The following is a 72089-nucleotide window of genomic DNA, read 5'->3' as shown; positions in this document are numbered from 1 at the left end:
CATCAAGCAATTGTGACGGTTTTCATTTGACATTGGACAGCACACGTTTTTTTAGATCAGATAAAGAAGTCTTCACTAGCACTGTGTTCAACAGCTGCACCATTTCTCAGTAAGAGTGCATCTACACTGTCTTACTGTTGTCAAAATTTCTGTGGATGGCTCAGCAGTTAGCAGTTAGAGAACCTGGGCCGTTTCCCAGGACCCCTGTCAGGTGGCCTGCAGCCACCTGCAACTCCAGCGTGAGAGCATCTGATGCTTCCTATTGACTGCCAGAGGCTTCAGCAAGCATGTGATACACACAGTCACCCAGATACACACGCATATAATAAGCATAATAAGTAAATAAAATAAACAAATATAGATTTTTTAAAAATTTATATTGTTGGTGCCTAGAAAATGGCTTAGTGAGTGTCTGGCTTGCAACATGAGGACCTGAACTCAAATCCCAGAACCCAAGTAAAAGAACCAAGCCTCCTGGCATAAAACTCATGCCAGTGCTGAGAGATGGAGGCACCCTAGCTGAACTAATTTCCAGATAAAAGTGTGAGATTCCTTGTCAAAAAAAAAAAAAAAAAAAAAACAAAACAGAAAGTTTCAGATGAGATGGGTCAGAACATTAAGATACTTATCCTGGAGACCTGAATTAAATCCCAGAAGCCATCCACATAAGGGTGGAAGGAAGAACCTGACGTCACAAAGCTGTCCTCTGACCTCCACAGGGTCATTATGGCAAGTGCATCCCCCACTCACTCACATCACACACACACACACACACACACACACACACACACACACACACACACGAAAGAGAGAGATCCTCAAGAAAGATAAGTTTAAATTACCCCAGTCCTCTACAAACTTGTAAAACAAACAAACAAACAGAAAAAAAAAACAAAGAAACAACCCAAGGAGGGTGGTGTCCTGAGCAATGACACCCAAGGTTGATCTCTGGACTCCTCATGAACACTCCCACAGGTGCACACGCACCCACCCGCATGCACTCACTCCCAGGTGAGCACACATTTCATGTAATTGTCTCTGAAATCACATGTCTCCTGCAAGATGTTCTAACACAGAGGTCTCAGAGAACATAGGAGCAAGAGTGTAAGGTGTACGCCTGAACTGTTCCCTTTGCCAGCTCTACAGCCATCTGAGGTTTAGGCTCATGCACAGGACGTGTCTGTTCCAGCAGCTGCTCTTTGCACCCCACGATTTTGGGCAGTCTGTATACTGGGCATCCCCACAACTGGTCCAGGGCTTCCCCTGAGACTAGCCTGGGCAGCAGGACGGGCTATGTCTCCTGCCATGTGCTCCTTCGCAATCTTTCCTCCAAACAGGCTCTCAGAAGTCTGTGTCCTGAGGTCTATGGGCAGATTTCTGCTGACTAGTCCTTGCACCAGAAGTCAGCAGGAACCTTCTGCTCTTCCTTAACTGGGGGGAACATAGCAGAGCTCGGTGCTTATGATGGAGTCCTGCTAGGTTTAGAGTCTGGGAATCCCTAGTCCCTTCTGAGAGGCAGTGGTCCATAGCCTGTAGGCACCAGCAGGAGGTCAGCATGACTTGTAGGACACTCGCTTGAATTTCCATGTACTTTGAACCCATTAATATTACTTGTTTTCAGACATAAGCAAAAGGCACTCATGCTTGGTGTTGCTATAGAGAAGCCACTCGAGGTCTGGCACATGCTAGATGAGGCAACAGGTGATGGCAAAGGGTAAGCTGGGGCTGCGGAGATGATTGGCTCCTGACATGCTAGTCGTGTAAGCATGAGGACCTACGTTCAATTTACACACACACACACATACACACACCATTTTTTGTTTGTTTTCCACTGTTCTCCCTTCCACCCCTCATCCCACCCCTCCTCACCTCCCCCAACCTCTCCCTTCCCCTCCTTCCAAAGGGTAAGGGCTCCAATGGAAGTCAACAATGTCTGGCACATTAAGTTGAGGCAGGACCTAGCTCCTTGCCCCTGCATTAAGGCTGAACACCACCACTCAAACACTGTTTTGTTTTGTTTTGTTTTGTTTTGTTTTGTTTTGTTTGTTTGGTTGGTTGGTTTTTTTTTAAGTAGACAACAGTAGCAAGTGTTTATATCCCCAGCACTGAGGTGAGGGAGGCAGTCAGGTGGATCCCTTTAGCTCCCCGGTCAGCTAGCGTAGCTGAGTTGGTGAGCTCCAACCTGGTGAGAGACACTTTCTCCAAAGCAAGGTAGAGAGTTCACATGAATCGTCAGCTAAAGATGGCTTCTGGCTTCACACAAGCAAGTGTGTGCACATATGGACACTCATACACAAAGAGGCGGGAGGAGGAAGAGAGGAAAGAGAAGCCATCCATACAGTAACGGAGTCATGGAGCCAGGCTGAGATTGCTCTACCCACTGACTTTAAAGTGGCCTCATCTTCCACCACCGTAGCAGAAATCTGCAAAATTAGCTATCCCTATTGTATAGGTGACGACGCTGGGGTCTTGAGAAGAAAGGTGGATTGTCCAGGAGTCACTCACACAGATTCCTGGTGGTAGAATTAAGTCTCCAAAGCTGCCCACTTGGTAGCACGGCCATGGCGACAGGACACAGCTTGCATTCTAGCACACGCAGTACCCCCAGAACTCAGCCCTCTGTTCTTCAGATGCTGCAGGCAGCGCAGCGTGTCTCGGGTGGTCTCAGCCTCCCTAACCCTGGGTCTGCACGCATGCCAGGCACTTTATACAAGAGGTTCCCATGAACTTTAGAGAAGGGGAAGGACTGCCAATTAGTCCCCAGCCAGTGTGGCAAACTGTCCCAGAGAACTGTCTGTCAGTGATCAATGTGCCAGTCAGTAGAGGCCCTGGGGGATTAGGCTGCCGGGACAGGTGGATCTGGTTTCTTAGCTGGGCTCAGCATCTTGCAGGAGGCTGGCTGGTAGGAGCAGAGAGATCTCGAACAAGTCCCACCTCCAGCTGGGGAGGGCACCAGGCAGTCTACCCTAGCCCAACCAATTCGGCACACCAGAAGCGGTTGATAACAACTGATTTTCCACGCACCATGTCCCGAGACGCTGTGACCACTGCCTCTCTGGGTGACAGGGTGGGCACTTTGGAACACATTTGCCACCCTTTGTGTAAACCCAGAGAGAAAATAAGAGAACGGCTAAAGCTTACACTTACATTCCCCTTCTTTTCTGTGCCTTCAGATCTTTTATCCCTGAACAATTGCCTTACAAAAGTTCTGTGAGTGTATTTGGGAAGGGATTAGGTCCTGCACAGAAGAGCCCCAGGAAAGAAACCAGAACCTGGGGGTCGTGTCGTTCATTGATCAAATGGGTCCCCCGTCTGCTTCTTCCTGCTTTCATAGAGTTCCTCTTGGAAAAAGCATCCTCATTTCAACCATGATTATTTGTGTCACTGTGTAATCACCATGAGCGAAACCATGAGTGCAGGCCAAGGAAAGAGCTCAGTCAGTCAGACCCTTGCTGTGCACATGAGGACCTCAGTTAGGATCTCCAGCACCCACAAAAACAAAAAAGCCTGGTGTAGGGATTTCCCTACAATTCTACACTAAGAGAGGTGCAGATGGGGAGATCCTTGGAGCTTCCTGGCCAACTAGTCTTGCTGAACCGCTGAACACCAGACTCAGTGTGAGACCTCGTTTCAAAGGCTCCTGGTAGGAGCCTGTGCTCTGGTGGATAACCCCACATCTAGGCACACATGGGCAGCTTTAGTTGGATTTAGTAGATGATCAAAAAGAGAAGGAGGAAGGGAAAGAGCAGAAGATGAAGTTGGGAAGGGCACGTGTTGGAAGATGGAAGAAAGTTGGAGGGAGGGAATAGGAGGTGGGTATGATCATATTTCATTGAGACAGATATGGAATTCTCAAAGAAAAAATTTAAAACGAGAAAAAATTCACTAAACACCACATACAAATAAACATACTTAAAACAAGAAGGTGAAAAACTAAGGTGCAGAGCAATGATGTCAGCCTTTGGACATGGGCACGCAGGCACACGCAACACACAAATGCAAATGTATACATACACTACAAACCCACCCACTGTATAAAGTGACGATATTATTGCTCTAAAGAATTGCGGAGGGGATGGTCTCTACTCAGAGCAGAGCTCAAAAGCAGTAGACTGAACATGACTGTGCAGAGAGGAGAAAGAAAGAGAAAGCAAAGAAGACAAAAGAAAGGGGAGAGAGAGAGAGAGAGAGAGAGAGAGAGAGAGAGAGAGAGAGAGAGAGAGAGAGGGAGAGCTGAGCTGAAATAGCAGGGATATATAGGAATGAGAAGAGCTGGGGCAGTGAGAGAAGCTTATATGAGCTGGGGAAGTTTAGGGTGGGGATGGAATGAGAGGAGTCAGGGTGCCAGCGTGGACTCTGTAATGGGTACGTGCCACGCTGAGGGAATCTAGAGGCCAGCAAGTGCTTTGGTGTGCACATAGGCACCAAAGTCAACCCTTTGTCTTGAGTTTCTTTTGGAACTGACACCCACCCCACAACCACACACAGAAACCTTCCGTGACTCTCACCACTGGCAGGATCAAGTTCAAAATCTTGAGCAGTACTGATGAGGACTTTGGGATCTGATTGGCCATTCATGCCTCTGCACTGCACGTGTTTCTTTGACCAGATTTTTGCTTCCCACAGTCATCCTGAAGAACTCCTGCTCCTGGTTCAGGGTCCCACCAAGACACTTGTTCCTCTATGCATCTCTGAATCACCCTCCGGAGCCCTTCAGAACTGTGAATATAGTGAGTATAAGGTTCAATCAAGACCATAGCTAAGGCCGTGGATCTACTCTTAGATAGCACAGGGCATAATGTAGAACATTTTGAATAACTAGTTGGCCTACAGTGAATTGCCCTGGCTGAGAGTTCTTAGGGTTGGCTAAGATAGGGGATGAGAACTTTCTGTCACACAACTAGACGTAGGCTGTGGAGTCTGCCAAGGTTAGTATTACATGTCAACATGCCAGAATCTGGGATCGCTTAGTGATGGGTCCCTAGACATGCCTATGGGATCGCATTAACTGAGGTGAGAAGATCCATCTTAACTGCATGGAGACATTGCATAGCACAGGGATCCTGGACTATGGAAATGGAGCAAGAGAACCGAGCAGCCGCGTGCAGTCTTCACTTTCTGCTTCCTGGTTGTGTATGTGTTGTGAGCAGCTGCCCAAGGCCCTGCTGCTGTGACCTCCTTACTGACATGAACTGTGCCCCTGAGCCATAGGCTGGAATAAACCTTTGACCACTCAGTTGCTTCCATCAGGATATTTTACCTCAGCAGTGGAAAAGAAATCAAGGTGGCATCCTAGTGGGATGGCAGGCTAGGCCAGCAGCTGCCACTTAGCGACTCTCTCAGACACTCAGTTCCAGGTCCTGAGGTGATAAATGTCAGCCACATTTCTCACGTGTGCACCCTGAACATCTGGGGCAGTCTGCTTCCTGACTGCCAAGTCGAGTGGCAGACTGTGTTTCCCAGCCAGGGCTGTCCGAGTTCACATTTAAGACACAAAATCATAATGATGGCCATGAAGCATGAGTAGCCTTCACGGCAGTGACGTCAGTTTCCCCAGGTTCTTCATTACTCTGAAATCAGAAGAGGAATTTTCGAGATTCCTTTGATACTGCTTCATCATTTTAGGTATCTATTATGACTTCCATTCCTGTGTTTTTTTCCAAATCTCTCTGTCTCTCTCTGTCTCTCTGTGTGTGTGTCCACTCCCTAACTAGTTGCCGTAATAATGACTTCTCTAAGGGCCAGTATCTAGGAGAGACAGTTCCCCTTAGCACACAGCTCAGGCTCTGTACTCTTCCTCAGCCCAGGAAAGCCAACCCGGGTACTAGAAGGAAACCAGCCCCCAACTCTCCAAGTTGAGGGACTCCATTGCTGTTACTTGTGCCCTTTGGGACTGATCCCAAACTTGGCTTTCCTCAGACTCTGGTCTTGGCTATGGTCCACCAGGACATGGAAATTAACAAAGCAGAACACCCCATTTGGGGTCTGGGTGTCTCAGATGTTTCCTGCTGCCTGGGGAAGATTTTCCAGCCTGGGCAAAGGTCCATCCAGCCTGAGAAATTTGTCTGAATCCATCAAAGTCATATTGGGACATAAAACACAAAACCCTTCTCCCCAGCAGGAAGGCTCCCATCTGCCAAGACGCCAGCATGCCCTGCCACCAGCAATAACTGCCAACAAGAATAGCAGACCGTGTAAGATAGGCAAGATTGTAAGCTGTCCAGCCAACTAGAATTGTCTGGGCTGATGACAGCCAGGCATCACAGGTGGGGAAAGAGACCTGTCCTTCTGAAATTCACCTGCTACCCTTCTCCCCACCCTACTGCCGTAGATCTGTAGATCTGTGTGTGTGTGTGTGTGTGTGTGTGTGTGTGTGTGTGTGTGTGTAGAACAGGTTAACCTCAGGTATTATACAATAGAAGCTGTCCATCTATGGTTTATTTGGTTTTTGATTCTTTGTAGACAGGGTCTCTCACTAACATGTAGCTGCCTGATTCTGTTAGGCTGGCTGCCCAGTGAGCCCCAGGGACCTACCTGCCTCCACACTCAGTGCTGGGGCTTTTAGCACAGGTTGACACACCTGCTTTGGAGATGGGGTATGGGAATCAATCTCAGGTCTCTCTGGTCTTCTTGTTTTCAAGGCAAACACTCCAGTTACTCAGCCTATATCTAGCGTCTTACTGCCTCTGACTTAGACCATGTGCTCCGCCTCAATTCTTCCTTTCTCAGTCTACTCAAAATGAAACCCTGTGTCCTTGGCCAGCCTGCAAAGGGAGCTATGAAAGCGTCGAAGCGCACAGGGCAAGCAAAAAAAGCGAATTGTTTGTATTCACCATTTTAATGCTTTCTGAACATTCTCTAGTGCTATGCAAGGGTGTCCAACCTTGTGACACTATGACATGGCACTGTCATCTATACACGTGTTGGGCCAAATTCACAGCTATCCTGAGACACACGTGACTAGAATGAACGTGACTTCTTTGATACAGCTTAAAAGACCATTGTCTAAGGAACCCTGTTCTTTGGCAAAATATCTATATGGAGGGAGTTTGTATTAAATTATCAACCCTGAACAAAACGAGCCATGAGGCAGATAAACAAACCTGTGCAGAGTGGGACTGGGTGTGGAGTGGTCAGGTGTGAGGTGAAGGTGGGGTAGAAAGGGGGAGGGAAGAGATGAAAGTCCTTTTGAGCAACTTAGAGTGTCTGCTCTGTGTTTGGTTTTCAAGACAGGGTGTCATGTAGCTCACTGTGTAGCAAAGAATGGCCTTGAACTCTTGGTTCTCCTGCCTACCTCCCTAGACCTGGGATTACAGGCACATGCTACCAGGTCTGGTTTTGGTTTGGTCCTGGGATGGAATCCAGGGTTTGGTGCATGCTGGACAAGCACTCTGCCCACAGAGCTGCACCCTTGGCCCCTAGGGTGAAAGTCAAGCGTGTAAACAGGCACTCGGGGTTTGCAAGCCCCTTCCACAGTGAGTGTGCAGGAAGGCAGCGGGGCCTAGCACATGCTGTGGAGTCATGTCTTCCAGAGAGTTAGAGTGATGCAGCGTAACCACATCTCACGTCCTCACAGGCCAGCTGCCTGAAAGCTGGTGCCTATGGTTGGTTTCCAGGTCTTTAGCCTTTTATCCAAAAAAGTGAAAATGATGCACAGCATTGAAAAAATATCAAAGCGACTTTATCCAAAAGCAAAGCAAATAGTACAAAAAGACAGAAACACAATGCAGGGGAGCCAAGGGCTACAGCGAAGAGGATTTGGGCTTCCCTTTGTGGGATTCAAGAGAAAGAAAATAACGGTTCTGTATTTTGATTGGTGGATTGGGTCATACACTTATTTTTTCCTACTGTGCCTGTCCCTTCTCATAAGGCATCCGATTTAATTCCATGCACATCCAGTTACGTACAGCATGAGGTGGGAAATAGGGAGTTCTCCCTAAAAGTTGATTTGAAGGATAAGGTTTGTCTTACCGCCCAAAACCAGTTTACACGGATTTGGCCTTTCTATTCCTTGTGCACAGATACATTAAGAATACGTGTGAATAAAAGCAGTCTAATTTTTAATATTGTTGGGGCAGAGAAACCTGTGCTTCAGAGAGGGATGGATGTGCAGAAGTGTAGCCAGATGTGGCTCTGAGGTTGCTGTGTGCGTTGTTCAGAGGTGTGTGTGTGTGTGTGTGTGTGTGTGTGTGTGTGTACATTATGCTCAGGTAAAGGGGCCGGGCTGCTAAGTACACGGTTATTAGAAGAGTGGAGTGTGTGTTATCCAAATTTAGTAGAGTCCCAGACTGCTTAACATATTGTCCTCATCCTTGTCTGTCCAGACTCAGGGGCCTACAGTCTGCACTGCTTGCCTGTTTCAAGGCTTCCCATCACCATGCTTTAGTTCATTGATTTATTTGCATCTGTATGTTGTATTAATCAATGAGCAGGTAAGATAACAGAGTTTGGACGGAGTACATAGGACCAAGTGGGAAGAGAGGAGAAGTTGTCCCTGGCAGGAGACATGCTGAGGGCAGAAGCCCACAGGCCAAGTTCTCTCTCGACTGCTGCATGGCTGGGGGCAGATGGTGAATGCAAGTTGAAAGTTAGGAGGGCAGAGCTCCGGGACTGCCTTGTCCCACACTGCGGAGTCTCACTAGCTTGGATTGTATTTTACCCATTTGCAGAAAACACAGAAATGCTGGCCTTGCTTTCATTTATTTTCACTGTTTTCCAATTTCAGTAAAAAGGTAGGGTTTCCAACTGGGCTTTAGTGGGTAAGCACTGCTTGGGGTCAGGTAGGCCCAAAGTCCTGGAACTACTTACTGAATGTATCAGTCTTTGCCTAATTGAAAAGTCCTAGGACGTAGAGCTGTTGAGACAGTTACACACTTGCCCTCCCCTGCCTCCTCAGTGTGACTCAGAACAGGAGATAGCCTCTGACACCTTCCTTGCAATCTCTCTCTATGGGAGACAGGACCATAGAGTCTGAGCATCCTTTCAAACTGTGTGGCTCTTGGCTAGGATTAGCCCCAGAATTCCCTCTGCGGTTCTCAGGCAGAGGTCTGATCCAGCTCGAGCCCTGGCTGGTGAGTTCGCTGCTGGGTTTGGAACTGATTTGCAGGCTGCAGGCTGATGGATACTTAGGCGCTGGCAGTCGAGTGAGTGAGAAGAGACTCTGAGATAAGAGAAGAATGGCTCCTCGGTATTTACAGTGAGCTCCAAGAGTCCAGACGTCTCCCAAGAACGCTGCCACCTCCGAGCAGGAGAACTGGCAGCACTGGTGGCCCAGAGTCCTGGATAAGTGCGATTTCCCCAGCAAAGGGAAGCTTCCAGTTTCCAGAGGCCCGGACTCTCCACTGACTCCCACATGGACACAGGCGAATGACGAAGAAAGGCTGTCTCAGCTGGGTGTGCCACGAGGATCAAATGAGACACCATGAGAAGAGGACATAAAACTCCCCAGCTCCTGAAGGTGCTGTGCAGCCCCTCCAGGGACAGGGAAGACACCAGGTAGCGGATGGTGAGCGGCTCTGCACAGGGAGGTTACTTAAGAGGACTTGGGAGTTGATTTTTGACATCTGCGGGTGCGGGGCACATCTGCGGATGCAGGGCACATCTGCGGGTGCAGGGCACATCTGCGGGTGCGGGGCACATCTGCGGGTGCGGGGCACATCTGCGGGTGCAGGGCACATCTGCGGGTGCAGGGCACATCTGCGGGTGCAGGGCTATGTACATGAGCGTGTGTGTCTGTGAGAGCAGGCGTGTGTATGCTACAGGATGCACACGGAAGTCTGGGGACAACCTAAGCACCAGTCCTCCTCTTCCCTTGCTTGAGACAGGGTGTCCGTTGCTTGCCACCTCAGGCTCCAGGCTAACTGATCTCCTCACTCCCCTCCATAGAAGCCCTGGGATTGTATGTGTACTATCATGTGGGATTCACATGTGTTCTTGGGACCCAATCTCATGTCCTCATGCTTGCATGGCAACTTACATGCTTCCTATCTCCTCAGTCCCTGAACCATATAATTTAATTATCACCTATTTATTTTAATGTACATTAAGATATTTGTGAAATAAAACCTGTGATGTGGTGGCTTTTTGCCATCTGGCTAAATTGCACATGCAAAAGTAGGTATGGTAAGGCTAAGATGCAGACACTCATCGATGCCTAGGGTTTAGGACGCACGGGCATAACGTAGATCCTGTCACTGATGTTACAGCTCATTAGAGCTCAGTCTTGGGATGTGGCATTGCTCTTGTCACTCCCCAGTTCTGGGAAGGCAGAGACCAGCAGAACCCAGGCTCCCTAGCCAAGCAGTCTCACAGAATTAGTGAACTCCAGGCCAGTGAGAGACTCTATGCCAAGGAAGAAGTGTTGATTGCTCCTTATGAGCGACGTCTAAGGTTACCTTCTCCACGTGCGCATACTCAGATATGTGTGCACACCCGTGCCCCCATCTGTAGCCTTGTGCCTATCTTCGGATGCACGCATCTCTCTGCAAAAGGCATCAATCCGGACACACGGACTTTTCCCTACTGCAGACCTGGCTCAGAGGCGAGCATACTGCACTCACTGGAACCAATCTGTTACTCGTGGAATCAAACAGTCAATGAGTGGATGAAGCAGAAGCTTCCCAGGAAGGGCTCCTGTTACTGCGCATGTGCGTGTCTCCAACTACTAGCACAGGAAGTTCCTGGAGCAGTCATCAAACAAATAAATGCAAGAATGTGAAATGCCTTTAGAACTAGGAAGTTCACAGAGGCTCAAGTATCAGATACCCACATACTCAGAAGTATAAAATCAGTGACGAATCCTACCAGTGTGGAAAGGGAACCTGAGGATATAGATGCGCTCAATCTGCTTCACCACACTGCTGTAATTGCTGCTGCTGTTGTTGTTTAGCTTTTTAAAGCATGCATATGTGGTCCTGTGTGCATGCATGTGCGTGAGTGTGCATGTGGGAACCAGATGTCAACATCAGGTGTCTCCTCAGCCTCTCTCCACCTTACTTTTCGAGGCAGGGTCCTTCATCAAACCAGGAGCTCACCAATTCAGCTAGACTGGCTGGTCATGAAGACCTGGGATCCTCCTGTCCCTGCAGTTCTGGGGTTACACGTGTGGATCACCATGACTGGCCTTTATGTGAGTACCAGGGTACCAGCTTGGGTTTCGTTCTTGCAAGGCATGTGTGTTATGACTGAGCCATCTTCACATTCACTATTGCTTTCTTTTATTCTGTATTTTGGAGACAAGATATGGCTCCATAGCTTAAGCTGGCCTAGTGTTTCCTACATAACCCAGGCTCGCCTAGAAGTCAACACTGTCCTTCTGCTCAACCTCCTGAGTGCTAGGGTTATAAGCATTCACCATGCCACCATAGCCAGTGGCATTTTCTGACCAGTCAACCAACAGGTTGTCTTCACCAGCAAAAAGGGCCACTTCTAAGGTAAATGTGGTCGACGTATACAAATCCACATGCCTGTAGAGACACAGACAGACTCCAAGGAAGAGGTGAGTGACAAAGGGGAGCCAGTGCCCGGGCCTGCAGAAAGAATAACCAAGGAGAGCCTGTTTAAGGCCTGGGGATGATTTTTCACTAATAATAATCTAAGCTACCATTAGTGACTTAAAGAAGAAATTTTTAAAATGCAAGAATGTGTATGATTTTTATCTTGCCATTATCCCTGTAATCACTGGTCCTGATTAAAGACTTCTGCCCCAAAAGATGGATGGTCTGGAACACTTAAATGCACGGTAATCTTTCACCTCTTAAATGCTGCTTCTCTCAAGACATTCTTCTCTGTGCTTCAATTTCAAGGCCAGCAATTGTCTTCAAATGTTTGAAAAACTCTACAGAGTTGGGCTAGGGGTGGTAAAAATAATAATTCTAAAAACCCATGTTTTCCAAACTAAGGAAGTTAACTAAGCGGTTAAGAAGGTTCCTTTCCTTTTCCCCCTTTTTGCTACCAAGCGTCAAATACTTGAGAAACTGCCAAAACACGTTAGTGCTTGCTTCTGCATAAATACACAGGGCAAGATAGTCATCAAGAAGGAAATGCTAGGGTAGTGTTCATTTTCCTCCTCGCACATGTAGCTCACACTAAATGGTGGGGTTTCCAGTGCATTCCTGAAGCACCTGATTGCCCAAGTTCTTCCGTGTCCCATCCTGACCCTGTTGTCACCCCACTGTGCTGGCAATCCTCCATGCTTGTAGATACTTCCAAATCACTTTGGAATGGCTTCTCAGAAGTGGGTTTAAAAGCATGGTAATTGGAGCCCTGCATATTCAAAGAGCAAGGTGCGCTCTTTGTAATGGAGGTGGCTGAGCTGTTTGGTCTTTGTGTTCAACTGCCTAGTAGTGAAGCCTATATTACAAGGATCTCTTTATCTCCATCCTGAGCATCTTAAAGAGCTGCAGTCAACTGCATCTCTAGGTAAATCTGCGGTCCTTCTTTGCTTTGCCCAAAGCCATACACCTCTTACTTCAGGAAGCTTCCTGGCTGCTGAGGGGTGAGGCCTCCCACAGTCTAACTTCACATAGGTTCTCAGAAGCAGGGGTACATTCTTTAAAAACCCACCTGCAGGTTGGAGAGGTGGCGATGTGCTTATTGCACAGCGTAGCATCCAAGTTAAGACCTCAGAACCCACCTAAAGCTGGAGATGTAGGAAATGTGTCTACAATTTTATCCATTGCTCCCACTGAGATGGAAGGTGGAAGCAGGAAAACCCCGGGAAACTTGTGGTCCAGCTGGCCTGGGATGTGCAGGGGTGAACGAGAGGCCCTATCTCAAAGGAGAAGGTGGGCGCTGGCTGCCATTTCTGCACTATGGTATGTGTGTAGCCACAGTCAGACATACGAACACGTGTATACCCACCTCCTCTCTCTCTCTCTCTCTCTCTCTCTCTCTCTCTCTCTCTCTCTCTCTCTCTCTCTCCCTCTCTCTCTCTCTCTCTTTCACACACACACAAGTAAAAAACAAAGAAATGTAAAGGCCCGCCTGGAAACCAGCAATAGCTCACCTTACTTAGACACCCCATTCAGATCTCACAGGTCAGTGTTGCTGCTCCTTACCTGATGCTCCCTAGAAAACCTTCCCTTACCTGTTTTCACACATAGCATGTTCACAGATTGAAGCTCTATACTGAGTGTCTGCGTGCATGTGTAGCCAACAGTGGTCAGAATCCAGTGTCTTCATCATAGTAATGTGTTTATTTAGAGACAGGGCGAGGCTAAACCTGGAGTGCATTGCTTTGCCTAGACCAACTGGGCCACGCACCCTATAAATCCTCCTGCCTCTGCTTCCCTAGCACTGGGATTACAGGTCTACACCACCACTTCCAGCTTTTTCAGAGGACTTCCTCATGCTTGCATGGCAAGTGCTTTGTCAACTGAGTCATCTTCCGATCTCCAGTGTCCCATGTAAGGGACACTTTGTCTCTCAAGTGTCCTCTCTCCTGCTTTTTCTTGACCACCACTGCAATAGCACTCCAACTTGCAAGAGAAGCACTTGCACCTGCCCATCCATCCCGAGTGGCAAGAGACCAAGAGTACTGTTTGTGCCTGCCTTCCCATGCTGAGCACACAGCGACATTAGTGTTTGCTGACTGAAATGGAATCCTACCCTCTAGTTCATTGTTGGGACAGGTTGGGAGGTTCAGACACAGGGGGTCCCACCATCTCTCTTGCCTCATCTCCAAGGCTGTGTTGAAATTAGAGCTGCCTACCTAGTTATTGGCTAGCTTTACCAAGATCTTGACTGACCCGTTCTAGAATTGGCCTTCGGTGTGAGGCAGTATGGCAGAGAAACCTCAGAGGGTGCAGAGACAGAGGCAGATAGAAAGCCCTGAGTTCCATCTGGAAGACTTACTGAGCACAAGTCACTACCCTCTCCCCCATTCTACTGAAACTATGCAGGACTTCTGCTTGGCCAAAGCTGTCCGGGAGAGTGTGTGCTCCTCGTTGGCCTGGGGATTGGAAGGGTGACCATGCCTTCATTTCTCCCGTAACACTGTTAGCAAGTCTTCTTAGCTCAGGGAGAAATTATACTTCTGATCAACAGTCACTGTTCTAATTTGCTTTCTCTTGCTGTGATAAACACTCTGACCAAAGCAACTTGGGGGAAGTGTGTTGCTTCTAGACCATAGTCTGCCATGGAGGGAAGTCAGGGCAAGAACTCACTTGAGGAGCAGAGACAGAAACCATATGGCCCAAGCCCACCTAGAGATGGTACAGCCCACAGTGGGCTGGGCACTCCCACATTGATCATCAATAAGGACAATATTTTAAAGATATAGTCATGGGCCAATCTGGGGCAATTCTTCAACTGAGGTTCCTGCTTGCCAGGTGTCAAGTTGACAAAAACAAAACAAAACAAAACTGGCTAAGACAGTACCGTTAAAGGGCTGACAAAGGTATCTCATCATTGCTCCATGCTATTAAAACTGAACACTTGAGGGCTCTTTATGATTTGCTGTACTGAAATGTCTAACAAAATGCAAACAGAAGACGCATTTCTTATCTCCAACTCACTCTGGTCATGTAGAAAGCCTAAGACTAAGTAACGAGCCGTATGTTCCAAAGTCAAATTACTTAACCTCTCTGAACACTGGTACAGTAAGAGCCCTGCCTTGTCTGGTTACTGTAAGTACTTTTAAATGCATAGCACATGGTATGGGATCTTACAGATGAGGCCATTTAACAGATAGGATATAACAAGGTAGACGGATGAAATCTCAGCAAATCTGAGAAACACATGCTTGGCGGATAGGACAATCTCACTCACTGTTTTCTCTGTTCTAGGGTCCCATGATAACATCGCTTCCTCAGTGTGCCCAAGCTGGACAGCTGAACCATTTCAGACTTGTTTCTTTGCCTCCATCCTATCTCCCATGTTCTGTGCTCTCCTATTTCCTACCCTGATGTGACTAAGGTACTTTGCCGCAAAAACTGCCTCACCCAGTGAAGTCCAAGGTTGTACCACCATGCTTGAATCTTTAAAGGGTTCCGGAATTTGAACTCAGATCCCTGGACTTTGCTGACTGAGCCCTCCCCCAGCCCACAGCAATCATTTCTCTCATAATGTTAACGCCAAGTCATCGTACAGATGAAGCACACACGTTCTCATTTCTAAGTAAGCTACAGTGGAGTTCCTCTACTTCATTCATGAATCCCCACATTCACTGGGTTGCGCCCTCTGGGTATCTATTTGCAGACACACTGGGGTTGGCAAAGTGGAAGAGCTGCTTTCCACAAGTCCCCTGACTGATAGAGAAAAAAAAAACAATCCAGCATCTCATGGCAAACACTGCGTTGTGCTGGAAGTGGCAGACATAGCTGAACTTGGAAGCAGAGACCTCACTGCCCCTCCTTTTTTTGTTCTGCTGGTTAAATGGGCCAATTTCCTCCAACTTTCCTCAACATCACATCAGCACGACTACCTTGAGCAGACTCTGTGGTCAGCTTCAGCCCTGATGATATTTAACCACACCACTGGGCATGCCCAACCTCAGAGACAAGGAGCCAACCGCAGCCCCACGAGTCCTGACCAAACTTAAGTGTCTTTACCAAAAAGAAATTCTTGAGACTGATTGAATTCTCAAATCTCAAGGCAGTTCTTCAAGAGTTTTGTTTTGTTTTGTTTTCCAAACTGATGATTTTGCTTGCAGACCAATCAGCAAAATGCAGAATGAAATTCTCCAGTTGGTGGCTTGAATAAAGAAAGCTTCATTCTTCACTATAGAGATGAAAGCCGAGAAAACAGTTGAGCAGGGTGTTCCCATCTGGAACTCTCTAGACGCTGTAATTAAGGATACCTGGGAGCTTTAGAATGCTACATACCAGCCTGCAGAGCGGTGGGAAACGTGAGATGTCCCACGTTTTTCTAATTATTTACTAGAGCATGACTCTCGGCTCTTTTTTTTTTTTTTTTTTGACAAGGGAGATGATCAAGGCAGCCACTCTCCAGCCTTCTGTGATGTCAGAGCAGTCAGGGATGGGTCTGTGCTGTCTATTGACAAGCCAGCTTTCTGTCCTCAGGGATCAGGGTGGCCTCATGATCCCAACAACCAACCCGCGGAGCCTTTCCTGAAGGTGAAGCCTAGAAGTGATTCTCTGTCCTTGAACTCGGGTCAACAAATATAAAGTTTCTACTCTTAAGGTTGCTAATTTTTCATAATCTTTTTTTAAAAAAATCAGGACTGGGATGTAACTCCGGTGCCAGTCACGTGTATGAGGCACATGCCCGAAAATCTCAGAACTGGGGGGTGGAAGCAAATGAGAAGTTTAGTGCTATTAAGATGACTTTATGGGTAAAGGTGCTTGCCACCAAGACTGACGGCCTGAATTTGATCCTTAGCCCTGGAAATTGGGTTTGTTTTGATTTGGCTTAATTTTGCTTTGTTCTTTTTTTTTTTGAGACAGAGTTTCTTTGTGTAACAGTAATAGCTTTGGGTGTTCTGGAACTCCCTCTGTAGAACAGGTTGGCCTTGAACTCATAGAGATCTGTCTGCCTCTGCCTCCTAAGTGCTGGTATAATCGACGTGAACCACCACCACTTAGCTCTGGATATTGGGATTTTAAAGAGATGCTGAAACATAGATTTGAGGTAATCCAAATATGTGTCCCCAGGTCATTGTCTCACAAATATGTCTCCAGAATTAACTAGCTCTTAATCAATTTTTCAGTAGAGAGATAATCTAAGAAAAGGTGAAATCACTGGACTAAGCTCTAAACTATTTTTTTACACTTATTTACTTGTTTGTTTTAGTGTTTTAGTATATGTGAATGCATGTGTATATATGCACGAGGGTGCACACATGACCCATCATTTATAAGGAGGTCAGAGGACAATTTGCCAAGAGTCAGTTTTCTCTTCCTACCATGTGGGCCCCAGGGATTAAACTCAGGTCATCAGGTTTAGTGGCAGCACCTTTACCCACTGGGCTATCTCTCTGGCTTCTTGAGCCCTAATCTAGTATGACTACAGTTCTTATTAGAGGAGAAAATGTGCATATAGACATGACCAAAAGGAAGATCATCTGAAGATATGGAGAGAAAGCCACATTCTGTACGCTCGAATGTTAAGGGCTTGGTTGCCGATTGTGTTATGAGTGCTATACTAGGGCTCTAACTTTGTCAATGGCTCGAATGTCAACGAATGAGCCCATAGGTGAGAGGGCTGTTATCATATGAAGTAGTTATGAAACATAGCTGACTATGAATGATAGATCTTGTCCTCCCACCAATCCCTTTTTCTATCGCTCTGCTTCCTGGCAGCCATAAAGTAAGCAGCTTTCCCTCTCCACATTCTGTTGGTTATGATGCTCCTGCCTCATCAAAACCCCAGAAAGAAGGAGCCAAGCAAGCCTGGGCTGGAATCTGTGAGCCCAAACAAACATTTCTTCTCTTTAAGAGGTGTCTGTCAGGCATTTTGTCACCGCAATGCAGAGTGAGTGCACACACGTCTTTCATATGTGATATTATTTCCTGACCACTCATGTCTGAAATGTGATATCTGCCATCAGGCCCACTCTTCCAGATGCAGCAGGACCACCATTCAACACATGGTTAGCAAAACTGCAGGAATGAGGACAGTGGCCCCATCTCTTGCCTCCACACCTCAGCATCCCACCAGTTGGTACTTTAATCCGTCTCCACCTTACAAGGATGACCAAGATGCTCTGTACAAAAGCTGCAAAACCAGAGCCCTGAACTCTGTGGCTGATGTCCATCCACAATCTTCATTTCCAGATGGGGAAACGCAGTCAGGTTGACGTGACATGACTCTACTAAGCCTCCACTAGAACCTCATGTGCCTATCTCAAAATACAGCCACATATATACACATACTTAAAAATAATAAATCTTTTTTGTAAGCTGAGAAACAGCTCTGATGTGTGGTTATCCTAGACTTCCTTTGGGCTGCCAAGCCAGTGGCTCTGTTGGCTGCTGACATCCCGTGGCCTGTCCTGTGGCTGACTTCAGCATCTGTTTGGGAAGCCTTCCTAGCTCCTCAGTCTGGATTGGGGTCTGCTCTCTGGAATCACAAAGCGTCTTCACTATAGCCTAGCACTAACAAACTGTATTCTGATCATCCTTCTCGTGTTCATATGCTCAGCTCAACTGCATACAGTTTGAGAGCAGGACCAGTTCTCATGCGCTCTCTGACACATCCGTGTCTAACGTAATGACTAGCATGTGTGGCAATTAGGAAACTGACTTGAAATTAAATGTGAGACTTTAAAATGTTCAGTGCTGGGTAATGGCTGAATTTAAGCAAGGAAATGAAACAGCCATGGGTGCAAAGAAATGGGTTTTGCAACTTCAAGTAGAGAACAGAAATGCCTCAAATTCATTTTGCTAAATACAGGGCCCAGGATCAGTAAGAAGGCGTAGCCAAAAGTGCTGCCGCTAAGCCTGACAACCTGAGTTTGACCCCTGGGACTCACACGATGGAAGAAAAAACTAATTCTTACTAGTTGTTCTCCACACACATCATGGCATGGCCTACACACACATACACAATACACACTAAATGGACACACATACACTAAATAAATAAATATTTTAAAGGTTTATTTATTGCATGTGTTTGAGGTTTTTTGGCATATATATATGTTTACCACATTCATACCTGGTGCCCTGGAGCTCAGAAGAGGGAGATGGACCCTCTGAAACTGGAGTTAATGTGGGTGCTGGGAACTGAACCTGAGTCCTTTGCAAGAGTAACCAGTGCTCTCAACCACTGAATCTGTTCTCCAAGCCTTAATGAATGTAATTTTTTAAATTAAAGAAATGGATATGGGGTTTGATAAGCCTGTATCCACTGGACAGGATCAACCTGATTTTAAAGGATCAGAAAATAATAATGAATGTGCCCAATGATTTCATCATAAGGATAATAATCTCATCATTGTTTTGACAATTAATAAACCACTTAATTAATAACATTTATATATCCATAACATAATATGATTATTACATGCTAAAATATGATGTGACCAACTTTAAAAATCAATATATAAGATAATTTAATAAAACTGGACTCTCTGAACATGGCGAACAATGAGGGCTGATGAGACTCAAAGGACAATGGCACGGGGTTTTGATCCACGCAATGTGCTGGCTTTGTGGGAGCCTAGCCAGTTTGGATGTTCACCTTCCTAGATATGGACAGAGGGGGGAGGACCTAGGACTTACCATAGGGCAGAAAACCCTGACTGCTCTTTGGACAGGAGAGGGAGGGGGAAAGGAGGGGGGGAAGGGGAGAAGGGTGGGAGGAGGGGGAGGGAAATGGGAGGCTGGGAGGAGGTGGAAACTTGTTTTTTTTCTCCTTTTCTCAATAAAAAAATATTTTAAAAAAAAGATAAATTAATAGTTTCTGATTTATGCAGAAGGTGATTTAAATATTCAACACGGGGATTAAATTTTAAAAGGACATCAATATGTACTATTTTATTGAACAGTGTATCTCTGTGTCATTAAAAATGACTTTATAATTGTTAATTTATTGGTGTATGTATAACTTCCCAATTAAGTATTTCGATTTAAAGACATTATGTTGCAAGTTATGAAACAAATAAACACAAAAGGGCCATTCCTGGAGACACGGCTCATAGGTAAGAGGGCTGCTGCCGCCAAGGACCCCAGCTCAGTTGCCAGCACCTGTGTCCTGTCAAGTGGCTTAGAACTGCCTGGAATTCCAACTCTGGGGACCCGACTTCCGCTTCTGGCCTCAGAGGGTACCCACAAATACATGCACACATCCCAAACACATGCAATGCAACCAGCGGTCTTTTAGGTGGATAGACAGAAGAAGACAGTTTTGGAGCAGGAGCGCAGATGACTTTATATTTTCTGAAGTCCGCCCAATGATCACGTGAGGGCCAGAAAAGAGGTCCAGGTTTCTAAAGCTTTAGAACTGGTACTGATCACGTTACTTTACTGAACTAGTGTGAGACTCCCATGAAACAAACATAAATAAACCATCCAGAAAGATTTTCAAGTGTTGTTATACAGTGGTCATCAGGGGATGGGGGACAGCTCAGTCACTGGAGGATTTTCGTCTCATGAGGACATGAGTTTGGTCCCCAGAACTAAAGTCTTTTATTTTATTTTATTTATTAAAAATTTTCACCTCCTCCCATTTTCCTCCCACTCCCCCTCTCCAGTCCTAAGAGAAGTCTGGGTGCCCTGCCCTGTGGGAAGTCCAAGCCCCCTCCCCCCATCCAGGTCTAGGAAGGTGTGCATTCAAACAGAGTAGGCTCCCAAAAAGCCAGTACATGCAGTAGAATCAAAACCCAGTGCCATTATCATTGGCTTCTGAGTCAGCCCTCATTGTCAGCCACATTCAGAGAGTCTGGTTTGATCACATGCTCCATCAGTCCCAGTCTAGCTGGCCTTGGTGAGCTCCCACTAGATCAGTCACACTGTCTCTGTGGGTGAACACACCCCTTGTGGTCCTGACTTCCTTGCTCATGTTCTCCCTCCTTCTGCTCTTCATCTGGACATTGGGAGCTCAGTCCAGTGCTCCAATGTGGGTCTTTGTCTCTATCTCCAGAACTAACGTCCTAAAAGAAAACAACAACAAAAACCCTAAAGCTTGGCATGGTGGTATAACCCCAGTGCTGGGTAAGCAGAGATAAGCCAACCCTGAAGCTTGTTGGACCACATGGCCTACTTGGTGAGTTCCAAGCCCATGAGAGACCCCCATCTCAAAAACTGAGGTGCTTAGCATTGGAAGGACAAGTGAGGCTGTCTTCTGGCCTCCATACACACATATACGCATGCCCATACACACATATATATTTATGTATATGGATACACTGTACTAATTAATTCACTAAAATAAGATGGCCAGTTTACTTCTGGTGATCCACTTCCACGAGAAACAAACTTTACAGCATCAATGTCAGCGTTGAACGTATCGAAGCTCTTGAACTCCTTGAGTTCTAAGAAAGCAAAGACGCAGCCAGCAACTCAACCCAAGCTGAGTGTTCCCAGTGGTTTGGGCAACTGTCTGCGCATGCTCTCAGCCTAGCTGCAGATATGGGCTTTGTGATTCTATCGACTTGCCCTCTTCCCCATCAACACCGACTTCATCTTCAAAGCCACTCACTTTGATTTGTGCAGAAAGGCAACACTGTTTAAACTGGGCCAGCTTAAAAGCCTGGAGCCAGCCTCAGAGTGGCACCTCCCTTCCCCGCACAGGCAGACCCATGGAGTCCCTTATGCCAAGGGAAATTTACGCATCTCTTCTCACCAGCTCTGTTTGGTCTTGGCTAATTCTCTAATCAGACAGAACGATACGGAGTTTACAGTTTCCTCCCTGGTTCCACGCAACTTCCCTCACTTCATTACTCCTTGGACAAGCTGTCTTGGGAGGATCCTTCCGACGGATTTATGTTCTGAGCCACAGACAGGAATGCTTTTCTCTGCTTTTCCTTCCCCTGTACCACATAAACATGTCCTAGGACACCCCCTGGGCAGGAGCTGGGGCTCAAATATCTTGCCTGTAGAGATGCTCTCTTGGAGGAGTCTTCTGGGAGGGGCAGTCATAGACACTACTCCTGGGTGAGTATTCCGCGGCAGTAGGAATTTCCCAACTAGCGCCTGATTCTGAAGCACACGTCTAGTCCAAGAATTCATTGCTCTGTGTAAGGATCTACTATTGAAGTTACTCTCTTGCAAGCACAAGTGTCTAAACTACGCTCTTTCAACTTTGGGACTCTAAACAGTACCTTCAGAGAAGGTGTCTGCCTTTAGTCTGTCACAAGGAGACTATCTGGCACTGATTGGGGGTTTAGTAGCAATACACTTAACCCCAGAGTTTTCTACTGTAGCTTCACGAAATTATTAAACTGACCCTTAGTCATGTACTGGAACTCTTGTATAATCTTGGTCCCATCCATAGCACCTTCTCTTTACATCGTGATGGGTATCATTGATGCAAACATCCGTGCTACTGTTTTATTGAATGAAAATTAGAATGTGGGAAGATCCTCATTGTAATGGATTATATTCTCCTAGATAATCATTTAACAAAAATTCTTTACTATCTCGGGCAAGTGTATAGCAAAAGGAATGTAGTAACACTGGGGCAAGGGTGTCAAAGCCTTTGCTGTAAAAGTATGCAGACCTGAGTTCAAATCCCCAGCACCCACATTAAAAGAAAAAGAAAAAAAGCTGGGTGTGGTCACAAGTACTCCTATAAGCCTAGGATTGGGAGGATTGCTGGGGGTGCAGTGATAAACTTTGTCTCAAGGGAATAAGGAAGAGGATGACAGAGCAGAACACCCCAATGCCCTCCACTATCACATGCAATTGCACACACACATACATTTACTACATATGTACATTACACACACATGTCTACTCGAGCAGAGGAACTAATGTTTGCTTGGTGCACTGTGATTTAAAACACATGAAGCAAAAGGAAGTGTCTTTTTTCTTTGTCAAGTACACTTAACCATCTTCATTAGCAATCTGATAGAGCAGAAGCCAGTTTTCTAGGCCTTGTCAAGTTTTCAGCTCTTTTTAAAGTTTGTATCACTTTCCGCACTTCCAAAGGTTTAACCTATGCTTCCCTTCTGTTGGGACATCTCAGCGAGCCCCCCAGGTTTTGGCTCATGTCACTCAAGGACATCTTCATCCTTGCTGTGACAAGTATTTTCATCATCTGTGTCAATAAGCTCATTTGCACTAACTTCCTCCAGCCATGACTCTTGATCCATCCTGAAGCCACAGTGCCAGCCTCCCTGGGCTTAGCTCTTTCTCCTGCTACTGACATTGAGTGTGACGTCACCCCACTACTCTCTTTTTGTTCAGTTTCTTACCACACTTTCATCTTTGTTGCCCGATTCCCCCTTTTGTCTTAGCTCCTTTTTCTGTGATAAAATACTCTGACAAATACACTTCAGAGAGAAAGATTCTATTGTAGCTCATAGTTCAAGGAATACTCCATCGTGGTGGAGAAACCAAGGAGGCAATAGGAGCTTGAGGCAGTGGTTAATATCACATCTTTAATCAAGAAGTAGAGAGTGGTGGATGCTGGTGCTTGGATCTCTTCACTTATATAGCCAGGGATCCCATCCAGGGGATGGTGATACCCAGAGGTCAGGTCTTCCCACATGAATTAACACACTCAGGACAATCTTTTATAGACCTGCCCAGAGACCCATCTCCCAAGTGACTCTAGATTTAGTCAAGTTGACAATGAGCACTAACCATCACACCCATCTACTTATAAACCAGGATTTGCCACTAGGTGCAAAGAAAGAACACAGCCACACACTTAGCTGTGTGTGAGTGGAAAAATGGATTCTATATGACCAATACCCAGCCTTAGAATGAAGTGGCACATTCTCCTTACATATCTATCTGTAGTTTGGCAATACTTCATGGACACAAGATCTAATATTTTGCACAACCATTCCCAGTTCATATGCCATGATAACTGAAGTCTAACTGTGTTACTGGGACTTGGTATTTTTTATCTGAATTGTGGCAACTTAGAATTGTGTGTTTTTGAAACTATGCAATGGGAAGATTGCCAGATGACCGAGGAGTAATAGATCTTCAGGAGCAAAGTGCTAGCAAGGGCTGACACACCCGGCACTTGAGTGCACAAGTAGTATAGCAGAAAAAGTGTTTGTTCTGTAGCCTGAGGACCAGAGTTTGAACCTCAGAATCCATATAAAGAGAGCCAGGCATGGGGACATGTTCATAATCCCAGTGCTGGGGGTAAAGAGGGGAACAGAGACTTGATTTCTGAGGCTCACTGATCATTCAATTAGCCTACTTATCTACTTACAAAGAGGGAAGGAGAGGGAAAGAAAGGAAGGAGAAGGAGAAAAGGACGGCAGAGGGAAGAATGAGGATGGTAGGTGGCAGACACCATGGTGGCTCCCTGGTGGCCGTGACACCATTCATGTTTAAACACTGCACTGCTGAAGCATTGCCGCGACAGGTCCCCCAAATGTCCTTCACAATTGTCTGTACATATTCTTTCTTGCTTCTAGAGGGGCTGTTCATCAGGATCCTTTCTGCCCAGCAGGATTCTTATCAATTTCCTCATCCAGCTGTTCTCCAGGGACAACATGGATATTCTTGGCCCTGGATGTGGTGGCCAAAATCTGCTCATGCCTGCTTCAGATCTACCATCTTATCCTGCCTCAATACAGTGTGTTCGTCCACTCATCATGACCACCTTCCGTGAGCTCAGGCAAGTAGAGATTCTAGGGGCTTCATGACCTAGCCTTTGTCCACTGCAAGGTACATGAGCAGAATAAAGAGAGGAATAAGCAACTTTGAAAGGAACTTTGTAGAACCATCATAGAATTCACTCTATTTAGGAGGTCAGGAAAACAAAACAGAGGATTCGTTGTTCTCAAAGCCTGGATCCACTTTCCCTGAGTCTCAGTCTAGCCTTTCCAGGACCTTAGGCTCTCCGGCTGGACCTTGAGCAATACGCATGCACCAATGCATTCTGCTTTTGTGTGTTTTGTTTTCAGTACATATCTAATTTGGTTTATCCTCCCTCCATCCCTTCCATTCCCCTCACTCCACCTTGCTTCTCCCACAGATTAGTTCTCCCTTCAGAAATGAGCAAGCCTCCCAGGAATATCCACAGAACAGGGCATGACAAGATTCAATAAGACTAGACGTGCCAATGCATTTTTATGGGAGCACCAGCTGGGGCAGACATGGACATTGGCTACTCTGTGGATGCCTGCCTGCAGACTGAGAGCACTGGTGGGCGCTTTCTCCAAGAATGTTCTGGAACCTGGGGGTTGTTTTTTAAGCCAAGTAATAGCAGGCCAAAAGCCCGAGTTGAAGCATGGAGAGAGAATTTCCCAGGGACAGGCAGTGGCTTTCTCCTCCACAAACACCTCAACTTTGAGCTATTGTAACTGGCTCTATCTGCTTGGTATTTGAATGGAATCTATCAGACAATAGAGCAGACTAATCTCGGACATGCAGTATCTTTTCCTACTATTGTGTCTATCATGTGGGTTTCTTCCCCATTACAATAGATTTCTCTTTGACCAAGCTGTATTGATTACCTTTTGTTCTTATTGTTGTAGGCGCTCGGGATTGGAAAGTTTGGGGTACACTAATGTCTGAATCTCAACCAAAGAATTTTCCCTTCCGACTTCTTGCCAGTTTAGAAATACATCTGCTTTTACTATTTGACAGAGAATAGGGCTGGAGTGATGGTATTTGATTGACCTCATAGGACTTATTTTATTTGATCCATTGTGTGTGAGGCTAGGGACCCCTTCCCTTCACTTATCCCCAAGCTCAGTATTCAGTCATGTGACTGGGCTATTGTTGGCTGTTTTGTTCTTAGGCCAAGTTTTAGTTAGATTCCACATCCTTTCAGGTTCCCTATCCTCAGCTGCCCAAGGAACTAACTGGGGACCTTGGCTTGGGCTCCTGAGAGCCACTCTAGGTTCAAGTCTCTTGCCAACCCTAAGGTGGCTCCCTTAACTAAGAATTGTGCTTCCGTGCTCCCCTATCCCAATACTGACGAATATCTTACATATCATCATAGAACCTTCATCTGGTGATGGATGGAGATAGAGACAGAGACCCACACTGGAGCACTAGACTGAGCTTCCAAGGTCCCAATGAGGAGCAGAAGGAGGGAGAACATGAGCAAAGAAGTCGGGACCATGAGGGGTGCACCCACCCACTGAGACAGTGGAGCTGATCTACTGGGAGCTCACCAAGGCCAGCTGGACTGTGACTAAAAAACCATGGGTTAAAACTGGACTCTCTGAACATGGCGAACAATGAGGGCTGATGAGAAGCCAAGGACAATGGCACGGGGTTTTGATCCTACGCAATGTGCTGGCTTTGTGGGAGCCTAGCCAGTTTGGATGTTCACCTTCCTAGATATGGACAGAGGGGGAAGGACCTAGGACTTACCACAGGGCAGGGAACCCTGACTGCTCTTTGGACTGGAGAGGGAGGGGGAGAGGAGTGGGAGGAGGGGGAGAAGGGTGGGAGGAGGAGGAGAAGGGTGGGAGGAGGGGGAGGGAAATGGGAGGCTGGGAGGAGGTGGAAACTTGTTTTTTTTTCTTCCTTTTCTCAATAAAAAAAAAAAGATTCCAAGTCCTTTTGGGGGCAACCTTCAGGACTCACCCCTTGGTCACATACTAAACATGAGAAGCTACTGAATTTTTGCTTTTGCTCCTTTTCTGGGCTTGAGGGGAAGAGACCCCTAATTTACACACCATCTCCCGTCTCATGCTTGACTGGGGCCAACATTCCTCAGAGCTGTGTCCACATGTGTGCTTAACTAGACAAATGTTCAGCCAAGCAGGCCGTGGAAGAGGCTCTGAGATCCAGAGGAACCAGCTGTGTAGTGGCCTGGAATGTTACTCCCTCTCCCCTCTGCCCAGCTGTGTCTTTCCCAACCCCTTGCTCATCATCAGAAAGGTCTCCCTGACCCTTATTACATCGCTCTTGAATGACCAACATCCTCTCTCTGCTGAACTCCGCGTACCCTTGCCTGGCTGCCTTCCACCCCTCTGCTGAGATTTCCCACAACACAGAGACATGCCCAAGCAGGGCTTGATTTCCCATCACACACTACCTCAGTTGAATAGGGCTGCCATAACCCTTACCACAGGCAGCAGAAACCCATTTTCTCATAACCCAGGAAACCCTAGTTCGAAGTGTCATTGACCATCTCCCTGGTTTTTCTTGGCCACTCTCTGCCACCTACAGTTTTCAAGGGTGTCTCTCCGTGTGCCCGTGTCCATCCACCTCTTCTTCCTGTAAGAACACCCGCCTTACTGGATTAGGACTGTAATGTATGACTTTGTCCTACAATAATCCTGACGCAGGCAGGGGACACCTTCCTTTCTTGCACCTGTCTCCATGTTCAGTGAACAATAGCTGGTCCATTGTCAGCTTTCTTTTGCTTAGTCACTTCGTCTCAAATACAGATGCATTTGGAGGAGCAGAGGGTAAGGATTTTGCTTTTTACTAAACTGTGGTATGTGTAAGCATTTGTACAGGTGCCTGGGTGTGCACTGGCGTGTGGGAGCCCAAGAGAACCTCAGTTGCTATTCCTAAAGCACTGTCTGCCTTGATTTCTTTTGGCACAAGACCTCTCACTAGCTTGGAGCTTACAGAGTAGGCTAGGCTGGCTGGCCAGTAAGCCACCTCCCCAGAGCTGGGATTGCAAGTGTGCTCCCCACGCCTGGTTTACTGTTGTGGGTTCTGAGGGTTGCACTCAGGCCATCATATTTGCAAGGAAAGCACTGTGTAGCCTGGGCCATCTCCCCAGCCCAAAAGGGTAAGGACTTCAGTCCATGAACTTGAATGGAATCAAAAAGCTTTCCTTCCCTACCCTTGAGCACAGGGCCCTGTTCCTTAAGTCGGTCAGTCAATGTGCGTGTCCCAATTCTACTGCAGACAGATTGAGCAGCGCTTGATACCCACGTGCCTCTCTGGCTCTTCCTGCTCTAGTTACCTGACACTGCTCAGACTGAATCTCCAGGGAGACACGACTCTGGTGTTGACCCCTGTGTCATTCCTAATGCCCCGTTTCTTCCAGTTCTCTGCTGTGAGGGGAGAGTAATGCCCCCCAGCCAGGGTGTTGTACTGATGAACTGCAGAGACCCTGGTGGTGGGCACACATGATGAGCACTCTGGGAATGCATTGGTGACTAACTAGCTCTAGTTCCTTTTCAAGCCAGTCATTTTCCAGTAAAATTGCATCTTTTTAAAAAAAAAATATTTATTTATTTATTATGTATACTGTAGTGGCGTAAATGAATGCAGGCAGATTGTAAAGATTATATACAGCTTTAATGAAGAAATAGACTTACTGGACCAAGGTTCCCACGGAGCACAGGAAGCAGAAGGAGCACGCGGGCTCCCAAGCGCCCGATTTATAAGTAAACATTCACCCCAGGCAAGCCCGCCCCCTAAGTGGCTGGCTTAACCCTACATCTCCCCCTTTTGTCTAAATAAGACAGAATTAAACCAAATACAACTATAAACAATAATAACAAATGATAAATATAACAAACAATATTGAGAACAAAAGTTTTGTTAGAAATTTTATCTCAAGGAGTCTAAATAATGTAAAGAGTAACTACAATTATATAATCTTTAACTCCATCAAAGATCTGAGAAGGGAATAAATATTACTTAACAAATGAGAGATATCCAAAATGTGTAACAAATGACAGAGATAACTGACTACCTGGGCAATCACCCAAAGTCTAGTTTGCAATGTTGAGTCAACCAACTTTGGCTAAGGCCTAACATAACTGACATATCATTAACAAATATAAGGAACTTTTTTAGAATTATCCTACCCTGTCTTGGCAAGATAAGACAATCCTGTTTCATATCTTAGTCAGTAGTTGAGGTATGGACTTTTCTTAACCCAAAGGCCAGTTCTGCCAAGAAGACAAGCTCCCAGTGGAGTGTCTTTGGTGCTCAACGTTCTCTCGGGAGTAGAGTGGCGTTGCCAGGAGTAATTGTGTCTTGTTGGCACAGAATTTTAGGTTAGATTAAAGGCCATTTTCTACAGCTCTTCGAAGAGGCTGAAGATTATACTATCTATACTAAATATAATCTCTATGTATCTAAAAGACCTGATTAACCTAAAAATAAATATGACAAACATATAATTTTCAATACCTATCTAACTTGAAGACTAAGAGAATAAACAACGGTGCAATATATGAAGACAATGATCTTCACCTGTAAACAATGTCATTACATATCAAATGTAAACAATGTTATTACATAAATAGTACATTGTGATATGGTGGATGTATCAATACAATATAAGCATACTCTTATACAAAAATAGAGGTAGGAACACTCACATTTAATATTTAATATATCAATATACAAGAAACAGTACCAATATAATTTTCTAAAAACAGTAAATCACAAATACCAATCATCCCATCAAACCAGTTCACCCCCCCCCTTTTTTTAAAAGAATATATACAGCTTTAATGAAGAAATAGACTTACAGGACCAAGGTTCCTGCAGAGCACAGGAAGCAGAAGGAGTGCTCGGGATCCCACCTCCCACGCACCCAATTTATAAGTAAACATTCGCAGGAGGCAAGCCCGCCCCCTAAGGGGCTGGCTTAACCCTACAGTATACAATATTCTTTCTGCATGTATGCCTGAAGGCCAGAAGAGGGCACCAGACCTTATTACAGATGGTTGTGAGCCACCATGTGGTTGCTGGGAATTGAACTCAGGACCTTTGGAAGAGCAGGCAGTGCTCTTAACCTATGAGCCACCTCTCCAGCCCATAACATTGCATCTTAAGAGAGTTTTCTCTACATTTCCCAGTAAGTAAATAATTAACTTTGGGATGGTCCTGAGACCTCCTCATTAGGCAGTGGGCTCTTCCCACCAATGCTGGCATAGCAGCTGTCATATGCTGATAGTAGAAGTCATGTGTAAATTAAGAGTCACTCATGAATCATTTGGTCTAGCTCATCCTTTGGTCACGTGACCTAATGTCCTCTATGGCATTTACATGTGTGTGTGGTGTTCATACATGAATGTTTTCATTTATGTAGATACATACAATTGCAGGTGCACGTGTGTGCCAGTGTATATGGAGGCTAGAGATCGGCATCTACTATCTTCCCTCATCATTCCCCAATTTTCTTACTGAAGCAGGCCCTTGTTTAGCCCAGAGCTTACTGATTTAGATAGTCCAGCTCGCCAGTTTGCCCTGGTAACTGAGTGTCTGTCTTCTGAGAGCCAGGATTACTAACCAACCACTACACCCACCTGATGCTGTGGGGCCTGGGTATCTGGACTCTAATCTTCACACTTGCTCAGCAAGCATTTTATGCTGCACTGAGCCATCTCTTTGGCCCCTGCTTCTCAGTTTTTGAAACACTGTTCGAGATTGTTAGGTTCTAGAAAGCAGGAGTGACCTTCCAGTATGGGTTTTACCTTTCATGCATCTACACTAAGCTACACACAGGGTCATTCTCATCGAGACACCTGACAGCACTGGATTTCCTTGACCACACACCCCAGCTACTCCTTCATTCACCCTCAGCTACTGTTCCTTCTGCTCTGTTTATCATTTTTGAACCTCTACAAATGTGTATTAATCAATCAATGTATTAAAAATAACCTCGAAGGCACCAAAATGTGTTGATGTCACATCAAAAGTGAGAACAAAGACTTCTTTTTAGATTAAATTGACCAAAAGGAAGCCCAAACTTATTCTCTGCATCTCTGGGCTGCCTATGTCTGTCTGTCCCTATTGCTGCGTGTCCCTTGCAGAGAGCTTTGCTCTGTGTTTATTGAGTAGCACAGAAACGATGCCATGGGAAAGGAATGAGGGATTCTCTACAGAAATCTTTAACGAAGTTTCACAAGGGGAAAAGTCATTTTATTGACCCCAACTGACTTGGAATAGCAAAGATAACCACAAACAGACATCAAGCTATTTCCACATGTTGTTGCCAACATTTATGATGGATATTTATTTTATGAGATTGTTTCCAACCTGTTGGCTGCTTTCAAGAAGTGATTGCCACAGCACACACATTTATTATTCTGGGTGAAGGAATTGAGAAGTATAGAATACAAGAGGAAAGTTATACATGGGCCTGGGCTGTAAAAGCTGACAGCAGGGGAAATCCAAGGTATGTAATGGAAGTGGCTATGTTATTCTTTCAAAGTCAGGTTAAACTCAAACAGGCTGACCACACAGTAGGACAGCAGGCCAAGCAAACTCCCTTAAATGATTTTAAGGTATGTTATTAAATTGGTTGTAGCATCTAGAAAAAGCTCAGTCTGTCTAAATGCAAGAGTTTCTTTTTTTTAAGTGATATTCCTACATGGAAGGTATGTTGAACTCTTATTCTTTATCACACAGAGTATAAATAGGATGCTGCCTTAGTGGGTATCTCCCATTTACCTACTCCCATTCAATAGAGTGAGTAAAACCAAGGGGTGATCTCAACCATGAGTCAGTAAATCTGCATGGTCAAATCACTGTCAAGGTCAAATTTTCAGATGGGGCAAAGGCACTATCCACTCATCAGCTGTTCTAACACAAAGGTTCAGGGTATTGTGTTAGGTACTTTCCTTGCTGATATGGCACAATGCCTGACAAAAGCAACCGAAGGAGGAAAGTTTTATTTTAGCTCACAGTCAGAGAGCAGAGTCTGTCATGACAGGGAAGTCATGGCAGCAGGAAGTAGTCTGGAAGCAGAGGGAGATGGCACTGGCTTCCCCTGTTTATTTGTATCAGGACTCCAGATCATGGATTGATGCCACAGACATGTAGGAAGGGTCTTTCCACTTCATTTAATATAATCTAGAAAGTTTCTCACAGATATGTTCAAAGGTTTGTTTCCATGGTGATTTTAGATCCCGTGAATTGATAATCAAGATTAACCACCAAAGTTTTTTTTTTTTAATTCTTTAGATTCTTGCTTAGGTGCTATTAAGTCCCTACAGTCACCTTATACTGGAAACCCCTGTACCAAAGAGGAAAAAGAAAGTCAAAAGTGGTGCAGAGAAAAGAAAATTTATATGGATGTGAAGAACAGATGCATAGCCACACCAGTATCATTTCCAAACTGTCTTCCAGAGGAGTTCTGAAACTGGGTCTCTGTCAAATGAGCAGGTCAATACATGGTGGGTCCAGTATGGCCAATATAATTTCTGTCCCCATCCCTGGTGAAAGGAAATATACTATTATCTATCTATGCCTTCTTCTTACTGATTAGGCATTCCTCTCATTACTTGAGACTATGCACAGGAGAGAGCCTTTACCTCTGAAGAATAGGAGTCTCCAAATAGGGCTTTTCTTTAGTCATGGTGTCCTAAAGCTAAGCCTGTTCTTACCCAGGAAATAGGGCCTAAGAAATGTAAGCAGAGTAACTGGAAGTAAATGTTGAAAAGTGTCTAAATGAAATTATCCTCACAGCAAAAGGTAATGGAGGTGTGGATAAGGCAGGATACTCAGATCTGACGACACAATCATGTGTATTTTAAAAGTCTTAGTGAAGCCAAAGAGTCAGGGTCTCAGAAGCAGCTGTAACAAAAGATGATACAAGGAACAACAGGAGAAAGGGATGGAGGGAGAAAGAAGGAGAGAGGAATGCATGGAGAGATGGGTGAAAGGAGGTAGAGACAAGATGGAGGGAGGAAAGGCAGGGTAGAGAAGAATGGAATGAGAGTATGAAAGGAAAGAACAGGGTGGGAAGGAGGTAGAGATAAGAATGAAAAGGAAAGAAGATAGTGGGAAAGAGACAGAAGGGGGAGAAAGAGAATGAAAGAGATGGAAAGAAGAGGAGAGGGAGAGAGATGGAAAGAAGGGGAGAGGGAGAGAGATGGGAAGGAAGAGGAGAGGGAGAGAGATGGGAAGGAAGAGGAGAGGGAGAGAGATGGGAAGGAAGAGGAGAGGGAGAGAGATGGAAAGAAGAGGAGAGGGAGAGAGATGGGAAGGAAGAGGAGAGGGAGAGAGATGGGAAGAGGAGAGGGAGAGAGATGGAAAGAAGAGGAGAGGGAGAGAGATGGGAAGGAAGAGGAGAGGGAGAGAGATGGGAAGGAAGAGGAGAGGGAGAGAGATGGGAAGGAAGAGGAGAGGGAGAGAGATGGAAAGAAGAGGAGAGGGAGAGAGATGGGAAGGAAGAGGAGAGGGAGAGAGATGGGAAGGAAGAGGAGAGGGAGAGAGATGGGAAGAGGAGAGGGAGAGAGATGGAAAGAAGAGGAGAGGGAGAGAAATGGGAAGAAAGAGGAGAGGGAGAGAGATGGGAAGGAAGAGGAGAGGGAGAGAGATGGGAAGGAAGAGGAGAGGGAGAGAGATGGGAAGAGGAGAGGGAGAGAGATGGGAAGAGGAGAGGGAGAGAGATGGGAAGGAAGAGGAGAGGGAGAGAGATGGGAAGGAAGAGGAGAGGGAGAGAGATGGGAAGAGGAGAGGGAGAGAGATGGGAAGGAAGAGGAGAGGGAGAGAGATGGGAAGGAAGAGGAGAGGGAGAGAGATGGGAAGGAAGAGGAGAGGGAGAGAGATGGGAAGGAAGAGGAGAGGGAGAGAGATGGGAAGAGGAGAGGGAGAGAGATGGAAAGAAGAGGAGAGGGAGAGAGATGGGAAGGAAGAGGAGAGGGAGAGAGATGGGAAGGAAGAGGAGAGGGAGAGAGATGGGAAGGAAGAGGAGAGGGAGAGAGATGGGAAGGAAGGAGTCAGGGAAAGAGGGGAGAAGGGAAAGAGAGAAAGGGAGGAGACAAAGATATGAGAGAGATTTGATGATGCTATGTTACTGCTTTTGAAGATGAAAGAAAGGACAGCAAGTTAAAGAAGTTAGGTTACTTTCTATGACTTATAAAAAGCAAGGCATAACTCTCCTATAGAAGCACCCACCTTGATTTTAGGGCTTATCATCCTAAAACCCAAGAGGATGTCTTGTTAGAACCCTGGCACGTAGTGATTTGCGGGCAGCGCTAGGGATCCAATAATTCAGGACAACTGATGGTTCCTTACCAAGGTCTAGCAGGGTCTCAGATGAGGGGAACAGGCTAATTAGTTGTAGGGACACTTGATCTGACGTCTAGGGTGCACACGTGAGGTTTGAGAAATCCTCACTCCTACAAACCCATAAAATTACACGTGAGAAATCCTGGTGAGATGATTTCAGGGCCCCTGTGTCCTGGGCAATTAGGGATTGCTCCATAAAAGAATTAAGGATAGTTACATGAGAGAAGAGAAGAGCCAAGCCAAGAAACTTCAAAACCAACATGCGGGGATGCGGGGATGCCAGGATGCCAGATGCGGGGATGCCGGGATGCGAGGATGCAGGGATGCTGGGATGCCGGGAGCAGTGAAAGGGAATGCTGAGTTGCTACACTTCAGGAAGGGGCAGCAGATGTACTGGTGACCTGTGGAGCTAAGATGGTCACAAGGTGAAGCTTGATGGGTCAGTGGTCACTGTGAGTATTATTCCAGTATGATGGTCAGCTTTAACTGTCAGCCTGACACAATCTGGACTCCCCTGGGAAGAGGGTTTCAGGGAGAGATTGTCTAGATCAGGTTGGCCTGTGCACATATCTGGGGTGGGGTGGAGGTGTCGATTGTACCAATAGACTGGGAAGAGATACAGCAGGAATTGGGTCCTGGACGTTACAAGAGTGGGGGGAAGTAGCTCATCAGAACACGTGCATAGTTTATTTTCTCTGCCCTTGATTGTGGGTGTGATCAGCTGCCTGCAGCTCCTGCCTTGGTGTCCCTGCAGTGATGGACCAGAACCTGGAATTCGTTAAGTGGAAATAAATAAACTCTTTCTCCCCTAAGTTTCTTTCTGTGAGTCAGGGCATTTTATCCCAAGAGAAATGAAGTGAGGACACCTGGCTTAACCCAGACACACAGAGAAAGACGGAAGTGTAGCTTAGGCCACCTTGAGGAGGAGGACTGGCTGGGTGCAAGCGACGGGGCCTGGTCCTACGCTTCTCTGGCTCACATATGCACGTGTCTGGAGTCTCTGGCTCAGCTTTCAGTCTTGCTCTAGAGCCAGGCTCAGCTGCTTACATGGAAGCAGGATCTTTCTACCAGGATGGCATCCCGAGGAACTCTGCCAGCCATGGATTCTCCAGCCCCCATTGAGATGTGCCCTAGCGGCATGTGGGCAGCTCCCTGAGGGCAGGACAAGTTCCTGTTGTAAGAAATGGGCTTCCAAGGCTTCTCGGCTTGAAATGGAGAATACCTGTCGTAACCATTAGCTGCTGTGTTTGCATCACATGACCTGAGAATCATGAAACCGGAACTATGCCTTCTATTTTATTTTAAGTGGCCAGAATGTTTTGATGGAAGGAGCCCAGTCCTACAGATCATCTGGCCCACATCCCAACACAGGGCTGTGGAGATGGCTCAGATGACAAACTGTGTGCCAGCACTGACCCAATTCGTCAATCCACTATCTAAGAGACACTGTATCAAGCAACAAGTTGAGCTATACCTTAGAAACTACACCTGAGGCTGACCTCTGTTCTCTATACAAGCATGCGCACACATGTGCACACAAGCATGCACACACACACACACACACACACACACACACACAATGGTGGACAGTTCATTGTGGTTAGTATATGTCCATCTGGTCTCTGTCAAATGAACAGACAAGGCTGTTGGTCAGTTGTTGAAGAACCTGCTCAACATGAACAAAGCCCTGATCTCCACCCCAGCACCACATAAACTGGGCATGCTGGTGCACACCTGAAATTGAGAGGGAAAGCCAAGAGGATCAGAAGTTATAGGTTTACTTCCTAGCGAATTTGAGGCCAGCCTAGGCTACCTGATAACCTGTCTCAAAACAAGCAAGTTTTTGAATGACCAGCTCATGACAATTCTTTAGGGCACTCTCCCTGGGTAGCAACTGCTTAATATTAAGAATTCTACTATATTGTGAATTTGATGTTACAAGGTTATGATGTTTATATTAAGTGATGCCCTACAATGTGGAGACTCAGGAGCTCATTATTTAGTTCATGGTGTAAGCGTCAACTTCACATGATGAAACCAATTAAGCTTAGTTCCCTTGCCTACTAAACAACCAAGATCCTGTAAGGGACATAGGAGACACTGCAATTATAGAAGAGTCAGTGCGGATGGCAAATGAACTTAGCAAAGAGGTGAGACAATATAAACCAGTAAAATCCTTCCCATGAGAACTTAGATCTGGTAGGAAAAAAAGCACTATATAAATGCAGGCTAGTCACATGGGTATCAGAGCCAGGTTAAACCATGCACCTGCTTGGGGCATATCCACTTATAAAGAACTCCAAACTGTTGATAGAAAACAATGATATTTTAAGGCCAGCCAATGTGCGATGCTGGGTTTTTTTTGTTTGTTTGTTGTTGTTGTTGTTGGGTTTTTTTGTTTGTTTGTGGTAAGACTTCACTTGGTCCTGACTCCTCTTCTGTGACAAATAACCTTCCCTTCTTTCATCTGAATATTAAACAAAAATGAAATTTCTTGCGGTCCCTGTGTACTTACTAAGGCATTAGGAGAGACATCTTATCCATCTAATAGGATGCTAAGAGCATCTCCACAGTGGCCTTTGTCCTTGGTCCCAGGAGTCTCTGAGCAGGAAAGCCAGTTCCTTGCTGGCACCAGCATATATTTCCCAGAAGGCAGAAAGATCACCGAGGAATGGCATCCTGGGATACCACCTTCATGTTGGCAGACAAGAGGTTTTGTCTGTTTGCTGAATCTAGGGCCATCACTGTATCTCAGGATAACTTGAACATATCTCCAAAGTCCTTTCTGCCATGTTTGGTAATATTGTATATTATATAAATAAATAGTTATGTAAGAAAATAGAATCCAGGAAAAAGTTGATGCTCTATGGTGTGTGGTGTGTGTACATGTTTAAGTGTGTGTGCACATGAGCATGAAGGTGCACATGATACAAATTCAAGTCCATGCCAGCACTTCCTCCAGCACTTCCTCCAGCACTTCCTCCAGCACTTCCTCTACTGCTCCCCAATTTATTTTAAAGAATTATTTTATTTTTTATTATGTTGGGGTTGGGTGTGCTCACAGGGGTACAGGTGCCCATGGAGGTCAGAAAAGGTCAGAAACTCTGGAGCTGGAGTGACAGGTGGCTGTGAGCCTCTGAACATAGGCACCAAGCAAACTCAGGTCTTCAAGATCAGTTCGTACTCAAGTGCTGAGCCAGCTCTCCAGTCTCTATACCTTGCTTTTTGAAATATGGTCTCATTGACCCCAGAGCCAGCAAGTTCCAGGGATCTGCTTGTCTCCACCCTCTCTCCTAAGTACCAGGATTACAGGTGTGCAATCCTGTGCCTGGCATTTTACAGCAAGTCATCGTGCTTCCCCTGCAGATACTCTACCCTCTGAGCTAGCTCTTCCACCCCTTTAATGGTCTTAAATGGTTTCCAGGGAGGTATTGAGTGCAGACATCCCAAGATGCTCAGAGTAATAAGAGTATATGAAAAAAAAAAGACTTTCAGTAGATGTTACTGGGAGGAGTTGGGGGAGGGGAAGAATATGATCAAAATAGAATTTTTACAAAGTACTTTAAAAACTTTAAAGGACATTTAAGTAAATACAAGAGAACATTAATTCCCTTACCTGTTTAAAAATCTTGTCTTTCAAGCATTGTGTGAAATCTTGTCTTTGAAGCCTTTATTCACTTAGTAATAAGTAAAGGTTTCTTTTTATGTTTATTTATTTGTGTCTGTATATGTGCTTACACATTAGTTCAGGTTCCACATAGGCCAGAAAGGGGTGCTGGATCCTGTGCTCTGGAGAGGGAGTGGCCTGTGAGTCACTGGATGTGGGTGTTAGATACAGAGCTCAAACCCTCTGCAATAGCACCTTAACCACTGAGCTGGTTCTCCTGCCTCACTCATTAACATTTAAACAACTAATAAACATTTCATCCAAGTGAAACCACAGTATTAGGATGAGAGAAAAGTATTTGAGCTATTCATATTAATTTCATATTTAGCATTTATTTCTTTTTCATTCATTTTACAATACACAGAGCATCTTAGGACCACAGTTTATGTAGACAATTTATGTCAACAAGTATACACTTATTGGAGGACTTCATGGACTGTGTACTTTTCTGATGTTTGCATAATCAATATAATTTGGAAACCACTAATAATAGCAGTGTATACTATACCACCATAGGGTGATGATTAGCTTTATGTCAACTTGAATAAGCCAGAAAGAGAGTTTCAATGAGGACTGGTTCAAATCAGGTTGGCCTATGGACATGTCTTTGGGATAGTGTCTTAACTAAGTTAATTGATGTAGGAAGACTCAACCTATTGTGGGTGGCACTGTTCCCTAGGCAGGGGATCCTAGGCTGTACAGGTGGAAAAACTGAGCTTAGCACAAGCAAACAAGCAAGCAGGCAGACATGCATGCATTCATTTCCCTCTTCTCTTCTCCTTTCCTCTCCCCCTTCTCCCCTTCTTCTCCTCTCCCATCCCTTCCCTTCCCGCTTTCCTCTCCTCTCCTCTCCCCTCCCTTCTCCTCTCCTCTCCTCTTCTTTCTCTCTTCTATACTGTGTGATATGATTAGCTGTTTGAAGTTCCTGCCTTGTCTCTGCCCCTGTGAACATGTAAGCTGAAATAAACCCCTTTTCCTCCTAGGTTACTTTTTGTCAGAGTATTTTATCCCGGCAACAGAAATGAAAACCAGGACACAGTATCCTCGGAATTGTCTGCCGTGCATCTTCTGTGTGTTCCTTTGGCGAAAGAATCCCAGCTTTACCCAGAACCATGAGTGTGGTACAAGTTTGACGACATGTAAGGAATACGCTTCCCCTGTACTCTTCTCGCTGCCTTTGCCGTTAGAAAGCAAACAAAGCTCAGCCAACCTGGGGGCAGGCCCAGGAAGGAATGCACGGATGTGCCCCAGGTTTTCTGGAAAGCCTATCTCCCCTTCTATAATTGCTTTCTGTTGTCTTTTTAATTTTCTTTTTTTTTCAAATTTTAATTGTCATGGTTTGTGTGTGTTTTCTGCTTTCAGCCGCCTCCAATCCTTTTATGGAGGCGGCAGAGCATAAATCATAAATAGTTATAATAACACTCTATGAAAAAGAGCACTAACCCTTTTTTTCTAAACAACCTAAAAGATGAATGCAATTGCAAGAGGGTTGCGCAACCTATTTAGCAGAAGTGGTCCTTTTAAGCACTTTATAAGCAATCATTTACATTTAAACAATTAGTGTTCTAATTGCTAACGCGCTATTCACATCAAGCCAATTCCTTTTGGCACCGATCTGTTATCCTAATAGAGGGCCGGTTCTGCTTGAGCTGAGTGCAGTGGCGGATCTTCACAACAGAACTGCTGATGTGGACAACTCTGGTACACTCCTTTGTGTCCCCGCAGGACCCAGAACACTGCTCTGCCCCGGGTTTCTGCTAACAGATATTTCAAAGACAGACTCTAAAATCAGATCATTTCTTCAAAACCACATGTTTTTTTTTAAGGGAGAAAACATATACAGAAACAGTCCCAACTAAAGTCATCTAGTAAGAAATGAGACCATCTATAATTGTAGTGCTGCTTCAGTAAGATAGGAGGCAGAGGTCAGCCCACCTGGTATACGCCACAGAGAACAAGAGACTGCCTCAGACAAGGTGGAAGACTAAAGTCAACATTGCAAGGTTTGCACCCTGACCTCCACACGAGGACCATAGCACTTCTGTGTCCACACTCAACAAACACATACACACACACACACACACACACACACACACACACACACACACACACAAGCATACACAGACGTGGACAGACAGAAAGGAGGGAGGGAGAGAAAGAGATTTTTAAAAACTGGCTTTTTAACTCTTTGTCCAGTTCTTGGTAACCCCAAATTTTTTTCCAGTTCTGAAGGGGGTGTAATGTAATTGAGCCCTCTCTATAATTCTTGCTGTCCTTTGAGGTGACTAACGCAAATTTCCAAGCCTTTTTGACGACTTGTGACGATTTCATCTTCGCTCATTGTTCCGGGACAAGGACTTCCTGCTGTGTGGAGAAAGTTCCCATTTTCCATTTTTGCTGAGTTTCTGACAGCTTCCTGACATTGGAGCTGAGAAGTGACGAAAATCTTAGCCCCATTGTGGGAACCCTGAAACCAAATGGTACAAGCCATCAAGCCAAGCTTTGTCCTGGGAACTGACTTATTCATTCAATTGTCTATGAAGAAATCAACAACTATTGTGTTTCTGAGAACCCCCTCACACCACTGTCCCCCTCCCCCGCCAAGACACACTCTATGTTGAGAAAACCCAGGCGACAACTGGTAATGATACAACAATGGGCTCTTGCCTCATCAAGGGTGACTCCAGGAAAAATAATTACAAACAGGGATGCTCTCCAAAACCCACAGATGGCTCCACCAGCTTTTCCCCCAGAGTTAAAGACAGACCTGACAAACACTATCAGCCTCAAGGACGTCAAAAGTAGAGAGAACAGGGAAAAGGGGAGAAGATGATGAAGACATCGCTAGCTGGACCAGAAGAGAGGCTGAGGTGGTGAGCAGCCGGAGGGGCGGGGGAGAGATTCCTGAGTGAAGAGACATCACGGCTGACATCACTGGGCAGGGCAAGCTAAGAAACAGCTGAGCTAGCAAAACGAGCTCCCAGCAGTCTCAAGAGACAGCCCCACTGCACGGAATAATCCAGCCCTAGGCATTCTTCCCCAGCAGCACAGACAATACAGGAGGCCGAAGAGGCATGGGGAAGCTCCATGATTTCCTGAGACCAGACAGAGAGGAGCAGAGGAATCCGCCATCACTCCTCAGCCTGGCTGGAGCTTGTCCTTCATCAAGGGATCTAGAAATGACATCCACCAGCCAAGATGCAGACATCCTGCTTGTGTGACCTTAATTGGCTATTCTTCAAACTACTGGGCCCCTCATCTCAGCTCTCTAGGCTAGTTGGTCTTATGTATAAAAGGAAAAATCTGAGTCAGATGGGTGGTTTGCATTAAGTGTGAAATCTTTTCTTCTCTAACAACTTCATAGCATCTTGTCTGAAGAATTAAGACTAAGAAGACTGAAGCGGAAATGGCACAATCAGCATCTCCATGTAGCTGAGGCCCTTATTTGGACCTCTGGGGGTGCTGGAGGAGAGTAAGGCTATGGGGTGAAGTTGGGCTAGGAATTCTAGAGGAGGAACGTTGTAGAGAAGCAGAAACACCAGGAAACAACAAAAGTGAGTGTCTCAAGGAGTCACTATACCATGGAGCTACACATTTGAGCAGCTGGCCTGTGGAGCCATGCATTTGAGCCATGGTTTTCCAGGGAATAAATGTATTTGAGTGGCTGCCCAATGAAGCCATGCATTTGAGTGGCTGTTCCACGGAGCTACACGCTTGGCTGGCTCTGTGTTGTCGCTTTCATGCTTTGCCTGGTTTAACACATTCAATCCTCCTTCCTCAAGCATGGCACACAGTTGTCTTCTTTTTCAAAGAAACCAAGCTAGAACATACAAAACAGATCACAACAAAGCAAAGGCCTAGCTCTCTTGCACGGCTTCCTTGCTAGTGTCTCTCATGGAGAGCATGATTCTGAAATTTGTCTACGCTGTGTTCCATCTTCTTTATCTATCACCTACTAATGACTATTGGGGTTTTTCTTCATAAGCTATTGTGTGTGTGTCAATGGTTGTGCAAGCGTTGAAGGGGCATGCATACCTGTGCAGGTATGTGCAGGGGTCAGAGGAAAACTACTATCATTCTGTAAATGCCATCCATCTTGTTTTGTGTTTGTTTGCTTGTTATGTTTTGTTTTTTGAGACAGGGTCTCTTATGGGCCTAGAACTTACCAAGTAGATAGGGTTGGCTGGCCCTTCGGGACCCACTCATCTCTGCCTCCTAAGTGCTAGGATTGCCAAGACACACCACCCTGCCTGGCCTTTTAAAACACAGGTTCTGGGGAATCAAACTCAGGTCCGCACTCTTACAAGGCCAGCCATGTCTCCCAGATCTGCTTTCCCTGCTCTGAACACTTGAAAGGAGTTGTTAGAAAAATCGGAGAATTTCCTCTCTTATCCTCGACTTCACAGTTGGCTCGGATTTCTGTGGAGGTCGCAAGAATAGAGAAAGACCTCAGTGACCTGGATCTTTAGAGATCTGGGACTAAGTGCTTTAACATCAACAGGCTCACTTTTTCCTGCTCGTTCCTGCCAGTCTGTCTGTCATTTAGTCAGTGTGAGAGTTCCCTGCAGCCAAAGGGAGGAACATAAGCCGACACAGCCCTCCTGGTGTCATGCCCACCCACTATGGAGTAAGCTGGCATCCTTACACACACAGGGTCGCACACAAATTCCCAGACAGTTGCATCACGACATCCATGTAGCGCATAGGCAGGTGTCACAAAGCATGGACACCCGAACCAAAGCGGCTCTATCACATTTCACAGTATATCGGGACCTTCCCTTCCCAGCCCATGCACGCGGGGAAGCTGAAACTGATATCAGCAGGAGAATCCAGGACAGACCTCCGAAGCTGCCTCTGACGGCCCAGCCTTCATCTTGCTGCTTGAAAGAAGCTGTCTGGCTGCAAAGGTTCTTGGGAAACAGTTGCAGTCCTGGGGCTTCCTCTTCTCTCCTGGCGTGTGTGAGATTCACAAATGCATTTTCCTGCGTGATGACCCCCCCCCAGAACAAGTTATATGGTCTATGACCCTACCCTTGGAATTGTAAAATACATGCATTCATTAGGAATGCTTTAGCCCAGAAATGCCATCCCCTGTGTTGGTCGTGGGATCTCCCAGTAGAGAGACTGACTCTAGAGATGGAGAGTCACCTGTCCCTGCAATTTCTGCTGTCCCACCCCTGCTGCTACTATTGCAGTAACCTCTTTCTGGGGAAGTCTGGTCCCACAAGGGCAGAACACATTCCTAATGCTTATAGAGAACCAGCTGAGGACCCGCAGAGCAGCATGGAGCTAATGTCTGCATTGCAGCAGATGGCTTGGTCCTCAGCCGCATGACCTTTCTAGAAGCTATTATATGTGCATGTGTGTGTGCATGCTTCTGTGCATGTCGGTGCATGCGTAAGTATGCACCTGTGTATGCAGAAGCCAGAGGCCAACCTTGGCTGCTGTTCCTCAGAAACACTATTCCACCTTGTTTATTGATTTATTTTATTTGAAACAGGGTTTCTCAGTTTCTCACTTTTGCTGAGACCCACCAATTCAGTTAGGCTGTCTGAAGATGAGGAATCAATCTTGTCTCCACCTCCCCAGAGCTAGAATGACAAACGTGTGCTAGCAGATCCGGCTTTTCAGAACACGGGTGCTGGGGACTAAATCCAGTAAACACTTTATGAACTAAAGGATCTATCTCCTGCCTTCAGAAGCCCTCCTAAGTACACCACCCAAGAGGAGGTGTAAGGATCCCTCTGTAAAACACTAGGTTTTCATCTTTAGATACGTGTGTTTCATCTCCAGGAGCACCTGCCGATGTCAGTAAATTGGTAAGGGACCAGGGAAGGAGGCTTACAGTGGAGGGGGGGATGGAAAATGATGCTAGAAAGTGCTAAGGAGGAGAACTGGGAAGGGATGGGAGAGCGTGGTAGAAAGGGGGATTTGGAGTGGGTGGGATGAGTAACACTAAAGCTGGGCAGTGGTGGCGCACGCTTTTAATCCCAGCACTCATGAGTCAGAGGCAGGCCTATCTCTGTGAGTTCGAGGCCAGCCTGGTCTACAAGAGCTAGTTCCAGGAGAGGCTCCAAAGCTATAGAGAAACCTTGTCTCGAAAAAACAAAACAAACAAACAAACAAACAAAAAGAGCCACATGTAAACTTACTACTGTGGAAACTTCCAAAACTGCTTAATCATAAAAAAGATTTTCGATGAAGTTACCCTATCGCAGAGTGACACATGCCCACCTAGACACCACAGGCTAACAAATAAGAAGCTCGGGGCCACAAATGGGTTATCTCTTTGGGGACTGCTGTCCAGTGAGACCCCATAGTGCCCCAAACATTCAGGCTATGGCCATTGCCCTTGGTTAGCCTCCAGAACTTCACAGTATGACCCCAGCACTGAAGACACCATGCATGTGAACCAGAGAATGTGGAGACATCAGACTGGCACCCACCCAGGAGTCCTTTCCTACTGACTGTCTTCACAGGGCTGTAAGGTGCTATGTTTGCGTAATCATCAGTCTTACCTAGCTGTGAGCTCTGTGAGCTAGAGTATCTGGCAAAATATGCCGGCTAGTGCGATAAGGGCATGTATGGAGTAGGAACAGCAACCGCCTTCTGAGAAGCTGCTGGTTTCTTTAGTTCACTAAGCAAGTTTGTGTTCACTGTGGGAGGCCTGTCTTCTGATCGGGGTCTTCTGATCGAAGCATTCCTTGAAGACAACTAAACTGTAAATCAAAGAACACACCCACCGGGTAGTAGCTTGAGAAGGATTTGAAAGGTGAGAACAGCAGAAACAGAGGCGCTGATGGGTAAGTATCTGTGACGAGACGGCCAGGCCCACTCACCTCTGCACTGTGGAAGACAGACACACACTCAACCTTAGTTTCTAGACCTGACAAATGGGTAATAATAACGCCCTTCCTTTGGACTGCAATTTCAAATAGAGGTAGAAATGAAAAATGTAACTTGGTGCCTGGGCTAGTATTATCGTTAATTATTCTTTTCTAATTATTTAATTTTAAGTTAGATGTGTGTGTGTGTGTGTGTGTGTGTGTAGTGTCTATGTGTGGGTTTGTGCATGTGAATATAAGAGACCCACAGAAGCCAAACAAGCATTGGACCCCCGAAACTGGAGTTCCTGGCTATTGTGAGCTGCCTGGTGGGAAGAGACCAGCGGTCTCATATTCCTGCTGTTCTGCCTTCCCTGCCGTGATGGACTGTGCTTCAGACTGTGAGTCAGAATAAACCTTTCTGCCCTTGGTTGCTTTGGTCAGAATGCTTTATCACGGTGATCAAAATAATCACCAGTACACATACAAAGCCCCCCCCCCCATGTATCTGCCTTATATTTCACACAGCGTCCCATCCATAGCTCAGCCCAGCTTTGAACTTGCCATCCTCTCGACTCGTCCTCCTGAGCGTTGTGGTTTTAGGTATGGACCCCTGCAACAACACCCTCCATCTCACCTGTGACAAGTGAAAAGGACAACAGCAAATTAGCCTGAGGTTGTGACGAAGTGTTATGAAGAGGGCAGAATGGAGAGGAACACACATTGTTAAATTTAAAACAACATAGCTAATAAAGTGTTTTTAACTAATGGCAAGTGAGGTTTCTATTGATTTAATTCCTTACACCCACCATTAACTCAATAAAATTGCTTTTTAAATGAATTCGAGTGCTTTTAAACTTACAATTTTTGAGGTCAATAAGAGTTACTTTAAAATTTGTCACATTGCTTTCCACATTCTTAACTGAGCATTCTCTGAAATTTAAGCAAGACCCTTTTGCAAACAGAATCATTTCTAGAAATAAATATTTTTCTTCTCCACAAGACTATCTGTTGTAATCAAATCTGAGCAAAGGGCAGGGTAGTGGGATTTTAATTGTATTTTAATAAATAAAGACTGCCTAAAGATCTGAGAGTAAAAACAGTCCCATTGGTCAGTCAGCCTTACAGATCAGGTAATGGTAACACACACCTTTAATCCCAGTAGTCACACTACTTACCATAGCAATCAGGCAGTGCATGCCTTTAATCACATTGGTGCATGCCTTTAATCCCGGCACTAGAGAGGGTTATAAAATGGGAGGAAACAGCTCTCAACACACAGCCTCATTCTGAGATTTCTGGGGCCAGGATCGCCATTTCAGACTGAGATAGAGGTAAGAGCCAGTGGCTAGCTGTTTTGCTTTTCAAATCTTCAGGTTGAACCCCAATTTCTGACCCTGAGTTTTTAATTAATTGTGCTTCAGGGCAGTGTGCATAATCAACAGTCATTGTTCAGAACACCATGGCTGATATCTAAGCCTGAGATGAGAAGTTATGTTGATGTGGGGTTCCCCTCTGTATGCTGTGAATACCACTGATTAATAAAGAAACTGCTTTGGAACTATAGCAAGGCAGAACTTAGCTAGGCAGGGAAAACTAAACTGAATGCAGGGAGAAAGAAGGCAGAGTCAGGGAGAGTTATGGAGCTGCTGCAAGGGACAGAATTGCCGAAGCTTTGCCGGTAAGCCACAGCCGCATGGCGATACACAGATTAATGGAGATGGGTTAGTTTAAGATATAAGAGTTAGCCAGAAATATGCTTAAGCTATTGGCCAAAAAGTACTGCAAATAATATGGTTTCTGTGTGATTATATTGGGAGTCTGGGTGGCCAGGAAAAGAACAGCGGCTTTCCTACAAGATTACATGATTACTGAATGGTGATGAGTGTCCGGCTAATGTTCACTGTGATAGAAAAGGCTATAAGCCATGTGATTTTAGGCAATGTGTTGAGATTTTCAATAGACACATAGACTGTCAGCAGATGCAAGGATTAGTCAGTCATGGAGCTGAAGAGGTGGCCCTTGTGAGGACCTCCGTTTGGGTTCCCAGCATTCATGACTGGCAGCTTACTCTAGCTCCAAGGGATCCTTGGGTACCTGCATTCATATACATCCCATACTAAAACAGAGATGTACACATTTAAATTCAAAATAATATGTAATCTAAAAATAACGACAATGGATCTTTAAAACGAGTTGTCTGGTTACTATTCAGCCTTTGTGTCCTTTGGGACCCTATTCTCCTTTCTCACACTTCTGAGCTAGCAACAAGCCCCTAACCAATGTGGATTAAAGCTACATATGTTTGCTTCTGGAATCTTCTATAGGATCTCTGCTACATCTATTTCCCCTGGAAAGCTTAAATTTGAGATTACAGTACAAGTTCCACAAGTGGCATTGTGAGCACATAAAAACTTTATTAGCAAATTTACAACCTGAAGCCCATGTAATGCTAAAATGTCCTTAATATTGACATTCCTATAAACAATGGCAAAGGAAAAAGAGGCCATCGCTCCTGTAGCCCATAAGTGCAAATATATTTACCATGTGTTCCTCATAGTCCATTTGTTTGAATGCCTGTATGAATCGGGAGACTCACTTACCACAGGGAGGAAGAAGTCTAAGTTTAAAAAGGAAAGAAAGCAGGCACCGGGAGGAGGCTCCACGCGAAAAGCGCTTGTCATGCAAACCTGCGGAGCTGAGCTCAGGTGCCCAGTTTTCACATAAGAGTTGGCAGGTACACTCTAGCATCCGCAGCTCCAGTGCCTGAGAAGCTACCTGGTACTCACTGGCCAGCCAACCTAGCCAAACGACACGTTCCAGATTCAGTGGGAGACCCATCGAGAAGTTAGCTAAAGCTGACCTCTGGCTTTCACATGCACCAGGTAAGCACACTCACGAGCAACAGTTCCTGTTTTCTCCGACTCTGGTATAAACACCAGGAGATGTGATGTCCTAAAATCACTAATACATCTGCCTTCTCTCCCCAAAGTGAAAAGTGACACATTTGAGCAATGCTTCTCACTGCTTTGTTTGAGAACGGTTTTGCAGTGGTGCTCAGGGTAGGACCGGAGTGGGAAGGGGAGATGCTTACACTTCTGAAGGACTAACCCACAGTCAGGATTCCAGCTTCTTCCAAAGCCTACTGTAGTTTGTCCCAGGCTCACAGCTGCCCCTGTGCTGAGTAAGAAGTGTCCCCCCGTACCAGAGAGATGGCTCACCTCACAAATGTGGGGGCCTGAGTTCAAGCTCCAGAAACCACATTTTAAAAAAAAAAAGGCTAGAGTTAGAGAGATGCTCTCAGGAGAGGACTCAAGTTTGGTTCCCAGCACCCAGATCAGGTGACTCACATCACAACCACCTGTAACTCCAGTTCCAGGGGATCTAACATCCTCTTTTGAAATCCTCAAGTACCTGTACTCACATGTAAATACCCATACACAGATATGCACATATATACATAATTCAAAAATAATAATAAAAATAATTAAGAAATCTTAAAAGATTGCCTGTTTACTGCTAAACTTCAGCATCATTTTAGACTTTATTCAGAGCAGTGGGCACCCTGTCCTCCACTGGTTCCCACAAATGTGTGCACATGCACATGAACAACACAATTTTTTTAAAAGTCATGAACATGGGGCACATTTCCAGTTCCCCAAAATGATAAGATGGGTGGTGGTCAAACGTGCGTCCTTGGGGCTCACTGACCAACCAGTGGTCTACTTGGTGAAGTCCTAGGCCATGAGAGACTCTATCACAAATAAAGTCAGAAAGAGGACTGCTTCTAAGGAATGATACACAAGATTGTCTTCTTACACACACACACACATGTGCACACGCACACATACACATGCAGAGAGAAAGAGAGAGAGAGAGAGAGAGAGAGAGAGAGAGAGAGAGAGAGAGAGAGAGAGAGATCCTCATACTCTGGGTCTGTGTCTCTGTGTATCCCTCTTTCTGTGTCTCTGCCTCTCTCTCTCTCTCTCTCTCTCTCTCTCTCTCTCTCTCTCTGCAAATATCTTAAAAGGACCTTGATGATGGTGATAGGTAAGTAGCTCCTCTCCTCTGAAACAGTAGAAAACAAAAACATGAAGTTGTGTTAATGAAAGCAACAGGCCAAATGTTCCAAGAAGACAGAAATGAAGAATGAAAATAAAATAGCAGTGGGCCCATGTGTAGTGATGTTCAGGCAAGGGAGAGAGTTAATCATGAAGACATGTATGACAGGGTGGCCATCACACAACCGGCTAAGGTAGGGAGAGGAAGCCTTCATAGCAGCAGAAAAGCAGAACCATGAAACAGTACACAGACACCCAGAGACAAGCCAGTATTATGAGTGGCAGCTGACTGCTCAGACCATAAACATCAGCATCAACATCGAAACCTCTTCCCCAATCTGTGAAAATGAAAAATCAGCTCGCACAGGGTTTGAGGTTGTTTGGTTTGTGTTTTCTGAGACAGTCTCATGTAGCCCAATTTGTCTTCAAACTTACCGTGTAGCTGAGGATAACCTTGAACTTCTGATTCTCTTGTGTTCTGAAATTATATATGCGCCGCCATGCCTGGTTTATGCGGTGCCAGGGATGTGATGCAGGACCCTGTGCATGCTGGACAAACTCTGCCCACTGTCTACTTTTCCTTCCAACTCTAGTCCTTCATTCCGCCTTCCTCCTTTACCTCTTCCTGGGACACATGTTTCTGATCCTTGTTCTTCTCTTCCTGTGCCTTCCTCACTCATTAGCCCCTGTCACTTCTGTCACCACTGTCTCTGCCAACAGCTCCACTTCCCCTCAGTGCCACAGGAAACACTCCTACCCATCCTGCCCCACAATCCAGCTGTGGCCACCCTGCCACCAACCCTCCAGCACTGTCATCTCCACAACCACTTGTTCCCATAAGCATTCCATTAAATCTCTTAAAATTACCTTTCCATGCATTTATGTTGTGATTTGGGGTAAGGGAGTGCCACAGTGTACATGCAGAGGTCAGGGGACAACTGGTAAGGACGGGTTCCTCTACAGTGAGAGCCCCTCTATTGTGGAATCGAACTTGGGTCTTCAGACTTCGGCAGCAGGTGATTTTACCCACTGAGCCATCTCACCAGTCCAAACTAAACATTTTCTGTCACTAAGGATTGCCTTCTGTTTCTTATGTTATTTAGTATTCTTTTGTATTTTTATATTGTAAGGACATTTTAAATACTTTTTGATATGAGGCAATATATTAACATAGATACATAACTGTCCATGATTTAATGAAAAAGCATTTAAAAAGCATCTAAAGTGGTCTATAAATCTAAATTATTTTATTAATATTGCATGAGTAAATAATATGTTACCAGAACTAAAAAATGTGTGAGGCTTATCTTTCTTCTGTTTTGGTAAGATACATGTGCATATGCCTCCTTTTAGTTTATCATGTATGTGTGTGTGTGCACTCTTGCTTATTTGCATGAGTTTGTGAGTGTAAGCTCACGTTCATACCTGAATGTAATGAGATCAACCTTGGGTGTTACTCTCTCCTCACTTGTGATCCACCTTAGTTTTTTCTTTTAATTTGTGATTATTGGGGGAGGGGCAAGTGCAGGGCATAGGGAAAACTTATGGAGTTGGTCCTTTTCTTTCACTGTGTGGGGCCAACTTGCATGGTGTTGGGACAAGCCCAAGGATGGTGTCATGTGAGCATTCTGAGTGCTAGTGAGAAAACTCCAAGAAAACAAGACAAATCTTGTGACCTCAGTTTCTGTAAAACATAACTTGGGTTTTTGATTGTTTTTTGATTGTTTGTTTGCTTGTTTCTGAGACAGGGTTTCTCTGTAGCTTTGGAGCATGTCCTGGAACCAGCTCTGTAGAGCAGGCTGACCTCAAACTCACTGTCTCTGCCTCCCTAGTACTGGGATTAAAGGCATGTGCCACCAACGCCTGGCTCTGGAATTCATTTTAGAATGTGTCTCCGTGTTCCTCCCAGGGGTAGCCTGTAGGAGTGAGTTTACCTCAGCTGTTGTTGCTCATGTGCCTCTGTGGGAACATGTTTGTTCCATGTGTGTCCTGTCCTGGTGATTGTGTGCCACACTCAGGCGACTCTTCCTAACCCTCAGTGCATGAATGGTCGGAAGCTCTGAGTAAAGTTGGCTATTGTGGGAGACTTTAGACGGCCTTGTTTGTAGGCCTCGCTCTCCCAGTTTAACACAGCCAACTAGAGCAGTAAACAGCTTGGTGTGGTGGTGTGAATGAGAATGGCTCCATGGGCTTCTATATTTGAATACTTGATCCCCAGGAGATGGAACTGTTAGGGAAGGTGTGGCAAAATCTAGACCGTGTTGACTGAGGTTTCTGTCCTGCCCAGTCCCACAGCCATTCAATCCCAAAGAAACACACAGGTCTACATTATTAACTGGTTGGCCTATTAGCTCAGGCTTCTTATAAACTCTAATATCTTACACTAACCCATAATTCTGGTCTGTGTTAGCCACGTAGCTTGGTACCTTTTATCAGTGAGGCATTCTCATCTTGCGTCCTCTGCATCTGGGTGATGACTGTAGACTAAGCCTTTCCTCTTCCCAGAATTCTCCTGCTCTGGTTACCCTGCCTATACTTCCTGCCTGGCTACTGGCCAATCAGCATTTTATTAAACCAATACAAGTGACAAATCTTTACAGGGTACAAGACCGTTGCCCAACTGCAAGATTGTGGTGCAAATGTCAAGCTAGGCTCATTTAAACAAATGTCCTACAGAGCCTTCACTCTGAGTCACTTCTACCGAGATGAGCCTCACCTCTGATTTTTTGTCACAATGTCCACTCACAAAGCCCACACTGACTTCCTAGGAAGAGCTGGAAAAATCCCAGTCAAGAGGCAGGAAATTTACAGAGCTGTGTACACATGCATGTATACACACATATAGCATACAACATACGCACAGATGTACATGTACACACACGGGCACACACATATACACACACACACACACAGAAAGACAGACATAGTCGCCCCTGTCTTTAATCCTTGTGGTCCTATGGGGAGATGGGAGGTGGAGACAGCATCCCCACACTCTCATGGAGCCAGCTGGCCTGCAGTCCCCAAGGGTGAACAAGAGAGCCCGCCTCTAACAGGGAAGGAAATACCTCACACCTGAGGTTGTCCTCTGACCTCCATGTATGCACATGGCAACCACTTACCCACACTAGAGAAAGGGAGGGAGGAAAGCAGGGGGAGGGGAGAGGAGGAAGGAGGGAGGGAGGGGGAGAAGGAGTACTGCAGGGCTGAGTCCTCCACAGTGCACATGGCAAAATGCATGCCCACACTAGAGAAAAGGAGGCAGGAGGGAATACTAGAGAGAGGAAGAGGGGAATGAGGGGGAGAAGGAAGGGATGGAGAAAGGGAAGGAGGGATTATGAGAGAGAGAGAGAGGGGAGGGGTCAGTGCAGGAGGCAGGCTTTTGCTTTCTGATACACATTAGACACATTATATGGGTGTGGGCTAGAAACTCAGCCACAGCTATTAGGAAGTAGTGTCATTCCGGGATGATCCCTCTATCTCTAAGAGGCTGAGATGAACCTAGTGATTATAGAATGTTGATTGACTTGTCTGCAGCATGGATGAAGCCACGCCTGACAGCAGCCACAGCCACAGCAGCCGCACTCACCCTCATCTTGGAGCAGAGCGCTGATTAGCGAAACTGATTATTTCTCGGCATCTTCCTGCACAAATGCTGACTCGCAACAAGATCAATATTTACTCGATAGCAAACGCATACGATATTAGGAGGCTGAGGAAAGAAAAACTAACCCAGAACAAACATGCAACTCAATTCAAAGAGCTGTGAAATCCCCGTCTTGAGGTGATTATCTTTCTCTGCGAGCAAAGGCAGAAATAGCCTGCTCCCACCTGTGTCGGAGAGGCCGGAACACAATCCCACGATCCACGCTGCAGCAGCTGGCTGCAGACAGGTGTGAAACCCGCCATGTGACCTGCGGATTAGTGCCTCCTCAGCAGCCCAGGACAATAGACACAAAGAGCAGCCCTATGCCACTGAATTATCACCCACTCAGGGCCACCTCAGCTCCCTCCAGCAGGGCTCTTATTCTTGATTTTATGGCCCCATTAAGCTCCATGGGCCAAGATGGTGGCCTCCTCAGAGTTGGCCAGGCTGGGTGCAAGGAGTCCCCTAGAGGAGCTAGCTCTTGCTACGAACAGTCCCCACCCTCCACCCCCACAAAAAAGAAGCAACTTAGGGGACTGGGAAACAGCTCAGTTGGTGACATGCTTCTGTAGGAGCATGAAGGCATGCAGCTGATCCCTAGTACCCATGTAAAAAGCCAACAGAGTGGTGCATTGTACCCCGGTGCTGTGGAGGTGCAGAAAAGGGGATTCCTGGGGCTCACTGGCCAGTCAGTCTAGGCTAATGAGTGAGCTCCAGCATCAGTGAGGGACCCTGTTTTAAAAATCAAGGTGAGAGCATTTGAGGAAAACACCTAACATAGATCACAAGTTTCCACAGGCATTCACACACATGTGTAACATAGACAGAGAAAGAGAGGGGGGGGGAGGGAGGGAAGGAGGGAGGGAGGGAGGGAGAGAGAGAGAGAGAGAGAGAGAGAGAGAGAGAGAGAGAGAGAAAGAGAGAGAGATTTGGGGAGCTTGGAGCTAGCCTCACAGTAGGCCTTTTTTTCTTGCTGCCCCACTGAGAGGTCTCTGGGCTCAAGTGTGCCCCCTTTTTTCCCACACTCCTCCTTTTCTTTGCACATGGCCTAGGCTTCACACTCCCCCATAAGTTTGCTCCCAGCCCCTCTCAGATGCCAAGGAAGCCTATACAGCTCCCCAGTCCCAGCTCTCCGGCTGGGCACCATCCTGGCTGACTTCCTGGTGCTAGAGTTCAGACCCTCCAGAGCATTGCCCCTGCTCTACATCCTTCCCTACTCAACCAAGCTCGTTGGGAGCAATCTCGATGCCCTGTCATCACTGGCACGTGACTAGGCATGATAGCTGCTCATCAAGAATGTGCCAAAAGAACAAACGTGAAGCTTGGGATTAATCAAGAGTGGGCTCTGTAGATGAAAGTGCTGCTCCCAGTACAGGGGCATCCTTGGTGTTTGACTTAGAAACCGCCCATCTTCCACAAAAGAGTCCAGTGAGCAATCTGTTGCCATTGTTTCTAAGACACCCTAAAACTTTAATGTACCTGAGCAATGTAGCCACAAAGCCCTCCATGGGGCTCCCCTGTCTTCCTATAGGCATTGATCCTCACTGGGCTAAGTTCAGGCACCATTTCTTGGGTTGCCTCCTTTTTGGTGACCTAAAAATCTGGATGACCTTCCAAGGCTCAGCAACCATCTTGAAAGAGGGGCAGAAAGCACATGAGAGCAGGAAGAGGAGGTGGAGTTCTGGGGAACACTGCCATCCAGGCAGGACCTGGCATTCCTCCTGAACCCTCCTTAATCATGGCTGTCTGTATAAGACCTGCACGCGATTGGGCCCACAGCTCTCCCTCACAGAACAACAATGGGGATTTGTTGACAGATAAAGGTTGCTGAGAGACAGAGACGTTTTCTTTAGTAGTGTATTTATTTCTAAGTTGTTTATACTCTTGTAAATATCCCCTCACCTATTCCCCTGAAAGCAATGTGATTAAGAACGATTGCATCACAGAAAAAGGACATGACAGTACGAAGAGATCAGTGGTGAGGAAGGCAGGGAGGAGCGAAAGTGGGAGGGGGCTAGAGAGGCACTGGGGGTTGATAAGATAAAAATACATTGTACGTGTATGAAAAGGTCATACATAGTCCATTATTATGTATAATTAGCATATGCTAATAATTCAACCAAATAACTTTTCGTGGGGGTCTAGCCATGTATATTCAAGTGCCCACCGGTCGTGCTCTCTTCTACATAGCCTTTCATTTCCATAGCCAAATAAAGAATGTCAGCTTCCACGTGGCGAGCATGGTCCTCACAGCTCCTCAAAGGCTCAGTAAACACCACCTGAAAGCGTGTCTGTAAAAGAGAGTGGCCACAGCCCTGCCCTGTTTCCATAGGTTTTTTTTTTAGCCTCTCCACAGAAATTTTTTAAACATTATTTTTTTACATTTTAAATGATTTGTTTATTTTTATTTTGTGTGCATTGGTGTTTTGCCGGCACATCTGTCTGAGGGATGGTGTCCAATCCCCTGAAACTGGCATTGCAGACAACTGTGAGCTGCTGGGAATTGAACTCAGGTCCTCTGGAAGAGCAGTCAGTGCTCTTAACTGCTGAGCCATCTCTCCAGCCCCCACAAGGAATTTCTTAATACCATCTCTTTTTTTGGTCCTTATGGGTTGACTCTTCAGCATCTCCCACAAGATTACATAGTTGCATGCCTATCTTTTTCCTCCCTGTCTTCTGGGTCCTCCATGGTATGAGGTAACTCTGACACGCACTCTGATCTCTGTGATGAGCCTGGCTGTGCCTTCTCTATGGCTGACTGAAACCTCTGAGGCAGGTACCACAGCATCCAGTTGCTATGTGGGTGTGGGAATCAAATTCAATCTTTGTGCTTGTACAGACAGCAGATCCCCAACTGAGCCCTCTGTCCAATGCCCCCAGTTACCCTGATAACAGATCTGAACTTGTCCCCTAAGAACCTAAAAGTAAGCAAATAAACCAAGTCACCTCACAGTTGACGGGGTACAGTTATTCAGTTCATCTGGTTTATCTTTCAGTCCCGACGAAGCTTCAGCTCAAAGCAAGGACTAAAGCTGTATGTGTCTTTGACTCCCAATGCATGCAGTAATCACTTGCTGCATTTTTTGGATGAGTAAACAAACTGTAAATGAGAGAAGGAACCCATGAGTGAATGAATGTGAGCACAAGCTTCCAAGCCCAGATGTAAACGACTCTGCCAAGGACACCCAAAACAAACCTCAAAACGGGCTACCCAGATGCTAATGAGCAGTTTGCCTTTGGTTTTATGATTCTCTGAGTTTCTTTTTCTGCAGGAAGAGGGCTTCGGAGATAGGCCCCAGCCTGCAAGGTGATGGATCACCTGCAGGACCAATAGGAGCTCCCATTTGCTCCAAAATTGATGGCTCCCAACCCCACTGCGGTTGTGCAGTTTTTCATTATATGAAATGGAAAAGTGATTTAATAATTCTTTCTGTCTGATATTGCTTTAAAGAATTTCAGACAGTTAAAAATTGCACGGATTTTTCCACCATCTGTGTGAGGGTGGGGAGGGGACTGCTGGTGGTGTTTTTCCTGTTGTTAATATGAGCCAGATGAAATGAAAAGATTGTTTCTCTGCAAACTATGGGTCAAGTACCTATAGAGGCTCAGGGACTTTGTGAAAGTGATTGTATTATCTCTCCCCCCTGACAGGATACCATTAGGCAGTGGATCATTTCAACATTTATTATCTTTCATGTCCTTTTATCTCCATGCTAGGATTTCTTTCAAAGTTCCAATCGGTGCATATGCTTTCATTATACAGCGCTGTCTTCTACCAAACTAACTTTCAAACGGTTTTCAATATTCTCCAGGCTTGCGTTTGTCATTTCAACCTGAAACAGTGCCCTAGTTACGTCTGTTTTAGCTTGTTAAAAGGAAACCCATCCCAGGGAATGAAGTGAGTGAGACCACACCTTTGGAGGGGAGCTCTTTTTGCTCTGGAGGAGTGCAAAATTTTCAGCAAGCAGAGTTAGCCATTACAGAAGCCAAGGCAGAGATGTCGAAGGTAAACGGAACAACCACTGTTCCTGTTTAGAGCGGCATCCGCCCCATCACTCTGGCATCTGGAAGCATTCCGCACACTGTGGCCATTTTCATACAGCCCTGTGGGGGGCGATTTGCTGGTTCACAGCAGCCTTACTCTACTAAAGGGCAGGGTGGCGGTGCAGTCTGCTTTTGCTTTGAGGGTCAGCAATATTCTTCCAATGGAACAGCAAAAGAGAGGGGGTGAGAAGAGGAGCAAGAGAAGGAGGGGGAGGGAGGAAAGGAAGACAAGGAAGGGAAAGAGAAGGGAAAGGAATAGAAAGAAAAGAAGGAGGCAGAGAGGAGAGAAAGAAAAAAGGAGATGAGGAGGAGAAGGAAAAGAAGTAGCCACCATTGCCTTAAGCTTTTTCTCCTTAGCTGCTAACAGGGCAGCTTGCCTATGGCCTGCCAATGCATCATGACACCATGACACCCTCCTGAGAGGTTCAGAGGATCCATTTGAATGGCTTCATTTATACCATAGCTTTACAAAGCTAAAAATGTTTGTGTATCATAGACATTTGAAGGAGTTTGAAGGATGCACGAAAGTCTGTCCTGCAATGTTGTCACTCAGAGTTACATTTTGATAGACTCAGACAGCAGCCAAAGCAGTCTAGGCCTGATGTCATCTTAACCATGAGTTTCACAAGATGGCTCTTCCCCCAGAAAAAAAAACAGTCTCAATACTTGCTCATTTCCCAGGTAGCAGGACTGAGTTAGCTGCTTTGGTATGACAGGACAATTCAGAGTATGCTTTCATTTAGCAGAGGACAAAGTCATACAATACTCTCTCTGTCTCTGTCTCTGTCTCTGTCTCTGTCTCTGTCTCTGTCTCTCTCTCTCTCTCTCTCTCTCTCTCTCTCTCTGTGTGTGTGTGTGTGTGTGTGTGTGTGTGTGTGTGTGTGTGTCGGTGTGGCGTGGTATGTGAACATGTAGAGTAGGCAGAGTGCAAACTCAAGTGTTTTATCTCAGATGATGTGTTCTGTTTTGGTTTTGAAACAGGTTCTCTGGCTGACCTGGAATTTACCAAGTAAGAGAGGATCCCCCAAGGATCCCCCACACCTCCACCTCCCCAGCACAAGTATGTTCTACCATGCCTGGTTTGTTATGTGACTGCTGGGTATTGAACTCAGACCTTCATATTTTTCCAGCAAGCACTTCAACCAACTAGACAGTCTCTTCAACCTCATACAATAATCTTCATGCATTTGGGTTAAATCGAAATTTAAGAAAAAATAGAATTTAGAATAATATCTGATTTATGGAATTAACTGGCCTGTGAGCCACACTCTCTATACTCTCCCCCTCTCTCTATGACTGTGAGAAACACTCTATACTCTCCCCCACTCCCTATGACTGTGAGCCACACTCTATACTCTCCCCCGCTCCCTACGACTGTGAGCCACACTCTATACTCTCCCCCACTCCCTACGACTGTGAGCCACACTCTATACTCTCCCCCACTCCCTATGACTGTGAGCCACACTCTATACTCTCCCCCTCTCTCTACGACTGTGAGCCACACTCTATACTCTCCCCTCTCTCTATGACTGTGAGCCACACTCTATACTCTCCCCCACTCCCTACGACTGTGAGCCACACTCTATACTCTCCCCCACTCCCTACGACTGTGAGCCACACTCTATACTCTCCCCCACTCCCTACGACTGTGAGCCACACTCTATACTCTCCCCCACTCCCTATGACTGTGAGCCACACTCTATACTCTCCCCTCTCTCTATGACTGTGAGCCACACTCTATACTCTCCCCCACTCCCTACGACTGTGAGCCACACTCTATACTCTCCCCCACTCCCTACGACTGTGAGCCACACTCTATACTCTCCCCCACTCCCTATGACTGTGAGCCACACTCTATACTCTCCCCTCTCTCTATGACTGTGAGCCACACTCTATACTCTCCCCTCTCCCTATGACTGTGAGCCACACTCTATACTCTCCCCTCTCTCTATGACTGTGAGCCACACTCTATACTCTCCCCCTCTCTCTATGACTGTGAGCCACACTCTATACTCTCCCCTCTCCCTATGACTGTGAGCCACACTCTATACTCTCCCCCACTCCCTATGACTGTGAGCCACACTCTATACTCTCCCCTCTCTCTATGACTGTGAGCCACACTCTATACTCTCCCCCACTCCCTACGACTATGAGTCACACTCTATACTCTCCCCCTCTCCCTATGACTGTGAGCCACACTCTATACTCTCCCCCTCTCTCTATGACTGTGAGCCACACTCTATACTCTCCCCCACTCCCTATGACTGTGAGCCACACTCTATACTCTCCCCCACTCCCTACGACTGTGAGCCACACTCTATATTCTCCCCCTCTCCCTATGACTGTGAGCCACACCCTCTATATTCTCCCCCTCTCCAAGTGGCTTTTTGTTAGATGTATGACCGCCGTCATGACAGCAATAAAAATAACGAGCCCAGCTGCCCATGAGCTCATCTCGGACTTTGAGGTCCATGGACAGAGGTCAGAAGAGACAGAGTTGCTATAACCAGTTGTATTTTGTTTACAGCTGTCCATGTTCACCCCATGTAAAGACTATATCTCCATTTCGTTTGGATGCAATGTATGCAGTGTCGCAGCACCATACACTTCCCTGTCTGGGTCTAAGCAGAAGTTTTAACCCTAATGAACAAACCACAGTGTTCTGCTCTGCCGGGAATGAGAAGCTGCATGGAGCCAATCTTCATCTAGATACAACTTGCATCGGATTCTTTGTCATTTGTGTGAGTAAGGCGTGAAGGTGCAACATTGTAAAGTACTGGGATTATTTCTTACTGCAGCAAAAGATGACTAATACACTTTCCAAATGCTGGGAAAGTTGATTCTTCTAGCCTTCTCTGAATGGCACTGCCTGTGTACTGACTAATTCTGGCTAACCGGATGTCATCCAGACATCATTCTCTCTTGAAACTGAGTTCGACCACAGACTCGACTCTGAAGCTGATGATCTAACGAGGAAGAGCAACCAGAGATTTGAGTGTGTGGCACTTGTCTAAGTCTGATGACAATTAAGACACAGGAATTTCAGGAGACATTCCTACAGCTTTTCTTCAAACATAACGTGATCATGTGTTATTTCCTTATTTTTTAATACATGAGCAAATGAAACCTTATTTTTATTAAGAGTGTTAGTGAACTATGACTTTTCTTAAAAGCCGAGCCCAAGTACAAGGGAACCACAAATCATCCAGAAGATTCTAGAGAAATGATGGAACAAAAAGAAGATAACTTCCTAGAGAGTGATCCCTCCCTCCACTATCAAGTTTCTATTCTTTTGGCAAGTTTGGTAATTGCTCGCCTTAAGAGCAAACTGTCCTTTCTCACTCTCGGATTGCATCCATCACGTATGTGAATGCAGACCAACTGTGCAGTTCATGTATTCTCTACTTGTGAAAATGTTTTGGATAAAATGTCCCATAAATTTTCCTTGTAAAATAATGCAAGAATATCCTTCATTCAGCAACCTGTATCTCAGGAAGCAGGTTTGAGGAACCAAGTTAACAAAGTCAGGTAAAAGAAGCGCTTGCAGTGTGGTCTAATTCAAATCAGGGAAACACTAAGAGGCAGTCACAGTCCAAAGCAGAGGTCCTGGAGAATCTTGACTTTTTGAGTCTCAGCATAGAGCTCTCAACTTCAGGACCTCTGCATCCCCGTAGAAGGAGTTTTGCTCAGGGATGCCGTGTTGCTCCATCGTGACCACATTGGCTGTGTCACCACTCTGAGAAAGGGGCTGTGGCTCCTGTTTGAACCTGTTCTCTCCCTAGCAGCCAAAGAGTGCCCAAGACTCTGCTGATTCTCAAGGAATCTGTGAACTCTCTCCAAGGTCACTGTTTTGTTCCTCCGTGTGTTGAGGGAAATGATAACCATCTCTTAATCATGCATGTATGTGTGTATGTGGGGGGAAGGGTAATGTGTGTGGTGTATGTGCATGCATGTGCGACTGTTCACACAAGTGGCAGTCAGAAGACAGCACCGGGTGTCCTGTTACATTCCTTTCTGCTTTGCTTCTTGAGATAGGAACTCTCACTGAGCCATGAGTGAGGCTGGCAGTCAGTGACCCCAGAAATCTCTCCCTTCACCCCTTAAAACACTGGGTTTACAGGCACATGTGAAGCCATGTGTGGCTTTTAGTATGAGTATCAAAGATTCAGATTCAGGTCCTCATGTATGTGCCATGATGCTCTTACCCCTGAGCCATCCCTCCAGACCCTGTCATTCATTTTCATTTCACTTCTTGCTCTGCCCGCCACATCAAATCTTCCTCTAACCAAATTCCCACTTATGATTCATCCAACTGCCTCCCAACACATCTTGCCTGGTTCAACAAAATATTCCCAATCATTTATCTGCCGCATTGTGATTTACGTCTTTTGCTGACTCTCTTTAGCTGTTGGAAGCCAAAGGCCTATAATACTCTTGTCTTCCTGAAAAAAATCTTTTTTGCTTAGGCCTGATGCATATAAACTTGGCTCTTCCTTGTTCTTCTAGGATTCTGTTTGTGGTCTCAAGTTAGAGTCAGTGGAGGTCCAGTTCATCTGCATCTCTTTATTATCACCATGGTGACCACTGAAATGATAGAAGACCCTGAGTTCCCTGGACATATATATTATACCATTAGTGGTGCTACCAACTAACTTTGTGGAAACCAAATTACTCCACCACACAGTACAAGATGCAGACAGGAAAACTTTTAGGTGGTGGGGCTCAAGAGAGATCTTTATGTCACTGGGAGTGTGTCCTCAAGAGGGACTTTGGAGGTCTATTGTGTCCTAAATACAGGTGGACAGGTTGCGACCAGACTAGAAATGGAGTAACACCAAAAACTAATTTTTTAAGTGTGAAATCCTTCCTATTTTCTCCTTTTATTGCAGAGTTTTCAATAAGTAGTCAACACTAAACACTTATCTCAGAAGTCTACCAGCCTTATAGAACTAGAGAGCAGAGGGACTCACCTGGAATGCATGAAACTCTGGGTTTGTTGTCCAAGCCCTGCAAGCAACTTAGAAGTGCTTAGCTGCAACCCCAGCAGGTGAAGACAGGAGGGTTAGAAGTTCAAAATCATCCTCAGCTGCACAATAAGTTACAGGCCCACCTTGGCTCCATGGAACACTGGAGAGATGCAGGGAAGGGAGAAAGAAAGGGATACAGAGAGCATGGCTGACAGGCACAAAGTATATTTGGACAGAAAGAACATCATAGCATATAAAGGGGCAATTATGGTTGAAAAATTAATTGTATATTTCACAATAGCTTAGCAGAAAAGGTTTTCTCTGCACAACAAAGTGACCAGTGTTTGAAGCAATGCATATGGCAGTCCCCATACCCTAATTATTGGACATATTCATGCACCCAAACACTACCTTCTGTTCTACAAGTGACTGCAATGAGTATAAAATCCCATCATTTCTTATCACTTTTTATTCTGCAGTTTGATCCTGGTGTCCTACCATGCCATATAGCAATTTCCTCCAAATTCCAACATTCCACTAAGGAAGTTCCTAAAACTTGCAAGATCCACAAAGCTCTTCTCTGTGTTCAGTGGTTAAAAGCACCAACTGCTCTTCCAGAGGACCCAGATTCAGTTTCCAGACCCACATGGCAGCCCCCAGCTGCCTGTGACTACAGATCCAGAGCCTCTGATGCCCTCCTCAGGCCTCCAAGGGCATTACACTCACACGCTGTAGACACAGGCATGCAGATCCATGGGGGCAAAATAAAAGGAAATTTTAAAAAACATAAAAAGAAGTGTGACCAGCACTGTACTGACTTGCTGAGTGATCCTTGGTGTAGGGAGGAGTGGCAGGCTGTGTTCCCACCTAGCTCCTGTACAGCTAGCTTTATACCCGAAATAGCAACACATAAATTGTATTCTTTTAAACACTGCCTGGCCCATTAGTTCTAGTCTCTGATTGGCTAACTCTCACATCTTGATTAACCCATTTCTAATAATGAGTGTAGCACCAGAAGGTGGTGGCTTACCGGGAAGGATCTTAACCTGTGTCCATCTTGGAGAGGAGAACTATCGCGTTTGTCTCACTGCCTTCTTTCTCCCAACATTCTGTTAGGTCTACTCTGACTATCTAAATTCTGCCCTATCAGAAGCCAAGGCGGTTTCTTTGTTAACCAATGAAAGTAACACATAGACAGATGACCCTCCTCCATCACCTTGGTAAGTCAACCCCAGTGTCTTAGGGTTCACTTGTTTCACATGTGAAAGTGTTGAGTAACATCATTATTTCTTAATGGGTTCCCAGCCAGAAATAAAAATAGACATGGTACAAGGAAAAAATTCTGTGTTCGTACAACTCCATTTCTCAAGATTTTAGTTCTTAATTATGTGTGTCTCTGTGGGGATATGCATAAGTGAGTGCAGGCCAGAGGAGATGGATCCTTCTGGGGTTGGAGTTACAGATGGTTATGAGCTGCACACTATGGGAACAGAGCTCTGGTCTTCTGCAAGAGCAGTATGTGTTCTTAGCTACTGAGCCATCTCTCCACCCTACTGTATAAGTCACCGCAGCAAAATACCCCAAAGCTAGGTCTTAAAATACCAAGTAACAGAAGATTGTCATTTCTTACCTTCTGTGGGTTGCCTGGGTTCAGCAGGGTGTTTCTCCTGCCACATGAGTGACTTGGGTCGGGCTTTGTGACAGTTTTAGTCTGAAATGTCCTCCACGGGCTCATGTATTTGAACAAATGGCCTCCCTGTAGCTCTGTTTCAGGTGGTTGTGGGAGCTTTGTCGAGCTGAGCTGATGGATGTAGGCACAGGAGTGGGCCTTGGGGATTGAGTTGTAGGTCTGCTCCGAGTCTCCTCAGTTTCTAATCCACAGACTGCTCCCCGCTCCCCAGGAATAGGTATTGCTCCATGCCTTCCCCGCCACAATGTGGGCCAAACAAGCCCTTCTTCTGTTAAGTTGCTGCTGCTAGGTATTCCGTCATAGCAAAAAGAAATGCTAATACAAGGTTCGAGGCTCTAAGGAGTCTACAGAATGTCAGCATTGCACACAAAGCTCCCTGGCGTTATCAAATTACATACCTCTTCTTCGTTTCTTCTTTTGTCTTGGGGAATTAATACTTCTTCAAACAGGTCTTTGATGGCTTTTCCAGCTTGAAACATTGATTTCCAGATGAAATGGATTTTTCCAATTTGGATGAGAGAGGAAATAAAAATGGCCAGGGCAGAAAGCTCCTGGATGGGAGCTTTTTTTTTTTCAAGTAGCTTTTTTTTTAAATTTATTTATTTATTAAAGATTTCTGCCTCCTCCCTGCCACCGCCTCCTATTTCCCTCCCCCTCCCCCGATCAAATCCCCTTCCCTCATCAGCTCAAAGAGCAATCAGGGTTCCCTGACCTATGGGAAGTCCAAGAACCACCCACCTCCATCCAGGTCTAGTAAGGTGAGCATCCAAACTGCCTAGGCTTCCCTAAAGCCAGTACGTGCAGTAGGATCAAAAACCCATTGCCATTGTTCTTGAGTTCTCAGTAGTCCTCAACTATAAACTATGGAACAACTTAACAATTTGTCCTTCCTTCTGGCTCCTTGATTGACTGGGTTTTTCTTTCTTTTTAGCTAGCTGGTGTCTTTCTGTCTTGCATTCCTTCCTGCTGGGAGTCATTCTGCTTTTGTTAGAGGTTGGAGCCCACTATTCAAAGAGGAGTGCTCCTGCCATTTCGCTAATGGGGTGGGATGAACTGAACTCCCAACCTGCTGAGCACCCCTGCCCTGAACACTGGAGCTCCCAGCAACCCAAGTGTGATAGTCAATCTTGACTGTCAACTCGATGGGCTCTGGAATCAAGCTAGAGACACAGCTCTGAGTGGGTCTGCGAGGACATTTCCAGGAAAGACTAATTGAGGAAGGAGTCCCTCCCTTAGGGTGGCTGGGGTCTTCCTATTGCAGCCCAGACATAAGGCCTAAGGAAGAGCGCTGCTCTCCTGCCTTTATAGCTGTCACTGCTCCTACAGCACCTACAGTCCCCCACTAACATCAGCATCCCAGTGGAGACTGAAGACCAATGGCTCCAGGAGTCCTCCGGGCCTTCAGCACTAGGTAGGGACTGCGAGGCATCCACCTTGGTTGCTGAGAAACTACTGTTTTCAGCCTCTTCAGCTCACAGGCAACCATGGGCAGACCACCCAACCCATCTCACGGAACCGACCTAGTGAGCTCCTCTTTTGTAAAGTACACCGTTCTATTAATTCCGCTCCCCTAGAGAATCCTCCCTAATGCACCAAGGAATCCCGAAGGCCAGGCTTCTCCCTAGAGCTAACCCTCCACAGTGGCAGGGCTGCCTGCAATGCCTCCTAATTTGTGAAAGCAAATGTTCTCCAGGTCTGGCTCATAGTCACCACCACGTGTCCGTTCGGTACCAGAGGCTGGACCCCTGAAGCCCCCTGAGCCTCTGGCTCACACACGAATGTAAAGGTCTTCCCAGAAAGAGAGAAAGTCTAGAAAGTTTAAGAACATCGAAAACTAAATGGGAGGGCTGAAACAAGCTATGTTGGAAGTTTTTAATCATGAGAATTTGTCATTTGATATCATAGAAAGTATGAATATTTCTTCTTTTCAACAAGTCAGTTTCTTTGCCTCTCAGGTTATTTTAGCTCTGATGGCCAGAGATCTTGCAGAAGAGCTAGTTTTTGTATTTCAGGAGGCTTTGTTGCTTATTTATTTTCCTGTGCTAGGGGTTGAACTCATGACCTCAGGCTAGACAAGCACTCTACAGCCACGGACAGCTGGTATGTGTGTTTGAACTATGACCTTAGAATGTATTTTATATTAACGCTTGCTACACTAAGGCCCTTCTTATGTTTACCTGTTTGCCATACTCTGCTGTCACATTTAAAGGGGTCAGTTTTAAGCTGGGATGGACTTCGAAGGTGATACAGTTCACAGCATACAGTTTTCCCATGTGAAACCACAGAGTAGCTCAGAATTCTCACACGTCTGGGTGAAACTGGGGCGCTCTCTTCCTACAGGTGCCAAGCACTTGTTGGGCTTAATTATTACATTGTCTGCTACTGCTGGGATTCTTTTAAACCCTGTTTGCTCTTCTAACTGGACATCATTTGTGCATGCTGAAGAGGCATTTGGGAAATGTACTTATTGTCACGTATTTATCTTCTACCAGGCAGTTCTGGATGAATCTTATATTAATCCTAGAAGATGATGCATCAACTAACCAGAGTTTCCTATTCGCCTAAGCCCATGATGGTGGCAGTAATTGTTATCCTATCCAAAGGTTAAGACAAAGTTTGCTGCTGTGTGTGGTCACTCACAGTGGGAGTAGTATTTTTGTTTTGTTCACAATGTTTAATGAAAATACTTCTCATTTTTACTACTGTGATATAAGATGTTGTGATAGATTAGGTAGCCACAGTTTAAAATATTCTCTCTTTTTTTAGCTTCCTAAATATTTTAAAAGTAGAGGTACAGACTAGCATGGGGCAACAGCACTTGCTCAGCAAACACAAGGTTTAATCCCCTTCTGTGAAAAGAAAGCTGGGCATGGAGGTGCACGCTTAGAACCCCAGTGCTGAGGAGACAGAGACAGACAGGTCCCTGGAGCTTGCTAGCCAACATAGAGCACTTCTCAAGTTCCAAACCAGTGAAAGGCCCTGTCTCAAACAACAAGGCTCCTCTGGTTTCCACATATGCTCATGCACACATGTGTACACACGTCCACATATACACATGCATCCTCCCACACACATGCGTGTGCATAAAAACATACTTTACATGTCCATGAAAAGAAGAATCTGCTTAGTTATGTCTAATACTCTTCAGCATCCCATTATTACTATTTTATCACCCCATCTCATCAATCATAAAATACGTCATAATTTCAAAATTGTTATAACATAGACGAGAAAAGGTCAATTTCATAAATGAGATTAATGTCCTAATAGTAGACCACGGATGAAAGGCCCTACTATTTTGTGGAGAAATGTACTTTTTATTATTTGAATTTGTTTGGTTTGACTTTTTAAGGTTTAAATTTCTATCTAAAAAGGAGGGTTTCAGTTTTTCATTCATGTGTTTGTGTTATGTGTGTGTGTTTAGGTGAGGATTCTGACACACCCCAGTGTGCTTGTGGAGGTCAGAGGTCAGCCTGTAGGAGTCTGTTCTTCCCTGCACCAGGGGGGTCTTAGCGGATGAACTCAGCTAGTCAGGCCTGGAGTCACGTGTCTTTCCGTGAGGTTCCATCTCACCAGCACCACAGATGAATTCATCTTACGGTTCCTTCATATGTTTGATGTTTATTAGTGCCTCTAGTTTCATAGAATGAACTGGTTAGGTTCCCCCCCCCTTTTTTTCTTTCCTAGGCAAGTTTACAGTGCATAGAAACTGTGGTCCCTGAAAAGCTGAAGCAGCACCTTAATGTCTCTGCAACAGAATTTTTCTTTTATTTCCATGGGCATTTTTATTTTAAGGATTCATTTATCTTAATTTGGGAGGAGTGGTTTGCTTGCATGTATGTCTCTGAGCCATATGTGTTCAGGGCCCATGGAAGCCATCAAATACTTTGGAACAGGAGTTACAGAGAGTTGTGAACCACCCTGTGGGTGTTGGGAATTGAATCCAGATCCTCTGGAAGAGCAGCCAGTGTCCTCAGTGCTGAGTCATCTCTTCTGGAACCTCTGGAAGAGCAGCCAGTGTGCTCAGTGCTAAGTCATCTCTTCTGGATCCTCTGGAAGAGCAGCCAGTGTGCTCAGTGCTGAGTCATCTCTTCTGGATCCTCTGGAAGAGCAGCCAGTGTGCTCAGCTGCTGAGTCATCCCTTCAGCCCTTCACAGGCATTTTTATTGAATTCTTCTGATTTTCTAATTCTTGAATCAAAGTTGATCCGCTGCGTTTTCCTAAATACTATCTTTTCCTTTGAGAGATTTATTTGTCAATAAGGAAATGCAAATATCTGCTTAATCTTCTTAGCAAATACTTGTATACTTTGGTTTATTTACTTTCTTTTTCTTAATTTTATTTGTGTTCTTATATTTATGAGAGATTTGCCCTTTTTTCAAAGATTGTTACTATATTTACTTTAAGTATTTTCATACTCTTTAATAATCTTTTAATCTTGATATTCCGTATCCGTATTCTATTACTACAGGCCAACAAATACACTAACGAAAGACACTGGTAAGCCATTCCCATTGTGATGTGTGACATTGTTGCAGTCACAGTTTTCAAAAGAAACTTTATCATTTTCTAAATAACAAGTTTAGATTTTTAATCAGTATTTACTTTTTTTAAAATTGGGGGGCTGAATAGATGGCTCTGCAGCCAAGAGCTGGGTTCCCAACACTGATATCACAACTAAGGCTCACAACTGCCTTTGACTCCAGATCCGGGTGAGCCAAGCTCTGACCATGGCAGGCACTGCACTGCTGTGCACGTACCCACACAGAGACGTGCCCATAAGCACATAATCAAAAACAAACCTTTAGCAATTACTGCCAATGGGAACTTCGATTTGCGGGGCTTGTTATTTTGTTTTGTTTTTTCACCCTCTTTGTTTCCTGTTCCCATTCTTCTGTGCTTAGATTTGTAGTACACAATAGCAGGAAAACTTTGGTATATGTCATTTTTCACTTATTTTTGTTTTTTAAAGACCTTTTATATGATCAATTTTACTTATAATTAATGCCTATAGGGCAGACGGAGTCCTTACTAGTAAGGAACAAAACACTTACTGTCCTGGTAAAAGTTTATTCTCAATTAGACACAATCTAAAGTCACCTGGCAAGAGAAAGTGTGCCCTGAAGACCTGCTTCCACCGGACTGGCCTGCCTCCCTCAGACTGGCCTGCCTCCCTCAGACTGGCCTGCCTCCCTCAGACTGGTCTGCCTCCCTCAGACTGGCCTGCCTCCCTCAGACTGGCCTGCCTCCCTCAGACTGGCCTGCCTCCCTCAGACTGGCCTGCCTCCCTCAGACTGGTCTGCCTCCCTCAGACTGGCCTGCCTCCCTCAGATTGGCCTGCCTCCCTCACACTGGCCTGCCTCCCTCACACTGGCCTGCCTCCCTCACACTGGCCTGCCTCCCTCACACTGGCCTGCCTCCCTCACACTGGTCTGCCTCCATCAGACTGGCCTGCCTCCCTCAGACTGGCCTGCCTCCACCAGACTGGCCTGCCTCCATCAGACTGGCCTGCCTCCCTCAGACTGGCCTGCCTCCACCAGACTGGCCTGCCTCCGTCAGACTGACCTGCCTCCATCAGACTAGCTTGCCTCTATCAGACTGGCCTGCTTCCATCAGAATTGCCTGTGTCCATGTCTGTGAAAGACTGTCCTAACTCACGATTAATGGGGGAGGTCCAGACTACTCTGAGCAGCACCTGTCTCCATACAGGTAGTCCTGGGCTGTTTGTGAAGCCAATGAGCAGTCCAGGGAGCTAGCCAATCAGAATTCCACCACAGTTCCTGCTTGAGTTCCTGCTCTGACCTTGCTCAGTGATGGACTCTGACCTGGCAGTGGACCCTTTTCCTGCTCAAGTTGCTCTTAGTTGGGGTGTTTTATCAAAGTACAGACGTCAAACTAGAACGCTATCCAAATTAACTCTGTCCTTTAACTACAGTGGATGGTGCTCAGCGTGTCTAACTGCAGCTACCTGAAAACTAAACGCTCCGCGTCTCACAGCCGAGAGCATGCTCCTCAACTGCGTCCCCCATGTGTTTACATCTTGACTGCTCTTGTTCTGTGCTGCAGATTGAATCCAGGACATCATGCCCTCAAGACAGGCACCTCCCAGCAGTCCTCCATCCCCAGCCTTCTCACTTACTTCTACTTCTTCAAGTTCATAATGGTCATTTGGAATGCTTTGGTTTTCATTATTTTCATACTTTCTCCTTTTATTATTATAAACTATCTCTTATGCCCAATATAGCATGGTACATAGGTAGATATTTATAATTATTTGAGAGTATTTTATCTTTAGTTTTCTGTCTTCAAATATTTTTTACTTCTGTTTTTAAATTTCCTTTGCTTTTTTTCTCTTCTTTGTTGTCAGTACTTCATTTTTTTTCATTGCTGAACTTAAATGATACACACGCTGTTTTCATTTTATCACTGACTATTTTTAACTTTTCTCTAGAATATTCTTAATACATATTTTTCCAATTATTGGTATTTGGAAGCTCTGCATCATAAAAAGAATTTATTAGACATTTAATGCTTCAAATTGTTCCCACTTTCCAGTTTTACATGTACTACTGTGGTTAGACACAACTATTCTTGGTATTTCCTTCCAGTTTTTCAAATGGGTTGAAAAGTTATTTAAACTTAATTGCTTTAATTCTTCTCTACATTTAAGACATTCTCATCATTGCATATGTGTACATGCACATGCATGTGTACCATAGCACACATGTGAAGGTCAAAGACAACTCTCGGGAAACAATTCTGTCCTTCTACCCTATGGGTTCCAAAACCCGAACTCCAGTTACTAGGTTTTGTGACCAGTGATTTTTTTTTTTAACTTGGGGGACCAAATGGAGCCAGTTACCTATAGATGTGGGGAGGACTTTCTGGGCAGTGACAGTAAGTAACAGCTTGGCACAAGCAAAGAAAAGGAAGGACAATAAGGCAGACCACTATGCGATCTAGGGATGATAGTCTATTTCCGTGCAGCTTGCTAGTGATGGTTTAAACAATAAGAAGCCCAATCTCTGAGGATCAGTGATTTGTGGTTTGTGTGTTTACTAGGGGCTGGCATGGTAACTTGTCATTGTTTCAAGTCCCAGAGACTTGAGCTACTTCCTAAGCAGTGTTTGTTGGAATCCTTTGGAAACTAGAACACCCTTAAAATTTCTCTTCCTGAGTTTTATTAGAGAAAGTTGGCTGACTTCAGAGTCCACGGAAGATGAGCCTCAGTGAGCACATAAGTCTGAAAAGAGTTTACTTGCAAAATTAGTTTGAGAAACTCACTAAATCCACAATTGTCACTACCCAGCTAGCAGAAATGAAGACACCAGAGTAGTTTAACTCAGAGATGTTCTCTGATAAAGACAAATGCATCAGTAAATATAAACACTAGTGTGATGGCTGATCCTGTCAACTTGACAGGATCAAAGCTGAGCTTGGAGACAAGGCTCTAGGAGTCTGTGTGTGTGTGTGTGTGTGTGTAAGAGAGGAAGGCAGGTAATGAGAGCGCACTCCTTTTACATTAGTTTCATTGAAAAAGAAAGGTACACCCTCAACATGAGTGGTGCCATTCCACAGACTTGGGTCCTGTGTTGAGAAGAGAAAGTAGATTGAGCACCAGTGTCCATCTCCGTCTGATTCCTGATTGTGGATGTCATGTGACAAGCTGCCCTACACTCCTGCTGCCATGCCTTCCCACCATGATGGACTGCACCCTCAAACTGTGAGCCAGAGGAACCTTTCCTTCCTTAAGCTATGTTTTGTCAGGCATTCCATCAGTGACAAAAAACATAACCAGTATGGCAGCATTATGGCTTTGGTTATCACTCCTGAGGAGGTTCAGGTTTTCAGAGCTTCACAGCAAAGTTCAGCAAGCTCAACTCTCAACAAACCATCCAAAGCACATAAATAAATTTAAAAAAAAATCCACAGACAGCATAAGCTAGAAAAAAAACTTTAATTATCTTTAAAAAATGTTTAAATACAAAAGAAACTAAATCAAATCAGAGAAGTGACCATAACTGAGTGGGCATTCTGAGAAGATGGAGACTGTACAGAAGGACACTACATGTTCAGCTGCAAATCCACAAAACAAGAAAAAGCATCAGCCAACTAGAAGATGAAAGCATTAGAATTAACTATCTAGTCTGCAGAATGGAAGGAAAGCGGAATGAAAGAAAATTTGGCAGCCTGTATAACTCTGTCAAGGATCCTACTTCACAGATGCTGAGAGTCCCAGAACAGCAGGCAGAAAGAGGCAAGGCTGCACTGTGAATTCCTGCACTTAAGAAAGGGACCTCTAGACTGAACCAAAAAAAGAGTCCACTTGCTACATAATAACCAAAACACTAAGCATACAGTACAAAGAAAGAATATTAAGAGCTACAAAGGAAAAAAAAGCCAAGTAACATATAAAGGCAGATCTATCAGAATTACACCTGACTTCTCAATGGAGACAATGAAACCCAGAAGGTCTTGAGAGACAGAGAGAGAGAAAGAGAAAGAGAGGGAGAGAGAGAGCGCGCACTTAGGTTAGATCTAACTTTATATCTTAGAGTTTGTTTTTTATTTTGTTTTTTAAGAACAGACTAAACCTCACACCAGCAAAAGGATGTAAATAACAAAAGCTAGAAGAAAGGTAAATAGAAAGGAAGTGAAAATAGCAAAGAATTAGCAAACAAAACACTGTTCCTTTAAGAAGTCTTTAGAAATGGAAGTCATTAAGGTGACTCAGTGGGTAAAGGCATTTTGTCACCAAGCCTGATGACCTTGAGTTTGGTACCAGGACCCACATGATGGAATGACAGAACTGACTCAAGCTGTCCTCTGACCTACACACACACACACACACACTACTAAAATAATGTAATTTAATTTCTTTTTCAAGATAAAATTTCTCTATGTAGCCCTGGCTATCCTGGAACTCACTCTGTAGACCAGGCTGGCTTCATAGATCTGTAGATCTGCCTGCCTCTGACTCCTGAGTGCTGGGATTAAAGACACGTGCCACTACTGCCTGGCTACAACTTAAATTGTTAAACCTTGAGTTAAAGTAACAGAAAAAAGGAGAACAAATAACTAAAACCAAGTATGAGTTTGTGTGCATTACTAACAAAATTACTGAAACTAAATAAATTGTGAAAAAATGTTATGAACCAAACAATCATATCATCTGTTTTATAGCCCATATGAAATGGATAGAGTCCTAAAAATATACACATTACTGATACAAATTCAAAAAGAATTAGAAAATCTCAAATTACTGTAATCAAAGACCAGTAATCAAAATTTCTATTATCCCCAATCAGAGGATAGTTGTTCTCCCACAACCACAGCACCACCGTTACACGGGCATACATATCTTTTTCAGCAGGATTGACGGCTGGGCAAGATCACTGGTGCCTTGTCCCCTCCAGCAGCCTGGACAGTAGTAGCCTCAGGACAGTGTCCAGATGCATTCTAAATGTTTATGTTTATACAGAAGACAAACTCTATTTAAAAAATCCTGAAAATAAAAATACAGGATCAGATGACTTCACAAGTGAATTTAAATAAACATTAAAACAAATTAGCCCTAATCTGACTTAAACCCTCCCAACACACAAGATAGCTTTTATCTAAGAAAAGGTTGTTCCTGATAACCAGACCATACGTAGAACTCTTAGAATGTAATGGTGAACACATAATGATTTGCTCGTCTATGGA

Source organism: Microtus pennsylvanicus, chromosome 10 (genome assembly GCF_037038515.1).
Source record: "Microtus pennsylvanicus isolate mMicPen1 chromosome 10, mMicPen1.hap1, whole genome shotgun sequence".
Lineage (NCBI taxonomy): Eukaryota > Metazoa > Chordata > Mammalia > Rodentia > Cricetidae > Microtus > Microtus pennsylvanicus.
This window is presented reverse-complemented; position numbering follows the sequence as displayed.